We start from the raw sequence: 72,089 nt of genomic DNA on the forward strand, positions 1-72,089 counted from the left end.
ATATGATTCTCATCTTAAAAATGAGAAAGCTCAAGTCTTAGAGTTTAAAAATCTTGGCTAAAGTCACTTTCAAAAGTGTGAGATCTGGGATAATATGTATTTTTAAAATAACAGTTTTTCTCTAATTGTAAGACCTGCCTCTTGAGAAACCTAGCAGGTTAGGAGGCAACAGTTAGAACTGGACATGGAACAACAGACTGGTTCCAAATAGGAAAAGGAGTACGTCAAGGCTGTATATTGTCACCCTGCTTATTTAACTTCTATGCAGAGTACATCATGAGAAATGCTGGGCTGGAAGAAGCACAAGCTGGAATCAAGATTGCCAGGAGAAATATCAATAACCTCAGATATGCAGATGACACCACTCTTATGGCAGAAAGTGAAGAGGAACTAAAAAGCTTCTTGATAAAAGTGAAAGTGGAGAGTGAAAAAATTGGCTTAAAAAGCTCAACATTCAGAAAATGAAGATCATGGCATCTGGTCCCATCACTTCATGGCAAATAGATGGGAAAACAGTGAAAACAGTGTCAGACTTTATTTTTCTGGGCTCCAAAATCACTGCAGATGGTGACTGCAGCCATGAAATTAAAAGACGCTTACTCCTTGGAAGGAAAGTTATGACCAACCCAGATAGCATATTGAAAAGCAGAGACATTACTTTGCCAACAAAGGTCCGTCTAGTCAAGCCTATGGTTTCTCCAGTGGTCATGTATGGATGTGAGATTTGGACTGTGAAGAAAGCTGAGCGCCAAAGAATTGATGCTTTTGAACTGTGGTGTTGGAGAAGACTCTTGAGAATCCCTTGGACTGCAAGGAGATCCAACCAGTCCATTCTAAAGGAGATCAGTCCTGGGTGTTCTTTGGAAGGAATGATGCTAAAGCTGAAACTACAGTACTTTGGCCATCTCATGCGAAGAGCTGACTCATTGGAAAAGACTGATGCTGGGAGGGATTGGTGGCAGGAGGAGAAGGGGACGACAGAGGATGAGATGGCTGGATGGCATCACTGACTCGATGCACATGAGTTTGGGTGAACTCCGGGAGTTGGTGATGGACAGGGAGGCCTGGCACGCTGCAATTCATGGGGTCGCAAAGAGTCGGACACGACTGAGCGACTGAACTGAACTGAACATATTTTTTTCATATTATTGAAGACTGCAAGTGAAATGAATGACAGTGTTATGACAGTTATCAGATCAGATCAGATCAGATCAGTCGCTCAGTCGTGTCCGACTCTTTGCGACCCCATGAATCACAGTTCGCCAGGCTTTGTGCTGAGGCTCCCAGATAGTGCTTCCTCCGATCATTAGTAATTATAGCAAGTTACCTCGTAAAGATGGTTTCTGCTCCAGGTTCTCATGATTAATGCCCATTCCAGTGAAGGCAGTTGTTGATCTTTTCAGTCCTTCAATTCACATCTTTTAAAATGGGCATTTCAGGACTGACTTTTGACCGGTGTGATTAATATTTTGTTCTGATTATCTTGAAAGAGGGAGAAAAAGCCTTGAATTTATCAATACCAGTTGAACAAGATACATATGTGAACAAGTATTGTTATTTAGAAATAGAATGGGATCTGAAACTGTAGCTTTTTGCTAGTAAACCAAATACTTATGGTTTATTTCATTTGGGCAAAATGTTATTATTTGAACAAAGCAGCATCATTTGTTATGTTAAATGAATTAAGGTGGTTAATTTTTTTTTTAAAGACTAAAGATGTTTATTTGTTTTATAATGAACATTCCAAAGGCACGTATATAAAATGTATGTTTACTCAGAATTTAAACAGCTTAGTTCAGTTATTCTGTCTTCTATCTTACATTCCATCAGTCGCTACTGAGAAGTACAAAAACTACTTCTGAAGCCAGTAACAGAGGCTTAGGCTTCCAACTAATACTCAGCAGAAACAAGCCAGCTGCGCTAGAGCGAGAACTACAAGCACTTCCTAGCGAGCGTCCCTCTAGGATTTTGTGGCGTGAGCTCCATGATCCTGCTTTTGGGAAGGGAGAGGAGAGGGCATGCATCACAATAGACTGCCTGTGCTCTGAAACATTAGAGAACAAACGTGAGCTCTTAGGATGCATGACCTGGCCCAGAGGGGAAGGCAGAAGCCCAGACATTCTCAGTGGACAGGAGGGAGTGAAGAGGAGCCCATAGGCTTGTGGGAAACCCTGCGTCACCGAGACTACTGGGCGTCTGCTGCTGCAAGTTAGTGTCCTAGATGGGAAGCTTAAATTTATAAAACAGTTACGGTAAAATATGCCATCAGTGAGCATATATTTACAATAGATTCTTTGGATTAAACTGTCGTTAAGACAGATGGGATATTTGGTCTGACTTATTAAAGAACAAGATTCTTTAATTTGTAGCAAAAGCAATAGAATACAAAGGTTAAAATAAAAGAAGTAGATCCAATATGGAGTCTTGTTCTTCTCTACTATAGTATCTTTAAAATTAGATTTAAAGATTTACACTGGATGAACACTGGATTCAATGTTATAATTCTAACACTACAAAACAGTTTTTTTTTTTTTTTTTTTTTAGCAGAGGGTCACCGCTTGCTGTACCTTAAATCATGTGAAATGGGTTTATTCAGTTTACATGTCAAAATTCCAAGTTGGCCATTGATAGAAGAGGGCCAACTAAGATTTTAGACTTTTAAAGGAAATATTATTGCTCTTTGCTGTTCTTTAATTCTGCAGCTGCTATAGCTGGCTATTTTAATCAGCACTACAATTAGCAACACAATTCAGAAACTTCCCTCATTCATATTTCCATAAAAGGGAATTTGACCTTCATAGGAAATAGAAATGTGAATGTCAGTAAAGATTAAATCTAGATGATGGACGTGTGGGATAGTAGTCTCTCTAGCAAACAGAGGTTCCCACTACAAGACGGAGAAAGAAAGATGCATTCTTTTCACAATGGGATCATGTAGCTGCCTTCTCAATTCAGCATTTGATAGAAATGCGTGGTGGGTGAGGAAAGCATGGTCCTGATATCCAGGCAGACATGTTCCAGGAATGTTGGAGCTTGCCTTTATGATTTTCTTCCTCATTCCTGCCTGATGGTGAGATAAAAGCAGGAGATTCCACATGCGGGAGAGTAACTAAGCCTGTGTGCCTGCGACTACTGTGCCTGCACTTTAGAGCCCACGTGCAAGTCACGACTACCGAGCCCATGTGCTGCACGGGCTACTGAAGCCCTCCTGCCTAGAGCTGTGCGGCCAGAGAAGCCACCACAATGAGAGGCCCATGCACCGCAATAGAGAGTAGTCCCAACTCTAGTAGCTCGCTAAAACTAGAGAAAGCCTGCAGAAAGCATAGAAGACCCATTGCAGCCAAAAATAAATAAATTAAAAAAGAGTGAAGGAGGACAAAAATAAGCAAGCTTGTGCTTTTCTAAACAAACAAACAAACCAAAAAAAAAAAAAAAGAGAGAGAGAAAATCACCCTTGCTTGAGGTTTATCTAAATTACTCATTTATTTATCCTATCTTGATCAGATAACATTTTTGGAACAATTTCAGTGATGGAAGAAACTTCATTTTCTTTTTAATGAAGTTTTAATTACTTTCCCAAATTGGGAAATGGGTTACTTTTCCATTTTTACTTACATTTACAAAGTATAAGGCTTACTTTTTTTTTTTTCCTGAAGTGCCAAGAAGACACAGAGAAAACCTTAATTTTAACTCAAAATTCAGATCAGAAGCAGCTGGGTTTCCAACATAGAACATGCATAGTAATATCATTATTTATAAAGACTGAATGCTACTTCCCTCTCAGTTTTTTATAGGCAAAGCTTTAAGTCAGTCTCTATCCAACAAAAGTTATCAATGGCTTTCAGACTACAGAAGGCTGAATTTTATGAGATATCAAGGTAGTAATATTTTCAAATTTGATAGTACCGTATAAACAGCAGTATATTTATATTTTATAAGCAAAATCCAAAATAAAATAAGCTCAGTTTCTTGTTATATATAGGGAATAGTAAGTTTTATTTCGAACTGGGCAAGAGACTGAAGTATTTAGAAGAGTGGCATGGTCTGATTTACATCAATATCTTACAAAAATTTTAACTGATGAGGGGTCAATATTAAGCATCTGTTAGAGATTCGACACATAATATACCTAACAAATTATTTGCCTAAAAGTGAAAAACTAATAAATCAAAATCCCCTAAGAGCCTCAAAGCTATTTTTTAGTCTTGGTTTATTCATGGTTACCTCCTATTCTAATTTTGTGAGTAGAGATATGCTAAAAGGATGAGTGATATCACAGTTAACTATAAGAATGGCAGTTTTTATCAAGGTGCTCTCATTATTAAACTCTTCATTTTAATAAATAAAATTATTTAAAGCATCACTAAGTCAGATAATGTTTATTAAAAGAAACTGTATATTTAAAGATACATCACAGAAAGAATTGCCTGATCAACAAATTATAAAACAAAAAGAAGTTAAGAGTGCTGCAAGAGAGAAAAGTTTGTAGCCTGTTCAGAAAACAGAATAAATGGTTATTAGGCAAAAGCATACCTAAAATACCTAGGAGACAACAAAGGCATCCTTGGTAGGACTATTTTAAACACCGTGTCATTGGAAACATACACTTTCTTCCTGTCATTCTCTGTATTATCTATTAGAATCATAACCAAATTATTCTGATTTACTGTTTTCAATGAAGTTATTGCTACTAGAAGTTAATCAATTAATTTTCCCTCCAACCACTAGAATACAAATTTCATGAGAACTAGAAAACTGTCTGTATTGTACCACTGTGTCTTAGTAGTCTAGAACATTCCTTGACAAATCATTTTTGTTGTTGTTGCTGTTGCTGCGTCGCAGTCGTGTCCGACTCTGTGCAACCCCATGGACTGCAGCCTAGCAGGCTTCTCAGTCCATGGGATTCTCCAGGCAAGAACACTGGAGTGGGTTGCCATTGCCTTCTCCAATGCATGAAAGTGGAAAGTGAAAGTGAAGTCGCTCAATCGTGTCTGACTCTTAGCGACCCCATGGACTGCAGCCTAGCAGGCTTCTCCGTCCATGGGATTCTCCAGGCAAGAATACTGGAGTGGGTTGCCATTGCTTCTCCCTGACATATAATAGATGCTTACAAATGCCTAGCCAGTGTTCAGGTGGATTGATGTGTGAGAAGAATATATAAAAGCTGATACTCAAGTGGGGCTTCAAGAATAACTGAATGAAGAGCGAAGCAGATTCTGTGCTCTGAGGCAGAGCTGGGAAAAAAGGTTCCAGCAGGCATATGAGTGGGTAAGCAGGAAGCATATAGAGTTAATACATGGCCAAGGGCCGAGTGTGGGCTACTGTTACAGAAGAGGACCCCTGTGTGGCCCAAACAAGAACAGGAATTCACTTGAAGTCCATTGTCAAATGGCTCACCGGGTGCTAATGAGTAAGACTGGGGCTGGGCAGGAGGACTGAGGGGGGCTGAGAGGGACCAACCCACCCCCCACCCCCACTTTTATTTCTTATAGAAAGAATAAATAAAGCCTTAAGTCACTGGGCAGAGTCAGGAAATGCGGTTGCTTATTTGAAGGAGATCAAATAAAAAGGGGAAAAAAAAATGCTTTATGGAAGTATTTTATACCTCGATTTCAGACACAACTTAGCAACTGAACAGCAACAAAAACTATGTTTGTTTATCAAAATTGATATAAAGGTGCCGAGGTCCAGCCCCAGCTGATCCAGGGAGTTCGAAGGGGAGACGGCTTCAGTGATCAGGATACGATAGCTTTAATTAAATATTAATTAGAGATATAAAGAGTAATAGAATGAGGATAGCTCAGTAGGAAAATTCAGTGGAGAAAAGAGGCTGAATAACTTGGTTTACGTGGAAAGCTAATAAAATTCCAAGGCAAGGAATTTATGTCACCTACGTAGGCCACAGGCATCTTCCCATTCTCCCGAAGGAGAGGAGACACTAAGGCCTCCCCGGTTAGATCTTAGAAGCCCAGGCATAATTAGTAGGCTTGATGAGCCTCCACATTCCAGATGGGGGTTCAGCCAGAAGGTGAGGGAAAGAATGACATGGGGAGACCAGTCTTTTGAGGAACTGATCCCATTTTTTTATTTTTCCAAGGTCTGTTTTTATACACTGAGATGTTATACAAAAGTCACACGGGGTCAGCAGTCCTGACTTTTATTAAAGTCAGGTGCTTCATACAGATGTATACAGAGGTCTTAGGGGTGTTACATCATCTTCTGGCCAGGGGGCCTGCTGACAATTTATGACCCTCTCCTTGTGACGGCGGTCAGTCAACCAGAACACTTATTTTTCCAGGGGTGATTATTCTTAAAACAGACGCCACCTTCCGAAGGTACCAGATAAAGTTACATTCCTATAGGGTGAGGGTGCAGTGGGTTTTAATTAAGGAAAGAATTTGCTTAGCCTAAGGTCTAACGTGATTAATATCAAAGGTTAATACTTATTTCTTCTATATATTCATTAATCTGTATAAGGGCAGGGGATGTGGAGACTTAGCAGTAAACATTGGCTCAACAAATGAAAACCCTTCACCAATACAATTTCTAATCAGCCCACTATACTTATGCTAATAGTTTTCTAACTTCTCTAAAGAACCTGTTTTTAGAAAGTTTAAAGCATCTCGTGCCTCTCATGGTTGGGAGGCTGTGAGCAATCACATATGGCCGGACAAACCTGTCAGGCAGGCTAGAGAACCTTCAGAGGAGTTTGTAGGTTGAAACACTCCTATCACGCCCAGGAATTATTATTAACTGGAGCTCTAAGTTAACTCCTTCTCTGAAAGAGGTGATGGGGGACAGCCCCCCATAAAGTCAGAGGTGCAGGTGAGAGCACAAAGTAGTAAAGTAGGCAGACTCTGGTTTTGGGGGTAGATGCTCAAGAATTTCCAGGGGGACTCCTGAGGCTCGATCCTGCCTTTGCGTATGTCGAGCCTCCTTCCTCATGACCTTTGTCACGGGTGGAGGTCCTCATGCCGGCTCCCAGCATCAAGGTATACGTAAAGAGTATGAATTTTACTGTATGTTAAATATTCCTCCAAGCCTGACTTTAGAAAAGTTACTTTTCAGCTCTACAAAGTAACTATTATGCATCTAGACTATTAAATTGCACAATTTTTCTATATTAAACATCCTCGATGAAACAGGGAATGAATGGTTTAGGGGCAGATTGAGAAAGAAGGCTTTCTTCTTGTTTATTTGTGTGTGTGTGTGTGTTTTGTTTCTGAGTTTCTTTCAGGATGAAGGAACTTGTTGCTGTTGTTTAGTTGTTAAGTCATGTCCAACTCTTTGTGACCCCATGGACTGTAACATTCCAGGCTCCTCTGTCCTCCACTGTCTCCCAGAGTGTACTCAGATTCATGTCCATCGAGTTGGTGGTGTTATCTAACCATGTCATCCTCTGCCACCTCTTTCTCCTTTTGCCTTCAATCTTTCCCAGCATAAGAGTCCTTTCCAGTGAGTCAGCTCTTTGCATCAGGTGGCCAAAATATTGGAGCTTCAGCTTCAGCATCAGTCCTTCCAATGAGTATTCAGAGCTGATTTCATTTAGGATTGACTGGTTTGATTTTCTTGCAGTCTAAGGGATTCTAAGGAGTCTTCTCCAGCAATGTAAGTCTTTGGAAAACATCAATTCTTTGACGCTCAGTCTCCTTTGTGGTCCAACTGTCACATCCATACATGTCTATAGGAAAAACCATAGCTTTGACTATACATATCTTTGTTGGCAAAATCATGCCTCTGATTTTTAATACACTGTCTGGATTTGTCATAGCTTTCCTTCCAAGGAGGAAGCGTCTTTTAATTTCATGCTTGCAGTCACTGTCCACAGTGATTTTTGAACCCAAGAAAATAAAATCTGTCACTGCTTCCACTTTTCACCTTCTATTTGCCATGAAGTGATGGGACCTGATGTCATGATCTTAGATTTTTTTTTTTAATGTTGAGTTTCAAGCCAGCTTTTTTCTCTCCTCTTTCACCCTCATCAAGAGGGTCTTTAGTTACTTTGTGCCATTAGAATCGTATCATCTCTCTATCTGAGGTTGTTGATATTTCTCCTGATAATCTTGATTCCAGTTTGTGATTCATTCAGCCCAGTATTTTCCATGATGTACTCTGTGTATAAGTTAAATAAGCAGGGTGACAATATACAGCCTTGAAGTACTCCTTTCTCAGTTTTGAACCAGTCCATTGTTCCATGTCTGGTTTTAACTGTTGTTCCTTGACCTTCATACAGGTTCCTCAGGAGGCAGGTCAGGTGGCCTGGTATTCCTCTCTTTAAGAATTTTCCACAGTTTGTTGTGATCTACACAGTCAAACATGTTTAAACATGTTGAGGAAGAAGGGCAAATAAAGCTGGAGAAATTGATGGTGATGAAATAATAGATGCTACTGTATAAGCAAATACAAATTTAAAATTTAATTCTCCCCATGGAAACTAAGGACAAAACTTTTCTCACTCTGTTTTTGTAGTGCATTTACTTTAGAAAACTTGGTCATTTTAAATTCTGTCTCTGTCTCTTTGAAAAGTATATGAGTCATTCTAAAAACTAAATAAGCCTCTTAGTGGCTTCACAAAGCAGGAATGTCTTTCTCATGAATCTGTAAACTATCTCTTTGAAATGTAATCTTCAAGGGACATAGCACTGCTGTCTCCTAGCCTGTGGGAAGATAGGAGCTTCACTTCAGTGGGCACCTTGCTCCAAGTTGCAGAATTTCTTTCTGTCATAAATATGTGATGTTTATTTTTCCTTTGGACAAAGCCAATTAACTGACATAGAAAGTCATCACAATTACCAGGTGAATTTAGGGTGAACTATGTGTGACAAAGGATGCCATCAAGACCGTTTTGTTGTAATGGGTTATAACTGCGTGTCGTAAAAAGGTGAGATTTCTGTCTCTGCAGTCTCTTTAGTGGGTGGCCTGTGATGTGCCTCACATTCTGGCTTAGTGCGTTTTTAATAACTAAACTGAGTTTCTTCTACATTTGTAGAGAGGTTTTCAGGGTTGAAAGAAGATATGCTTTTATACTTCCTAAACACTAACTTTTAGAGAAATATTCATTCAGAGACAAAAATGAGAGGACTAAGTGGAGCACAGATGAGTGAGTGAGTGATAGTTGCTGAGTCGTGTCTGACTCTTTCGACCCCATGGATCTCAGCCCCCCAGGCTCCTCTGTCCATGGAATTTTCTAGGCAAGAAAACTGGAGTGGGTTGCCATTTCCTTCTCCAGGTGTGCAGATGAGGGAGTAGTTAAATAATTTAGAAAACAAGGAAGAAAAAATATTGGTGGACATAAGATTAACGATAAATGTCTTAGTCTGCTCAGGTGCTATGACAAATGTAACAGGCTGTGTGGCTTCAGGAACAAAAAAATATGCTGTCATTATCTGGAGGTGAGCCAATTCAGTTTCTGGTGAGAGCTCTTTTCCTGGATTGGAGAGATAGAGATAGATAGAGAAAGGGAGGGCAGGGGAAACAGAGAGGGAGAGAGAGAGAGAAAGAAAGAGTACACTTTCATGTCTCTGAGAAGGAAATGGCAACCCCCTCCAGTACTCTTGCCTTTAAAATCCCATGGACGGAGGAGCCTGTTAGGCTACTGTCTATGGGATCGCAAAGAGTCAGACAGGGCTGAGCGACTTCACTTTCACTTTCACTAATCCCGTCAAGAGGGCCCCATCTTCATGACCTCATCTAAACTTCATCACCTTGAAAAGGATCCACTCCTAATACCATCACACTAGGGATTAGGGTTTAGGGATTAGGATTAGGGATTAGGGTCTATTTCTGATTTATTGACTATACTAAAGCCTTTGACTGTGTGGATCACAATAAACTGCGGGAAATTCTGAAAGAGATGGAAATATCAGACCACCTGACCGGCCTCTTGAGAAATCTGTATGCAGATCAGGAAGCAACAGTTAAAAGTGGACATGGAACAACAGACTGGTTCCAAATAGGAAAAGGAGTCCGTCAAGGCTGTATATTGTCACCCTGCTTATTTAACTTCTATGCAGAGTACATCATGAGAAACGCTGGACTGGAAGAAGCACAAGCTGGAATCAAGATTGCCGGGAGAAATATCAATAACCTCAGATAATGCAGATGACACCACCGTTATGGCAGAAAGTGAAGAGGAACTAAAAGGCCTCTTGATGAAGGTGAAAGTGGAGAGTGAAAAAGTTGGCTTAAAGCTCAACATTCAGTAAATGAAGATCATGGCATCTTGTCCCATCACTTCATGGGAAATAGATGAGGAAACAGTGGAAACAATGTTAGACCTTATTTTTTTGGGCTCCAAAATCACTGCAGATGGTGATTGCAGCCATGAAATTAAAAGACGCTTACTCCTTGGAAGGAAAGTTATGACCAACCTAGATAGCATATTCAAAAGCAGAGACATTACTTTGCCGACAAAAGTTCGTCTAGTCAAGGCTATGGTTTTTCCTGTGGTCATGTATGGATGTGAGAGTTGGACTGTGAAGAAGGCTAAGCACCGAAGAATTGATGGTTTTGAACTGTGGTGTTGGAGAAGACTCTTGAGAGTCCCTTGGACTGCAAGGAGATCCAACCAGTCCATTCTGAAGGAGATCAGCCCTGGGATTTCTTTGGAGGGAATGATGCTAAAGCTGAAACTCCAGTACTTTGGCCACCTGATGAGAAGAATTGACTCATTGGAAAAGACTCTTATGGTGGGAGGGATTGGGGGCAGGAGGAGAAGGGGACGACAGAGGATAAGATGGCTGGATGGCATCACTGACTCGATGGACGTGAGTCTGAGTGAACTCTGGGAGTTGGTGATGGACAGGGAGGCCTGGCGTGCTGCGATTCATGGGATCACAAAGAGTCGGACACAACTGAGCTACTGAACTGAACTGAACTATATCATATATTCATCTTTAGAAAGAGTCATGAAAATCCTCATGAAATTCCACAATTATATTTACAATTATTGAACCAGAGGTGTATTATTCTGAATATATTTTTTGTCTCCCTAAAAACCATCAAATTTACAGACAGATAGATAGATCAACAGAAGGTAAAAGTTTAGATGTAGAATGTTTATGACCAAAAGGATGGAACAAAATTTTCATATACAAAATCAGAGAATGCTATAGTAACATACATATTTTTGATTAGACAATTAAAGTATGTAAATTTCAAATTAGTAGTTTTTCATATTGATAAAGAAGTGAATATGTTTTGGTCAGAAATAGCTTCTTTGATATACAATTTTCATTTCTGCTTAATGAATCTTGATTAGAAAAAATCAACAAGATGTGTATATCATGTTTATGATTTTTTTCTTTGAATTTGCATACACATATATTCCTTCTGCTTTACACACACACACATCAATTAGGGATCAGTTTTTGAAATCAGAAAACAACTGAAGACCAGCAGTGAAACTAAGAAATTAAGCTGTGATTTTTATCTTCTAGAGAAACTCTGTATTTACTCCAGGTATGCCTTTCTTTGTTCCTTCCCTCCTTTCTTTCTTCTTTTTCATTCCACTGATGCCTTGGGAGTCAGGGAGGCCTGCATCCCGCTTGACCTTCTCTGACTGGTACCATTTTGGTCGGGGATTGAAGCACTACATCAAAGTCTAGCAAGGGTGGAAATTTAGTCTCTTCCCTCAGGCTCTGCTGGTGGAGGTGACAGTGGGGCTGAGGTTTATCTTCCCTGACTCTGAGTCCAGAAAATGAGTTTTTGTCTAGGTTCACTTATATTTTCTTATTTTCATATAATAATGTTTTATTCTTATCTGGTAATGAGATCTGCAACTCTCATAAAAATTTCATGTATGTGAATTGCCATAGAAAGAAATAAAATTATTGCCATTAAGATCTAAGTGCATTTTATATAATATAAAAATGATGAAAAGAAAATGAAATAAGTGGTTTTCATTATGACAGCTTGGTTCTTTAAGGTTTATGTGGTTGATCTCTCAGAATAGAATTAGTTTTTCTTATGGGAATTTATTAGGACAATGTCCAAATAAAACTTTTATGTGTCAAGCTAACTACATAAAGATTTCAAAGTGAAAACTCTAAAATCACATGTTCTTTTCAGTTCTATGCTGATGCAATAGCACTATATCAAGTTTTTGCTGAGCCTTTTAGTAAACAGGTTCCTGCAGATAGAGCATGACAGCATCACAGACACTGGAAAATGAGAAAATTAAGCAATAACATCATCAATCATGAAGATGAGATTCTGATGCTATGAATTTTTCCACCAGAGGTTCTTTAACATTTATTGCAATAAGAACTGCTACCACGATATGTACATATCTGTATACTTAGGTTCAACCAGTGGAGAAGCTGCAGCAAAGGAAAGAAGGAAGATGGGTAGGAGGTAAGATGGTGAAATGGTTTTTGTGGTTGCCAGATAGAAATTTCCTATTTGAATCCTAGATCATATTGCTGACTCTGAGGTCACTGGTGTTACTTAATTAGTAAGAGCCTTAATTTCTTTATTTTTAAAATGGAGTTATTATAGTACCTACCTCAGAATATCTTAAAATACAAACTTTTAATAAATAATGTATCTGGGTTTTTGGTTGACAAGATATGACTAACCTTCCTACCAAGGGGGTAGAGTAGGTATTCTTAATGATGGACATAAACTAATATTTATTAAATGCTTATTAGGAGGACCAGTATTCTAGACAGGCCAACCTTATTGCTGATCTCCCTTATAAGGGGAAAAACACACAAAATAGATGTTATAAATAAGGTAACTTAGGCTCAGAAAGCTTGAGCTATTCCCCCTAATTCTTAAAGTTCAATCAGTCAGTTCAGTCACTCAGTTGTGTCTGACTCCTTGCTACCATGCAGTTCCATGGACCGCAACACACCAGGCTTCCCTGTTCATCACAAACTCCCGGAGCTTGCTCAAACTCATGTACATCGAGTCGATGATGCCATCCAAACATCTCATCCTCCATTGTCCCCTTCTCCTCCTAATTTCAATCTTTCCCAGGATGGGTCTTTTCCAAAGAATCAGTTCTTCACATCAGGTGGCCAAAGTATTGGAGTTTCAGCTTTAGCATCAGTCCTTCCAATGAATATTAAGGACTGATTTCCTTTAGGATCTCCTTGCAGTCCAAGGGACTCTCAAGAGTTTTTTCCAACACCACAGTTCAAAAGCATCAATTCTTTGGCGCTCAGCTTTCGATATGCAGATGACACCACCTTTATGGTGGTGTCATCTGCATATCTGAGATTATTGGTATTTCTCCCAGCAGTCTTGATTCCAGCTTGTGCTTCATCTAGCCCAGCATTTTGCATGATGTACTCTGCATATAAGTTAAATAAGTGGGATGACAATATACAATTCTTCAAGTTCTTAAAGATCGTTCTTAAAGTTAGTATACAGCAAAAACAAAGAATGGGGGAAGAAAAAAAAAAAGAAACAAGTAAGTTTATTCTATTTAATATGTTTCAAGCATATTTCTAGGCTCTGGGATAAAAGATTAAGCAAACATGATTTCTTTCCTGGAGGATTTCAGATTATCATGGGGAAAGAGACACATGGATCACACAACTGCCTAACAAGGAACTAAGATCAAAGTGAAGTGAAGTTGCTCAGTCGTGTCCGACTCTTTGTGACCCCATAGACTGTAGCCTACCAGGCTCCTCTGTCCATGGAATTTTCCGGGAAATAGTACTGGAGTGGATTGCCATTTCCTTCTCCAGGGGATCTCCCCAACCCAGGGCCCGAACCCGGGTCTTCCGCATTGTAGACAGACGCTTTACTGTCTGAGCCACCAGGGAAGTAGTCAAAATCAGTGCCAACCTGACATTATGTGAGAAGGACACCAATTTAATGGTGAAAGCCAGAGGGGCTTCCCAAGAGATGTCTAGGGTGGGGTCTGAAATGAAGCTGAAATGTGTGTGACTAACCCATTATATCATGATGTCTATCCATGCTATCCTATATGCAGGTCAGGAAGCAACAGTTAGAAGTGGACATGGAACAACAGACTGGTTCCAAATAGGGAAAGGAGTACGTCAAGGCTGTATATTGTCACCCTGCTTATTTAACTTCTATGCAGAGTACATCATGAGAAACGCTGGGCTGGAAGAAGCACAAGCTGGAATCAAGATTGCCGGGAGAAATATCAATAACCTCATATATGCAGATGACACCATCCTTATGGTAGAAAGTGAAGAGGAATTAAAGAGCCTCTTGATGAAAGTGAAAATGGAGAGTGAAAAAGTTGGCTTAAAGCTCAACATTCAGAAAACGAAGATCATGGCATCTTGTCCCATCACTTCATGGGAAATAGATGAGGAAACAGTGGAAACAGTGTCAGACTTTATTTTTTGGGGCTCCAAAATCATTGCAGATGGTGACTGCAGCCATGAAATTAAAAGAAGCTTACTCCTTGGAAGGAAAGTTATGACCAACCTAGATAGCATATTCAAAAGCAGAGACATTACTTTGCCAACAAAGATCCGTCTAGTCAAGGCTATGGTTTTTCCTGTGGTCTTGTATGGATGTGAGAGTTGGACTGTGAAGAAGGCTGAGCACCCAAGAATTGATGCTTCTGAACTGTGGTGTTGGAGAAGACTCTTGAGAATCCCTTGGACTGCAAGGAGATCCAACCAGTCCATTCTGAAGGAGATCAGCCCTGGGATTTCTTTCAAGGAATGATGCTAAAGCTGAAACTCCAGTACTTTGGCCACCTGATGAGAAGAGTTGACTCATTGGAAAAGACTCTGATGCTGGGAGGGATTGGGGGCAGGAGGAGAAGGGGATGACAGAGGATGAGATGGCTGGATGGCATCACTGACTCGATGGACGTGAGTCTGAGTGAACTCCAGGAGTTGGTTATGGACAGGGAGGCCTGGCATGCTGCGATTCATGGGGTCGCAAAGAGTCGGACACGACTGAGTGACTGAACTGACTGATCCATGTTATCACAACTGGTAGGGTTTCCTTCTTTCTTCTCTAGTTGATTAATATTCCATTTTGTATATAAACATTTTTATCTATCCATCATCGGACACTTAGGTTGTTTCCCTGTCTTGATTATTGGGAATAAAAGCTGAAATCATAAAACAAAGAGAAGATTGGTGGTTACCAGGGACTAGAGGGTAGAGAAAATGGAGGAGTTGTTGGTCAAAAGGTACAAACTGTAAGTTATAAGATGAGTAAATTCTGGGGATGTAGTGTACAGGATGGTGACTATGGTCAACAATACTGTACTTTATAGTTGAATAGTGCTACCAGAGTAGATCTTGCATGTTCTTATCACCAAAAAAACACACAAAAACTATGTGAAACAACTTTAAAGTTGGGGTTCTGTATGCATGGTCCAAACCTTCAGCTTTTCAGAAGCCACAAGTTGGAGTTCCCTCCAGATGATAAAGGCTTCCCTTGTAGCTCAGTTGGTAAACAATCTGCCTGCAATGCAGAAGACTCGGGTTTGATGCCTGGGTCAGGAAGATGCCCTGGAGAAGGAAATGGCAACCCACTCCAGTATTCTTGCCTGGAGAATCCCATGGACAGAGATGCCTGGCAGACTACAGTCCATGGGGTCGCAAGAGTCAGACATGACTTAGCGACTAAACCACCACCACCAGATGGTCAGGTGCTGGACTATGGGTGAGGTTTACAGTGAGAATGTGTCACAATATTTCGTACCAGCTATGATGTGGGTATTTTCTCAGTTGCTTGATATGTAGGAGTTACTCAACTAGTCTCTGGATTTCTCTGATAGAATTGGTCATTGTGGTAGCCAAATATTTGGTGCATCTGTAGATGAAGGAAAACTCAGGAGCCTCCCATGTCATCCATCTTGGTGACATTCCCTGAAGTTTTTTTTTTTTTTGTATAATTTTACAAAAATAGAATATAAAATCACAAATTAAAAGGCAAGACTTTCTTGTTCCTTGAGAACTTGCCAAGTTAATTTTGTAAGTGTAGATGGCTTGTTTCTTCTTCACTGGCTTAATGAAAAATGTGATCAATTGTTAAATGATATAAAGGCATTCTGCTTTGTTTTAGTGACTTCCCTGGTGGCTCAGATGGTAAAGCGTCTGCCTACAATGTGGGAGACCTGGGTTCAATCCCTGGGTCAGGAAGATCTCCTGGAGAAAGAAATAGCAATCTACTCCAGTATTCTTGCCTGGAAAATCCCATGGACGGAGGAGCAGCAATTTCATTTCCAACCTTGTTGGTATTTTAAAAAAACTTTATTTAATGAAACACTCATAAAAGATACCTTTGTATTGCAAATATCTTTTGTATCAAAATTTCCATCTTAGGTTTTCTCTTAAATTGAACAGTCAAGAAGGTAATTAAAGTGTTGTTATCAACAGATAAAATAAAAATAAAACTGTCCCCAAAATAAGATTACTAAGGTTATCTGATTAACTTCTACACCTTGGTACAATCCATATAATATGGTTAAATTGAAGTGAATTATTGAATAGTTAAGTGAATAATGCATTTACCTCTGAAATCAAACCTTCAAAGACTTCTGTTCAAATTTTGCAATTCTAATTTCTTCCAGAAATACCATTTCCTTACGACATATTTATGACAAAACATGAAAATTTTAAGCTGAGAATAACAAATTTGTTTTCCTAAGATAATTAATATTAAAAAAGAAAAAAATAACAAATTTCAATTTACCTTGTGCCTGCTAAAGAAATTAGAAGATATGAAGTGGTCATCATTCAAACACAAAGGTGAAGAATTAAATACAATACAAGAAATAAAGTTACTTAAATTTTCTTCCTTAAATCAGATTATTTTCTTCTAAAAAGTTTCTGAGATCATAGCAATCAATTTGTCATGTTTTCTCTAAAGACTAATCATTCAGACTTTATCTTTTACTCACACACTTAGAAATGCCATTCACCTCAAAATGATACATTAACATATTTGTCAAAGACATATTCACAGATATGCATAATGTGACTTATTAGCATAATCCACCTGCTTATAACATTTGGAAGTATAGTAGCAAGTGGTAAATAGCTATTTAGGGTTAAAATAAAATTCACAATCCATGAGCTATACCTCAAAAGCATTTGAATTTGTGAAGGGAATGGTAACCCACTCCGGTATTCTTGCCTGGAGAATTCCATGGACAGAGGAACCTGGGGGGCTACAGCCCATGGGGTAGCAGAGAGTTGGACATGACTGAGCAGCTAACACTTTCAGCACATCAAGCTCATTACCTGCTTAGTCTTAATGGTTGACTTATTCTAAGATTTTTTGGAGAGAACATGGTTGTCTAAAAATGTGTAAATACATTTATTATTAGGGATCACTTTCCACTATTTGTCATGTGAACCTTCTGTCTCCTATATCATCCTTCACATGCTTCCTGTTGTCAGTGCTGCCACAAATATAAATGCCACCTGCAAACGCAGAAATTGTTCTCACCCCAGAGACATCTGTTCCCACCATATTAGAAGTGACTTGGTTTTTAACAAGTCTATCATTTCTAGTCACAATCTGTGAGCAATTTATTAAAAACAATGGGATGAACAGTGTCTTCTGATGAGAAAGTTCATAAATATTAACTTTTTCTCAAAAATTCTCTAATCAGAAAATTATAAATCTTCTTTTATACTTACCAGCAATAAAATACCAGACACATTAATTAGCCTAAAAATGTGGCTGGCTTCCCAACTTGTCTCACTGAGCCCTGCTTTTCTGTAGGCTCTTTCCACCTAACGTTTACTTCTATTAGACTAATATCCATGGCATCTTGTCTTCAATTACTGGGGTCTGGAGACAAGCTACAGTATTATGTTTTGTCTCTCTTTACCTTGGTAGTTGCTTTTGAAGTTATTTACTATGGATTTAATTTGGTGTCTGTGGTAAAACAAAGTGTTGTGGGAAATCTGGTTCCTTCTGCCACTTACAGTTTATTGTGATGCCTTGTCATATAACATTTTATGTAGTCTTTTAAAAGAAATAGAAACAACCACTTAAATAGCTTACCTGATAGCTCAGTGGGTAAAGAATCTGCTTGCAATGCAGGAGACACAGGAGATGCAGATTCTGGCACAGGACGATCCCCTGGAGTAGGAAATGGTAACCCACTCCAGTATTCTTGTCTGGAAAATTCCACGGACAGAGGAGTCTGGCAGGCTACAGTCCATGGGCCACAAAGAGTTGAAAATGACTAAGCAACTAAGCATGCAACTTAAATTAAAAAAAGAAAAATCCAGCCTTCAAAGAGGAGCAGAAAGTGAAATGTCTTGAGGATACCATATGCGATCAGGTGGGGAAGAAACATTAAAAGTAAAGGAAATCATGGAAAGAAAGATGAGGATATAAAAGCTATAAGCTACTAAGGTTTTAGAAATTACTAGCAAGACTATATAACTTCATTGTACTTAATTTTTGGAAATGCTGATATGAACACATATTCAGCATAATACAAATACAGGTGAATATTTATCTAGAAATATTTAGAGCTACTAATATGTATTTATATAGGGGATAGTATGGAAATATATGTTGTCTTTTAATGTCAGCTGATTGGCTGAGAAATAAAAATACACAGTACAATGAGTGCATCTAGCGTTCAGATCTTGGTTTCTAACAGCATTTTCCAATCAAATGAACCAACATTTATTTTAGAAATAGATGATGGTATGGTCACTCACCTAGAACCAGACATCCTGGAGTGTGAAGACAAGAGGGCCTTAGGAAACATACTTTGGACAAAGTTAGTGGAGGTGATGGAATTCCAGCCAAGCTATTTTAAATCTTAAAAGATGATGCTGTGAAAGTGCTGCACTCAGTATGCCAGCAAATTTGGAAAACTCAGCAGTGGTCACAGGACTGGAAAAGGTCAGTTTTCATTTCAATCCCAAAGAAGGGCAATGCCAAAGAATGTTCAAACAATTGTGCTCATTTCATGTGCTAGCAAGGTAATGCTCAAAATCCTTCAAGCTAGGCTTTAGCAGTTGTGAATTGAGAACTTCCAGATGTACAAGATTGATTTAGAAAAGGCAGAGGAACCAGAGATCAAATTGTCAATAACTGCTGGATCATAGAAAAAGCAAGAGAATTTAAAAAAACACATCTACTTCTATTTCATTGATTACGCTAAAGCCTTTGACTGTGTGGATCACAAAAAAAACTGTGGAAAATTCTTGAAGAAATGGGATTACCAAACAATCTTACCTGTTGTCTGAGAAACCTATACGCAGGTGAAGAAGCAACAGTTAGAACCTGACATGAAACAACAGACTGGTTCCATATCAGGAAAGGAGTACGTCAAGGCTATATATTGTCACACTGCTTATTTAACTTCTATGCGGAGAAGGCAATGGTACCCCACTCCAGTACTCTTGCCTGGAAAATCCCATGGACAGAGGAGCCTGGTAGGCTGCAGTCCATGGGGTCGCTAGGAGTCAGACACGACTGAGCGACTTCACTTTCACTTTTCACTTTCATGCATTGGAGAAGGAAATGGCAACCCACTCCGGTATTCTTGCCTGGAGAATCCCAGGGACGGGGGAGCCTGGTGGACTGCCGTCTATGGGGTCGCACAGAGTCGGACACGACTGAAGCGACTTAGCAGCATGCAGAGTACATCATGTGAAATGCTGGGCTGGATGAATAACAAACTGGAATCAAGATTGCCAGGAGAAATATCAACAACCTCATATATGCAGATAACACCACTTTGATGGCAGGAAGTGAAGAGAAACTAAAGAGCCTCTTGATGCAGGTAAAAGAGGAGAGTGTAAAAGCTGGCTTAAAACTCAACATTCAAAAAACTATGATCATGGCATCTGGTCCCATCACTTCATGGCAAATAGATGGGGAAAGAGTGGAAACAGTGGCAGGTTTTGTTTTCTTGGGCTCTAAAATCACTATGGACAGTGATTGCAGCCATGAAAATAAAAGATGCTGGCTCCTTGAAAGAAAAGCTATTACAAACCTAAACAGTGTAATAAAAAACAGAGATGTCACTTTGCTGACAAAGGTCCATATAGTCAAAACTATAGTTTTTCCAGTAGTCATGTATGGATGGGAGAGTTGGACCATAAAGAAGGCTGGGTGCTGAAGAATTGATGCTTTCGAATTGTAGTGGTGGAGAAGAATCTTAAGAGTCTCTTGGACAGCAAGGAGATCAAACCAGTCAATCCTAAAGGAACTTAGCCCTGAATATTCATTGGAAGGACTGATGCTGAAGCTCCAATACTTTGGCCACCTGATATGAAGAGCTGACACGCTGGAAAAGACCCTGATGCTGGAAAAGATTGAGGGCAGGAAAAGAAGGAGGTGGCAGAGGATGAGATGGTTAAATAGCATCAAATGGATATGAGTTTGAGCAAATTCTGGGAGATAGTGAAGGACAGGGAAGCCTGGCATGCTGCAGTCCATGGGGTCGTAAAGTCAGACGTTACTTTGCGACTGAACAACAAGAACAAAAAGGCAAGATAAGGAATATGCAAGACAATCCAAGAATATCTTCTATCCTGAAAAGAAATGAGGTGCTTTAAAATAGAAAAAGCACAATACAGATGGTATGTCAAATGGACTCAGGAGCTACCTGAAAGACATCCAATGGCCAAAGTTAGAACAGTTCAAGCAACAAAATATATAAAATAGTATTGAATTATAATCCAGCATATAAAGTAAATATCCATGAGTTCCCTTTGACATACATGATTGCTGCTGCTGCTGCTAAGCCACTTCAGTCGTGTCCGACTCTGTGCGACCCCATAGACTGCAGCCCACCAGGCTCCTCCATCCCTGGGATTCTCCATGCAAGAACACTGGAGTGGGTTACCATTTCCTTCTCCAATGCATGAAAGTGAAAAGTGAAAGTGAAGTCACTTAGTGGTGTCCAACTCTTTGCGACCCCATGGACTGCAGCCTACTAGGCTCTTCCATCCATGGGATTTTCCAGGCAAGAGTACTGGAGTGGGTTGCCATTGCCTTCTCCACATAAATGATTGAATAAATAACAAATTGAGAAAATTAGACAAATCTCCTATACAAAAGTATTTTAGATAATCCATGTAGATACTTCAGCCTCAAGGAGATGAGCACAATTCCCTACTGCCTAAGGGTTGGTTACATGTAGTGATGTCCTTCCAAAATTTCTAGCATGGAAAGGAAGAAATAAAGAAAGAGTAACATTATAGTAGAGAATGCTGGTGAGCACTGCCTCAGCAGAGGCTCAAGGTTATCATGAAAAGTGGTAAGCCATGTTAATTATGTGTACCCTTGGGTTGATGATATCTCTGTGGTCTTCCTTCAGAAAACCTACAAATCCAATTTAACGATATGAATTCCCAGTTGAGGGACAATCTATATAACACCTAGCCAGTATTCGTTAGAACTGTTGAGGTCTTCAACCAAAAGGAAAGTCTGAGGAACTGTAATAGCCAAGAGGAAGCCAAGGAGATATGAAGACTAAATGTAATATAGTATCCTGAATGGGATCTTGGAATAGAAAATGGATGGATATAAATTAAGAAAATCTGAATAAGGTCTGGGCTTTAGTTATTACACATTAATTGGAGAAGGAAATAGCAACTCACTTCTATATTCTTGCCTGGAAAAGCCTATGGATAGAGGAGCCGGGAAGCTACAGTCCATAGGGTTGCAAAGAGTTGGACACAACTGAACACACACACAATGTATTGATATTACCTAATGGGTGATGGGAGTCAAACACTTACTTCAGTAATTGTGGCAAATGTACAATACTAATGTAAGCTGTTAATAATAAGAGAAACTTGGTATGCTGTGCAGTGGATAGAATTGTCTGTATTATATCACAACCTTTCTGGAAATCTAAAACTATTCTAAAATTAAAATGTATTTTAAAAATAAGGCTCAAAATGATCAATGTTAGAATGATTACTCACCACATGAGTCTTTCAGTAAAAGAAATTACTTTTCCCTTGAATTCCGCTGTGTATGTTATTTTTCATAGTCAAAGCCAGTGTCCTAACAATTGCTTTCTAGAATTATTCTAAGAATGAGAATTATATAAAGGGAAGTCTTCAAGGGGAGAAAAAGGAAAATAAATCTAAGCAATATTAGTGGGTGAACCAATTTAGAACCAACAAAGACTGATTTATTCTGTACTCAGAATTCAAATTAGCCCTAAGCTTCAGTTAAGAAAAGTAGTGATGAAGAATATTGTGATTTTTTTTATGGCTAAAAAATGAAGAAATAATGTTGATTGATACCAATTTAGCTAAGAATTAGATTTTAGAAACAGAATACCAAAGAATTAAAATAGGAATCAGGGAGAAATACACTAAGTGGAGCTAACAGCTAAAAATGGATAATTTTACTGAGAGCTATGGAAACTAACATACACTCTCTCACATCTAAAAATGCTATTCAAGTTGGATGCAAAATAAATACATCAGAATGATATTTGTTTACCTTATCTTTTGGTCAACACCAGAATCAAGTATTATCATGCTAGAGAATGAGTAAAGGAAGGAAAACAGAGAGTACAAAAGGAAATACATATGGGAAAGGAGAGAAAGTTAGGATGTGAAAAGGAGACTGAAAATGTTAAAACCAGAAGACAGTTTACACTATTCTTTAGCATCTTCAAAAGAGTACACAATTTTTCAGATATGGAAAAAGTTAAAGAGTACAATAATACTAAGGTGAGGGGATAACATGGCATGGATGAAAACTGGATGAAATTAAGAGGTGATGGGATAGAGCAAGGGAAGCAAAAGCAAATGAAATGGGATATGGATGAAATAAGGAAAGATTTTAAGTTCCAGGTTGGCCAAAAGTTCATTTGGATTTTTCCATAAGATCCTGTGGAAAAACCCAAATGAACTTTTTGGCCAATCCATGATTCAGTGTCATTGTATTTACCTTGTTTACAAAAGAGAAAAAATGTGCAGATGGTGTAGTATAGAATTTTAAATAGTGTATAAATGAATACCAGAATCTGACAAAGAAATTACAAAATGAAAGATTATAAAGCAAGCATGTAGATTATAAACCAAGTGTGTGTGTGTGTGTGTGTATACTTAATATATTATTCTTTCTACGTAGAGTATATATGCAACATATGTGCTATTGTCAAGTATACACATATACTTGAGAGTCCCTTGGACAGCAAGGAGATTAAATCAGTCAATTCTAAAGGAAATAAACCCTGAATATTCATTGGAAGGACTGATGCTGAAGCTGAAGCTCCAAAATTTTGGCCACCTGATGTGAAGAGCCAACTCACTGGAAATGATCTTGATGCTGGGAAAGACTGAGGGCATGAGGAGAAGGGGACAACAGAGGATGAGATGATTAAGCATCACCAACTCAATGGACACCAATTTGAGCAAACTCTGGGAGTTAGTAAAGAACAGGGAAGCATGGCATGCTGCAATCCATGGGTTTGCAAAAAGTGGACACAACTCAGTGACTGAACAATGAACAAGACACATACACACACTTGGCATATGTATTCTGTATATGCTGCTGCTGCTAAGTCGCGTCAGTCGTGTCCGACTCTGTGCGACCCCATAGACGGCAGCCCACCAGACTCTGCCATCCCTGGGATTCTCCAGGCAAGAACACTGAAGTGGGTTGCCATTGCCTTCTCCAATGCATGAAAGCGAAAAGGGAAAGTGAAGTCGACTGAGCGACCCCATGGACTGTAACCCTCCAGGCTCCTCCGTCAATGGGATTTTCCAGGCAAGAGTACTGGAGTGGGGTGCCATAGAGAGCATATATATGTATATTTGCAACCCCATGGACTGTAGCCTATCAGGCTCCTCCGTCCATGGGATTTTCCAGGCAAGAATGCTGGAGTGGATTGCCATTTCCTTCTCCAGGGGATCTTTCCCACCAAGGGATCGAACCTGGGTCTCCCACATTGCAGGCAGGCGCTTTACTATCTGAGCCACCAGGGAAGCCCCTATAACATATATATTTATGTATAAATACATATATACATTCTGACATAAATATTAGCAGATTTAATACCATAACAATGTAGCATAACGTTTCAGAAATAGTTAGCCTGTTTAAGATCAATTTTTCCAATCAAGAACAATTACAAAATCTAGGACAAAACCTCAAAGGAAATGTTTAAAGTCAAGGGAAACCATGTGGGGCCAAAAATCCTACAGTGAAAGGAAACCCAGAGAGTAAGTGCAGTACTCAGCACTTCTTTTCTTCTTGAGGAATTTCTTGCTGTGAAATTAGCAATTGAGAGACGGAGGAGGTAAAGAGAACTTTAGCAGGCTTATGGGACTGGTGGAAAAACTAGGAGGTCCAAAATTGCTAAGTAGGAGGTGCCATGGTAAATGCCAGGCTTTAAGTAGGGACAACCAACAGGTTGTGTGCTAAGAATAACTGAAAAACAGAAATAGACCAGCTGAAGACCTGACTGAAGTTCATGCTCAACTCCCTTCAATCATCATTTGGGTTAAGTTGATTTGTCCCTACCTTTATCCTACTTGGTCTTCAGAAACAAAAGGAAATTATATTTGAAGGAAGATAATACCCATAGCCTCAGTTTATCTCTACAATTTTTCATAAACATTTTGTGGCATTCAATAAAAAGTTATCGGGGATGCAAAAATAATCATAAACCTGGTCCCCCGTCCACGGTGATCACAGAGTTGGGCCACCTAGTTCTCCTATCTAGGATATTCAACAGGGTACAGAGCTGACTAACAACATCCATTAGCCATGCCTTTAGAGCCATTAAAACGGTCACATCAAGGCCACACTTTCCCCCAGGCTGTTGTCAGCAACAACTGAGCATGGCCAGGGTATCGGAACAGGGGCATTTCTCCCCGATGCACAGGCCAACTCTTACACCCAAACTTTTTCAAGTCCAGAAGTGATGGATAAGCAAAACATTTCTGAGCACAAAAGGAAAACATAACCCAGGTCATCTTCCAGTGTTTTGTGGCAAAGAACTGGATCATCCCAATTTGCTAAAGAAATGTGTGACAATACTCTTTATTCTTTTGTTTATTTGTTTTTGTGCACCAAACTTTACTGGAAACTGTTTGTAGGTAGACAAATACTACAGGCAGGTATGATACAAATGTGTTTGGAAGGAAATTAAAGGTATAGACTTAAAAAAAATATATATATTAACATTTCCAGTTCCATAAAGCAATTAATCTTCAATTTAAAAAATAAATTTTACAAGATAACAACAAAAATATTAACCATTCTAACTAGGATTTCTAAATCCGAAAATGAAAATATTTTGTATTAATAATTATGAAGCAAAACTATCATCTCTTCAACAAAATTATGAGGTGTCAACAATTTCATGAGTGTTAAATTTGGATGATGCATATTTAGGGACAATAATTTAAAGTGAATGTAACCTAAAAGCTATCAGAAATACATTTGAAATCTGAAGTAAATTTTATAAGATGGATGTATTCTAATTGATAAGCATTAATTGGATTGAAGTCATGCTGTTAAAATCAAGATGATATAGAATAAAACTTTGGATGTTATGATTAATTATTACAATTTCCAGGGAAGTTGGTTTCACTATCCCTTTATTCTTACATCTATAAATTATTCATGAAATAACTTAATATATGAAAACAAAAGATCCTTTTTATCTAAGTGATAAATGTTGATGGCTATTTTTACTGTTATAGTTGAAGGTTAATATATCCATGTGCATTTAGCTAATTGCCCTATTCTCTGTTACAAGATTTCTTCCAGACAACAGCTCCATCAAAGTATATGTTCAGTTTCCAAGCAAGCTAAAATGGTTCTCATTATGTCTGGATAAATCGTAGTGTGGACTATTCACATTCTGGTAGTTTTCAGTGAGTTTATTCTATTTCTGAATTTCCTGGAAAATTATGTAATTAGATTTCAACCTCAACTACTGAATACCAAATATCCTACAAGTGTTAACTGGCACTTTCAGCCAAATTTAGAAATCTTGCAGGTTCCCAGGAACAGGTGACAGAAGATGTAAACAAGGCTGACGACAGACTTCCTTGGTGTTCATGCAGCTTTCAGCACAACACTTACAAACCCTGACATTTCACCACATATGGGACAGAAGTATAATAGAATCATCTTAATCTTTTGTGTGCATATCTAGAACTTTAATATTGAATGTCTTTTTATTTCTATTTATGTTTTTTAAAACACCACGTACCCTGTGGAATCTTAGTTCCCCAACCAGGAATAGAACCCTTGATCTAGGCAGTGAAATGACAGAATCCTAACCACTGGACCTCTAGGGATTCCCCTGAATGAATCTTTTAATTTATCTCTGAATGAATCTTTTAACACACACACACACACATGTCACAATGGTGCTTGGAATATCAGTTCAGTTCAGTTGCTCAGTCGTGTCCAACTCTTTGCAACCCCATGAACCGCAGCACACCAGGCCTCCCTGTCCATCAACTCCCAGAGTCCATCCAAACCCATATCCATTGAGTCACTGAGGCCATCCAACCTCTCATCTTCTGTCATCCCCTTCTCCTCCTGCCCTCAATCTTTCCCAGCATCAGGGTCTTTTCAAATGAGTCAGCTCTTTGCATCAGGTGGCCAAAGTATTGGAGTTTAACATATTAAAATTTTCTGCTTTTGAAATTCCAGCAACAGTTAGCTATCTTGTTAAGACCAATTTTCCCACTGAGAACAATTAAAAATTTAGGGGAAAATCCACTCCCCAAAACCCCCACTTGTTTGGAATTTAGCCAATACTTGAAAGCAAAGATCCTGGGGCACCAAGGAAGCCCAGAATGTGAGATACAATTACCAAAACCGACACAATAATTCTGGTATCTAGAAAGAAATTGAATTATAATTAGAAATCTTCCCACAAAGAAAACTTTAGGCCTAGATTGCTTTGCTGGTGAAATCTATAAAACTTTTGAAGTATAAGTACCCAAATTACAACTCATTCAAAATATAGAAGAAGAGAAATCCCCTTTGTACATTTTATAAGAGCAGCACAAATCTGTGACCAAATCAATAAAGACCATTTCTAGGGAAGCAAAACATAAACCGACATCCCTCAGGAATATTGACACCAAAAATGCTCAACAAAATATAAGCGAATCAATCAGAGTAATATATAAAAACTAGTAGTGTAACACTAGTGATTTTCCTGGAATTAGTTTTATTTTGCACTCAGACATTAATTATTGAATCCCAGTGTCCACATGGGAAAACAGAGAACAAAAAAGAACGTCATTTCCATCCTTATAAAACAAACAAACAAATATTCTTAACAACCTCAGAGGTTGTGATTTTTTCTTCCACCTATCTGAGATCTGAAGTTGCAGGTCAACCAACCAGACCAAAATCAAAGGACAGATGGAGCCTCCAGGCAGATTGGGGCTGGTGGGCAATCCCAGGTGCAGCTAGATGCGGGCGAGAAGAATTCAGAGTAGTTAACCTGGAGGCCTATGTGTGATGATGGGAGAGGATGGAGCCCATGGTGACCGAAACTATAAAGGGAATGTGCAAGTAGTCCCCAGGTAGCAGGAACCCTGAAACAAACATCCCCTCTCAGGGTGTAGACTTGAGAGAGGGGAACAAAAGCTGCAGTGAAAGTGTCATAAAATTTGGCCAAGAATCTCCTCTCCTATTTTCTTCTCTTGCAGCACAGATGAACAATATCTTTGCCTCTGGGGTCTCTGAAATTATGGAATCTTTTAGTCTCTAAATGAGGTAATTTAAAATGTTATATTAATGTCCATGGGAAGAGAAGTTGTAAATTTTCTGAATTTATATTATACATGTAACGGATAAGAACAAAATACCTTTCTTCTAGCTTCTCTGAAATATATGGCTGTGTTCTAGGCTGATAATTTCATGAATTTATGGAATTCACTTATTAACTCGATTGCTCTTCTAACTGAAGTCTTGCTGGAAATTTCCTGAGGAAAGTCTTACCTTTGCCAGGAAACATTTTGTACCAGGAGGGAATACTGGTTAACTCAGAGTAGTATAAATCTAGAGAAAACCTGTCTTGTTATGATATTTGCCAATTATTAATTTCTATGTTCTTTCAGCCAATATTTATGTAGGGGCATTTATGTGTCAGTCACTCTCATATAATGGGGATTCATAGCATTTACATACTTATTGAGGGGCAGAGAATTTATCAAATAACAACAAGCATACATTTATCATACCTGAAATGAGTGTTAGAAAGGAGAGACTGGTCATTCTCTGACAGCTTAACACTAAAGACTGATCTGGACTGGGATGTCACAGTGGGCTCCCTGAGAAACAATGTTATTGAGATCAAACAAATAAACAGAGGAACAAGATTGATTGGGGAATGTTCTATATAGGGGTGCCCAAGGACTGGACAGATGTATGGACAACAATCCTGCAGCAGGAGGGCCACAAGGTCAATATGCTGAAAGAGGGCAAGTGACTAGAACCTACAAAGCAGAGAATTGAGAAGGCTGCAGTAAGCTATGAAGACAGTGGGAGCCTGACCTGCAGATAACTAGCGGCTCTTTGAAAGAACCCGATCTTCATTCTAAAGAAAATGAGAAGCTAGCCACTGAAGAGTTTTAAGCAAAGCTTGGAGAAGGAAACAGCAGCCCACTCCAGTATTCTTGCCTGGGAAATCCCATGGACAGAGGAGCCTTGTGGGCTATATATAGTCCATGGGTTACAAAGAGCCAGACAGAACAGAGTGACTTTCACTTCACTTCAGCCACTCAGTCTTGTCTGACTTCTTGTGACCCCACAGGCTGTACAGTCCATGGAATTCTCCAGGCCAGAATACTGGAGTGGGTAGCCTTTCCCTTCTCCGGGGGATCTTCCTAACCTAGGGATCGAACCCAGGTCTCCTGCATTGCAGGTGGATTCTTTACCAGCTGAGCTACCAGGGAATTCTTCACTTCAGAGTTTTAAGTAAAGCTGAGAACAGCTAGCTCCTCCTAGTGGCCATACTGGGAACAGCTCTGAGGGAGCCAAAGAGGATGTGTGCTAAGTCCCTTCAGTTGCGTCTGACTCTGTGCGACCCTATGGATTGTAGCCGCCAGGCTTCTCTGTCCCTGGGATTCTCCAGAACACTGGAGTGGGTTGTCATTTCCTTTTCCAGGGGATCTTCCCGACCCCGGGATCAAACCCCACCTTCTTCTGTCTCCTGCATTGGCACTCTACCACTAGCGCCGCCTGGGGATCCCAAAGAGGATGAAAGAAGTGTTGTTCAGTCAGTCACTCAGTCCAGTCAGACTCTTTGTGACCCCGTGGATTGTATCACAATGGGCTTCCCTGTCCTTCACCATCTCCCAGGGTTTGCTCAAATGCATTTTCATTGAGTCGGTGATGCCATCCAACCATCTCATCCTCTGTCGCCCCCTTCTCTGAAAGTGAAAATAAAAAATGTTAGTCGCTCAGTTGTGTCCAACTCTTTTTGACCCCATGGACTGTAGCCAGCCAGGCTCCTCTGTCCATGGGGTTGTCCAGGAAAGAATACTGGAGTGGGTTTCCGTTCCTTTCTTCAGGGCATCTTCCTGACCCAGGAATCGAATCTGGTTCTCCTGCATGGCATGCAGATTCTTTACCGTCTGAGCTACCCAGGGAAGCCTGCCCACTTCTCTTTCCCCAGCATCGGGGATTTTTCCAGTGAGTCAGTTCTTCTCATCAGGTGGAAGTGTTAGGACACCTCTGTAATCCCCTAGCCTTGCAGCATGCGCCCTTGTGGGTGTGGCTGCTGTTGTCCCTTGGCTTGTTTGATTGAATTTCTCAGCTGACACATAAACAATGTTGGTTTCCTTCTATTTCAGGAGAAATAAATATGCAAGGTGATGTATAAGAGGAGTATGAACTTGGCTGTGAGTAGCTACGCAGTGCTTCCTGTTGTGAACATCCCCAACAACAGTAATTTTAATAAGCAAATCCATTGCTTTTCCTTAAGAGAACTTGTAAACATTTATTTTATTATCACTGCAGAGATATTTGACTTTCTACAACTTAAATAAGGGCTTCCCAAGTGTTTCAGTGGTAAATAATCCTCTTGCCAGTGCAGGAGATGTGAGTTTGATCTCTGGTTTGGGAAGATCCTCTGGAGGAGGCAACGGCAACCCACTCCAATATTCTTTCCTAGGAAATCCCATGGACAGAGAAGCCTGGCAGACTACAGTCCATGGGATGTCAAAAAAGAGTTGGACTTGACTTAGCAACTAAACAACAACAAACTGAAATACAGTCAAGAGATACATTTAGAAAATTCTTTAGAACTGCTTTTTTCATCACACCATGATACCCCTGCTGAGGCAATGGCATTGTAATTAAATTGTTGAACTTTACTCCACTCAAGGGAAAAAGCTACAATTCTTAATCCATGATCTCTTTCGTGAGCATAAAACAGTATCACTGGCAACTCCAGACCCATTTTTAGAATGGATAATCAGATACATGAATCAAGGAAATAGCTGCTTTACTGTTAAATGTTTGTGATTTGTTTATTTTTTATTTGAGATTTGTTATTATTTGGATTGCTTAAAAAAATCATCAAGTCATGCTTATTGCATAGTGGCCAGAGTATTTGGAAAACAATTGTTGGCTTGGAAAATTTCTTAATTTCATAGTGATACAGAGCAGGACCCCTATATTCCTGGCCCCCTACCCCACCCCGACCCACGATGTCCTCTGCCTGCCTTTTGTCTGTAGAAAACCTTAGCCAAAGAGTAAGTTTAATCAGAGAAGACAGAAATGCTGAAACAAAGGAAAACAAAGGAGATTAAATAATAATAATGTAGTTGTTAGACACAGTCAAGGACCTTTAGCTCTTTCTCAAGGGCTGTAGATAATATTCTGAGCCATATCCTGTGAACTGTCTTATAGATACTAAATCTCCAGTTGGAGAAGTTAACTACATGATGACCAGACTGTACCCAGGACATGAGCTGCCACAGTTCCAAGAAATAGCCACAAAGAAATGGGAACAAATGGACCCTGGAACTAAAGATTAACTCTACCTAAAGCTACCCAGGTGGCACCTGTGGTAAAGAACCTGCCTGCCAATGCAGAAGACGTAAGAGACTTCAGTTCAATCCCTGGGTGGGGAAAATCCCCTGGAGAAGGAAATGGCAACCCACTCCAGTATTCTTGCTGGAAAATCCCATGGACAGAGGAGCCTGGGAGGTTACAATCCATGGGGTTACAAAGAGTCCGACATGACCAAAGTGACTTAGCACACGTGCAAAACAACTAAGATGATGCTGGTCAGGCCACTGATGACCAGTTTGAAGATGACTGTTAGAGATGACTGTGCTGTTTCTGCATGTAGCCCCCTCCCCACTACACACACACACACACACACACACACGCACACACTCAGTAAAAGCTCTCACCCTCTATTGTGTGGGGGGTGTCAGCCTTCGGACAGATATCTGTCACCCTGCCCCCCACACCCAACCCCCCCATCCCCCCACCCTCCCACTCCCCACCCCTTCCCCCTCCAGTGCACCAGTTGCCAGCATCTGAAATAAAGCAAACTTCGTTTCTGCCAACCTGGCCTGTTTATTGGCTTTTGAGTGGCAAGCAGCCCCCCGCACCCCCCACACACACCCTTTCAGTAACAATACTAACACTTTCATAGACAAACCATGAACTACACTGCTCCTTGAAGGTGCTCCTTGCCTACGTTCCCATCCGAGTGAATGTTGGCCTCTTTTTCCTTTCTAAATGCTACAGAAGATATGATGACAATTGCTGCAGCTTGGGGGATGGTGCAGTCATTTGGGCTGCAGATCCTTAATGTTATTGTCAACTCATATTTTCTTGAAATAAGCAAAATATTTTCAAAAATATTACTGCATCATATTCTTCTTACAACCAAGAAGGCTTCTTTTTCACTGATCAAGAAAACAGATGTCATAATTGCCAAAATAAAAATAAATGATTTCCTAAATGAGTAGTTGACTGGTATGCCAGTAGAGAAGAGCTACAGGCTGAAAAGACAAAATAAACTCATTTCCTGAAAGTCACAGAACCTTAGGCAAGAGCTGCTATTATGGACCTGTGAGGTCAGTGAGGACAGGATGGACAGGAAGCTTTAAAAAAAAAAGCCTTGAGACAATATGATGTCCAGATTAGAGCTCTTGAAATCCATTTGGGGAACAACTCTGGAAATAAACAGTGACCAGTGCTTTTCTCCCTGCAACACTTTATTTTCTCCTTGTTATACTTTATTTGGAAGCAAAGTAGAATCAATAAAATATCTTTTCAGGCAATCCATACATTTCAGAAAAAGTGTCATAGTCATCCCAGTTTAAAGTTTCTCTTAGGCATGGTAGGAAGACGGGTTTTACAATCACACTGATGGCTCAGGAGATTACAGAGGCCTTCGATAACCTCAAACCAGCTCTGCTCGTAAGTGTCAGACACATGTGCTCTGGCAATGATGTTGTCATGCCCTTTGCCTCACCTTCTTCCTACCCATCAGTGATGAGGTGGGAATTAATTGATAAGAAAAGAAAACAACTATTCTCTGCTGAATGCTTTTATATCGATATATTGAAATACTTAGGAATTTCTAAGAGGGCTTCTGAACAGGAAATATGTTCAAGGGAAGTAGGTTTAATTTTTCTCTTTGTTCCCAATATCCTGATGTGGGCATACCTGTGTATAGGATATCCTGATTTAAGGGCATGTGGAGTATATACGGAATGTTATAGCCCTTCAAAATTGTTTGGGAACTTGGTTTTTTATTAATTAGATTTTTATCAGAGAAAATTGGTGTGTTTTTTTATTATTTTACCATGACTGTGTCTTTAATTGTCATTCTTAAAGAGTGTGAGAGAACAGGAGTGCTGGAGCCCCCGGGAAGTGTGTACTTGGGGAGTGTGTGTGTGTGTGTTGCGTACGTGTATGAGCGGGAGAGTTATTTTGGTGGGTAACATGATGGCAAGTTCCTTCACATGGTGGCCTATTTCCTCCTTCCTCTGTTTTATCTTATTCCTTTCTGTTTATTGAACACGAGTGGAACAAATGATAAAAATGCTTTTTTGAAGTAGCATTTTGATGCTAAGCTTTTGCTAAATTATTTTTAGAATGTCATTGTATCTGTGAAGACATGTCAGGAATGACTCTCCTACCTACATGTGGCAATAAACAAATTCTGTCACGTGTAGAATTCTGAATCAGTGAATCATCAGTGACCTTTAAAGGCAGAAAATGGCCTCATGAAAACAAAGCAGATGCAAAAAATCAAAATAGTCTAAGAGCAGTTCTTTCTTCCATTGTGGGGTGACAGCAAATTCAGTTAACAAGTGTTTAATGTAACCCATTTTGTTTTCACTGATATTAGTAGTTAATGCCAAATAAAATACCCAATGTGGACATAGGCTTACAAAAGTGAAAGTATGAAAAGGGAGCTGAATGACATTTAATTTGCACAAAAATGTATCATTTATTTATTCACACCGAAGCATTCCCCCTAAGAATTAAGCAGTTTATTTGCTGGATTAAAAGGCCACTATCGTAGCAACTTCCCTGGTGGTCCAGTGGTTGAGAATCTGCCTTGCAGGGAATACAGGTTTGATCCCTGGTCTGCGAACTAAGATCCTACGTGCCGGAGCAACTAAACCCACGTGCTGCAACTAGGAGTCCGCGGGCCACAAGGAAAGACCCCTTGGGCCACAACTAAAACCCGATGCAGACAAATAAATAAATATATATATTTTTTAAAAAGAACACTATCTTAGAGCTTTCAGATGGTCTGTGAAAGCACCCGAGATAAGAAGAGTTTATGTTAGAAAATGTCCTCAGCATTAGTATATGGAGGAGCATATGTGTTTCCCTGTGATTAGGATGGTGAGGTCTAGAAACCTCAAGCCTCTGGCCGAGTAAGAGGCTCATCATGGCCCAAGGTGTTGAATAGAATTCGAGAACCCCTATATAAGAGAAAAGGATCGGGTCTATTAGCCACCTTTATTTTTAAAGACTCATTTGCTGAATTTGAATTTTTAGAAAAAAATCCTCAAGTCTCTGCTTTTGTGTTGTTTTTAAGGAAGAGAACCATAAAATTGAGAGGAAAAATAGCAAACAAAAAACCTCTGGCTAAGCTAGTAGGTGGGCTTTTCTGATGGCTCAGAGGGTAAAGAATCTGGCTGCAATGTGGGAGACCTGGGTTCGAAGCCAGGGTTGAGAAGATCCCCTGGAGGAGAGCATAACAATCCACTGAAGTATTCTTGCCTGGAGAATCCCCATGGACAGAAGAGCCTGACGGGCTGCAGTTCATGGGGTCTCAAAGAGTCAGACACGACTGAGCCACTAAGCATGCACACAAGCTAATAGGTATTTTCTAAAGACTGATTGCCAGGCTCCTATTGGCCTCTACCAGAGAGTTGAAACTGACTTTTCTTACTTTCTTCCACCGAGAAACCTTCCTTAGGATTTTACCTCTCCAGGAGCTCAGGTTTTGTTTATACTTTAGGGAATGCAAGTAATCAGCACAATCTAAACTAAACAATCTAAACTATGACACTGGTTCCTTATTCAGTCTTTATAGAGCTTGTGGAGAAGCTGAGATCTGAACAAGAGATACTCTTGTTTTTTATTGGAAGTAATTAAGATTTCTATAGACTGACTAGGCAATACTGAGCCCAGTGTTTATCATAATGAAGTTCAATAAATTGCTATTGAACAGGTGAATGGATAGAGGCATGAATGAAAGATGAAAGAGAGAAAAATTTAAAATTAAAGGAGACTACAGTGAAGGAAATGGCAACCCACTCCAGTATTCTTGCCTGGAGAATCCCATGGACGGAGGAGCCTGATGGGCTACAGTCCACAGGGTTGCAAAGAGTCGGACATGACTGAGCAACTTCACTTTCACTTTCACTTACAGTGAACTAGTAGGAAAGGGAGCTGATCTGAAAGGTCAGGGGATATTCGTGAATTCTGATCAACCTTGTAGAGACATCTTGCAATAACTTGGAAACAGAACTGAAAAGCAGTTGAAAAAATAGGACTAGATTGTTTTTCATAGTCATGGTTCCTCTGGTTTTGAAATTTATATATATTCATTGTGAAATATTCAGAAAATGAGGCTTCCCTGGTGGTTTAGTGGTAAAGAATCCACCTGCTAATGCAGGAGACACAGGGTCAATCCCTGGAGAAGGAAATGGCAACCCACTCTAGTGTTCTTGCCTGGGAAATCCCATGGACAGAAGAGCCTGGCGGGCTACAGTCCATGAGGTCAAAAAGAGTTGGACAGTGACTAAACAGCCGCAACAACAACATTCAGAAAATACATGAAAATGTAATGAAACATAAAAATCCCTACTCCCTTACCTAGAAATAAAAATTTTTAACATTTTCTATACCTATAATTAAAATCAAATCTTTGTAAGTCAGAGAAAAATTAGGTTTTGAAACCAAACTTGATTGTGACTCATCTTATATTCTAAAGGACATCCCATGATTTGTACTAATGGAAAAGTCTATTTTTTACAGGCATTGATGGGAGAATACGAAAATTTCAAAGCACCATCCAGTTTGGTTTTTTGCTGTTGTTGTACTATGTCAGTTGTGCTGTGGCAAAGCATAGTAGAATCTTTTCATATGCAATGTTGGGTTTGTAACTGAGAGGTTTCAGAGTTACTAATTGCCAGTAAAATAAAGTGGAAAGATGGTATTTGGATGAAGTCAAAGGGAGGAGGCTTTCTAAAGAGATAAGCGACCTAAATGGGAAGCAAATCCAAAAGAGTGGGGATATATGAATACATGTAGCTGATTCACTTTGCTGTACTGTAGAAACTAACACATCGTAAAGCAACTATACGCCAATAAAATTTTTAAAAGCAGAGATGTGTGAAATTCTTTAGAGAGCAGTGAAACATGATTATAAGATGGGCCAAAAGATATTAATGATACATTTTATCTAACATTCTTTTAATAAGTTGTTTATTGGGCATTACTGACCACATGGGAGGAGAAGAGACAACAGAGGATGAGATGGTTAGATGGCATCACCGACTCAATGGACATGAGTTTGGGTAAACTCCAGTAGTTGGTGATGGACAGGGAGGCCTGGCGTGCCGCAGTTCATGGGGTCACAAAGAGTCGGATACGACTGAGCAACTGAACTGAACTGACTGACCACACCCATCTCCCTTAATTTTCAGCAGAGCATATATTCTGGAATCTGTGTGGAAATCAAGTTAAGAGATGATTTTTCCTATCTCTGGTAACATGGCATACAAGAGGGGCCCTGTTCATGTGATGGCAATCTGATTCATTTACTGAACTAAAATAACGAATGTTGTGACTTGTACGTGGGAAGTGCCTTTAAAAACAGGAACCATTGTTCCCCACTCCAATTCTTTCTCCCTGTGCTGGTTACACTAGGTGATTACACTATAAATTATAGAATGACTTTTTCCCTTAACAATACAATTTTATTTTAAATCCCAAGAGGCAGACCTTTATTGGTGTTTCTCAGCTCTGCCTGCACATTGCAATCACTTGGGTAGCTTTTAAAAATACATGATGTGCAGTCCTTACCCAAAGTTTCTAATTTATTTGCTTTTTAACTGATTTAGTTACACCTTGTGGAGATGTAGATTTGGGGGTGACCAAGTCAGAAGAACATGCATAGAACATGCAAAGAAAGTGAAACATAGAGAGAAATACCCAGAACAAAGGAGAGAGCATTTGAAAAATACCCACAATGAGAAAACAAAAATAATGTCCAGATGTAGGATCCAAAGGAACAAGGACGGCACGGCGTTAGATTCTGTTGGGAGTTAACTCAAGGACAAGTCTCCCATTCTTGGTTCGCAGAAGATCACAGGTGGTCTCAGACGGAAGCTGCTTAGGTGTGGACGAATGGGGAGGGCAGGGGGTGTAGGTGGGATCCTCTAGCGGGGAGGGTGGACATAGCAGTTGAAGAGGACATCTTCAGTGAGTTGTACACATGAAGGAAAGAGCACAGTATAGGGCAGCCTACATGTAGGTGGTGGATTCAAATGAACATTTTTATAAGAGAACTTGAGCGTATTTGAGAGCAGGTTGGAAGCAGCACTTGGAAACAGAACTTGAAAAATAATTTAGAGCAAAGGGCTATCTTGAGAAGTGACAATGCTGTGAAAGCATAGACTTTAGGATCTCAGGGAAAAGGATGCAAGATTCAGAGTCAGATTGCTCAGTTTGACTCCATACTGTGAATGCCACAGAGGATGTGATTGTCTGTGATCAACACGTGTGATTCTGATTAAATTCCTTCCCTTCCTATGTATCAGTGTTGCTTCTGTAAGATGGGCATAAAATAATACGGTAAAGGGTTACTGTGAAGAATACAAAAATAAATACAAATAAATACTTTAAAGCAGTATGCAGTTACATTAGTTTGGCATTATTATTACTTATATCTTTGACCCATATTATTACTAGCTTTTATGTCCATAGAAAATCACACCTGAAAAACATCCACACTATCTCTAAGAAGATTTTTCTGAAAAGAAAACTGAATTATCTGGAGCTCCCCTAAACTGAATATGATTATTTAGTAAATGAGAGTCAAAACCAGACTGGTGAAAAATCCAAGTGCCCGTGAAAAGGTAAGAATGTCCTTCCCTTCACTGCAAAATTGAATAGGTTTTGGGACTGAGGACTGCAGGAAACCATTTCCTTCCTTTGAGAACTACTTTGCCTCCTTTAACGCAGATTCAGTAATTATCCTATGGCTATCCTGCTGCTGCTATTTAGTTGCTGAGTTGGACTCTTTGCGACCTGTATCCCACCAGGCTCCTCTGTCCATGGAATTCCCCAGGCAAGAATAGTGGAATGGGTTGCCATGCCCTCCTCTAGGGGATCTCCCCAACCCAGGGATTGAAACCACATCTCTTAAATTTTCATTGCCAGGTGGGTTCCTTAACCCTACCACCATAGGGGGTTTCTGGGAAACCCCCTATGGCTATAATGATCTTTAAAATACAGAGCATCTCACACAAAAGGCAATGCAAAGTGACCTGATGCCATTAATATTTTCAGATCAGGCAGAAAGCTGGAATTACAGAAGCGATTTCCTCTTGCTTTGATAGCAGGCCATTAACGTTACACATCTCCCTTAATCTCACAGACGAGCCTTTCATTTCCTCTTTTCCTAAGTAGTAACATAAGGCATTAGATATGATGCTATTATTTTCCCACTGTGGTTGTTCTGATACCGTACAGTCTGCTCAATATCTCTCACTTCTATTTTGTGCTGGACCTCACTGATATTTCCCAGGTGACTCCTCCACTTGCCATCTCAGGGTAGCCACAAAGCAGGCCCCAATTGTAACACATTTCCTACTCTTAGAGACTCATTCCTATTCCTGTTATGCAGTAAATAATGGAGATTTATATTTATATAACACTTTTAGTGCTTCAGAGCCCCTTATACTGTACTCTGCTCGTACAGTTTGATTTTCAAGATTTTTATTATAATTTTAAAATCCAAAAGGTCTGTGAAGATGGATCCGTTTAAAGCTCCAATTTATCAAATGCTGTTGCTTTTCCTAAATTATGGCTAAACATAAGTGCTGCTTCAGAATGGACTAAAAGTATTTCTTTCTGTTGCCATTAAAAGCCTTCTAACCCTATCCTGGAGGCAGGTGGATAGCCTACCAAGCCCCAGTAGTTAAATAGATTTGTGGAGCAAAATTGACATCTAATGATGTATATATTGCACCAGTATGTGCATCGTGGACAAGACAGCCATCAGGTTGTAAGCCAACGGGACAGAAGTTGCCATCTGGTCAACAGAGGTGAAAAAGTAGAAAGAGGAAGAACCAAGAGGCTGAACAACAGCAATGGGATTGAATGGCTTGTTTAGGGCAAAACTCTGGAGAAGATTCTTAAATTCTCCAGCCCAGAGAGTTCTTTTTTTTTTAATTGGAAGATAATTACTTTATAATATTTTGATGGTTTCTGCTATACATCAACATGAGTCAACTACAGGTATATATATGTCCCCTCCCTCCCACCTTCCTCCCCATCCCACCCCTCTAGATAGTCACAGATTACCAGCTTTGGTTTCCCTGCATCATACAGCAAATTCCCACTGGCTATCTATTTTACATTGGTTTGTATATGTTTCAATATGACTCTCTCAAGTCATCCCACCCTCTCCCTCCCCAGCTATGACCCTTGGTCTGGTCTTTAGGTCTAAGTCTCCTTTGCTGCCTTGAAAATAAGGTCATCAGAACCATCTTTCTAGATTCCATATATGCATTAATAAACAATATTTCCACCAGGTCACAAAGAGCTGGACACTGCTGAGCGACTGAACTGGACTGAAATGATATTTGTCTTTCTGACTTATGTTACTCAGGTTCATCCTAGAGCCTATTATACCAAGTGACGTGTATATGCACCGCAATTTCTTTATTCATTCATCTATCGATGGACATCTGGTTGCTTTCATGTCCTAGCTACTGTAAATAGTGCTGCAATGAATACTGGGTACATGTATCTTTTTCATCAATGGTTTCCTGAGGGTATATGCCTGCTAGGGAGCTTGCTGGGTCATATGATAGTTTTATTCTTACTTTTTAAAGGAATTTCTATACTGTTCTCCATAGTAGTTGTATCAGTTTGCGTTCCCACCAGCCGTGTGAGAGGGTTCCCATTTCTCTACACTCTCTCCAGGATTTATTGTTTGTAAATTGTTGTTTTAGATGATGGCCATTCTGACTGGGCTGGAAGAAGCACAAGCTGGAATCAAGATTGCCGGGAGAAATATCAGTAACTTCAGATATGCAGATGACACCACCCTTATGGCAGAAAGTGAAGAGGAACTCAAAAGCCTCTTGATGAAAGTGAAAGAGGAGAGTGGAAAAGTTGGCTTAAAGCTCAACATTCAGAAAACTAAGATCATGGCATCTGGTCCCATCACTTCATGGGAAATAGATGGGGAAACAGTGGAAACAGTGTCAGGCTTTATTTTTGGGGGCTCCAAAATCACTGCAGATGGTGCCTGCAGCCATGAAATTAAAAGATGCTTACTCCTTGGAAGAAAAGTTATGACCTACCTAGATAGCATATTGAAAAGCAGGGACATTACTTTGCCAACAAAGGTCCATTTAGTCAAGGCTATGGTTTCTCCAGTGGTCATGTATGGATGTGAGAGTTGGACTGTGAAGAAGGCTGAGCGCTGAAGAATTGATGCTTTTGAACTGTGGTGTTGGAGAAGACTCTTGAGTCCCTTGGACTGCAAGGAGATCCAACCAGTCCATTCTAAAGGAGCTGGGTGTTCTTTGGAAGGACGGGTGCTAAAGCTGAAACTCCAGTACTTTGGCCACCTCATGTGAAGAGTTGACTCACTGGAAAAGACTCTGATGCTGGGAGGGATTGGGGGCAGGAGGAGAAGGGGACGACAGAGGATGAGATGGCTGGATGGCATCACCAACTCGATGGACGTGAGTTTGAGTAAGCTCCAGGAGTTGGTGATGGACAGGGAGGCCTGGCGTGCTGCAACTCATGGGGTCGCAAAGAGTCGGACACGACTGAGCAACTGAACTGAACTGAACTGATTCTGACTGGTGTGAGATGATATCACTGTAGTTTTGATTTGTGACCCCATGGACTGTAGCCTTCCAGGATCCACTGTCCATGGAATTCTCCAGGCAAGCATACTGGAATGGGTTGCCATTTCCTACTCCAGGGTATCTTCCCAACCCAATGATCAAACCTGGGTCTCCCACATTATGGGCTGATTCTTTACCATCTGAGCTACAAGGGAAGCTAATAATAAGTGATGGTGAGAATCTTTTCATGTGCTTATTAGCCATCTGTATGTCTTCTTTGGAGAAATGTCTGTTTAGTTCATCTGCCCCCTTTTTGATTGGGTTGCTTGTTTTTCTGGTATTGAGCTACATGAACTGTTGTGTATTTTGGAGATTAATCCTTTGTCAGTTGTTCCATTTGTTATTATTTTCTCCCATCCTGAGGGTTGTCTTTCACCTTGCTTATAGTTTCCTTCATTGTGCAAAAGATTTTAAGTTTAATTAGGTCTCATTCGTATATTTTTGTTTTTATTTCCATTACCCTAGAGGTGGGTCATAGAAGATCTTGCTAGTGATTTATGTGAGATAAGAGTTTTATAATTTCTGGTTTTACATTTAGGTCTTTAATCCATTTTATTTTTGTGTATCGTGTTAGGAAGTGTTCTAATTTGATTCTTTTATGCATAGCTTCACAATTTTCCCAGTACCACTTATTAGAAGAGACTGTTTTTTCTCCATTGTATATTTTTGCCTCCTTTGTCAAAGATAAGGTGCCCATATGTGCTTGGATTTATTTCCGGGCTTTCTATCTTGTTCCATTGGTCTATATTTCTTTTTTGTGCCAGTACCATGCTGTCTCGATGACTATAGATAGCTTTGTAATATAGTCTGAAGGTAGGAAGGTTTATTCCTTCAGTTCCATTATTCTTCCTCAAGATTTCTTTGGCTATTCAGTGTTTGTGTTTCTATATAAATTGTGAAATTATTCATTCTAGTTATGTGAAAAATACCATTGATAGTTTGATAGGGATTGCACTGAATCTGTAGGTGGCTTTGGGTAGTATGGTCATTTTCACAATATTGATTCTTCTAATCCAAGAACATGATATATCTTTCCATATGTTTATGTCATCTTTAATTTCTTTCATTAATGTTTTGTAGTTTTCTACATACAAATCTTTTGCCTTTTTAGGTAAATTTATTCCTAAATATTTTATCCTTTTTGTTGCAATGGTGAATGGGATTGTTTCTTTAATTTCTCTTTCTGATTTTCATTTTTAGCATACAGGAGTGCAAGGGATTTCTGTATATTAATTTTTTATCCTGCAAGTGTGCTTTATTCATTGATTACAAATATGGAACACTTCATGAATTTGTGTGTCATCCTTGTGCAGGGGCCTTGCTAATCTTCTCTGTATTATTCCAATTTTAGTATATGTGCTGTGAAGGAAGCACCCCAAGAGTTCTTTGTGTGAAGATTTTACTGGAGGAAATTCCTGTGGGAAAGTGAAGCAGTTTAAGCTTCCACAGGCAGTCCAAGGCCCTTTAAGGAGGAGGTGAACATTCTCTCATACTTTCTTTAAGCCTTGTACAACAATGTATCTTACCCAAGAACTGGCCTTTCTTTAGGTCCAGAACTAATGATCACACAGCACAGTGTCTTACTCCTGGAAATGCTTTTCTTAGGCTATGTGTTAATGATTATAATTGTAACAAATCTTGCTGGGAACCTGTTTCTCAAGACTTGTACCCCTGATTACACAGCAACAGTATATCTACCCAGAGATGTTGGCCAGAACGCGTTCTCCCAGGATAAGCTTGTGCCAAAGTTATCTCAGGATGTGTGCCTTGGGAAAGGGTCTGGTGGAACTCTTAAATCTTGAAGTATTCTTTTTATCTATTTTCAGCAGCTTGTTGAAAAGTATATAAGGCCCCACTTAAACTAGTGAGATGGGTACTCTCCTGCCCCCTTCTGATGTCTATGTCAGGAGCTTTCTCTGTCCTGTCACTTTAAATAAAAATTTTCACACAAAGCTCTGAGTGACTGAGACATGTCTTTGGCCCCGGAGTTAAATCTTCTCCTTCAGAGACCATGAATCCGGTGGCACTGTTCACCATAAGCTATCATCTTGGGAGCTCATCCAGGATCTTCAAGACAAGGTAAGAATACTCAGAGCTGGGACTCTTCTGCCCTTTTACTGTAAAGTCTCTGCTTTTCTAACTCAGAAGCATATGGACTGAACTTCTTTTCCTGGTCTCTCTGACTTTTTTATAACTGCTTGGGGAATTAAAGCTACTAACCTAATGTACTGGATTCTAGACTTTCAGAGGACTTGAAATCCATGCTGTTACTATGTTTTTCTAGCCATACCCCCATTCCAAGTTTTACAGGACACTGCAGACAGGAACACATTAGAGAGCTAGCTGGAGCTGGAGCTCCAGGGACATCTCTCAGACTGGAAATCATCATCCTGACCCAAGAGACCCAGAAGCAAATTCTTGTCACGGCTATGCCTCTGGACTGTATGGATGGAAACATTGCTGGTGAGCATAACATTCCTGAGGACACAGATCAGGGAACTCCAGATTTAGGCGGATTAGAAATGTACCAGACTTCTTCCCTTGGTAGTCCTAGCTCTTAGTGGACCAGAGAAAGCCCACCAGTGGCTCTTGTCTCAACTCCTTAGATATTCATTTTGTACAATCTGCTGGACAGGATTAGAAAGGTTGACCTTGACACTCCATGAACATGAAAGACTATTTTTTCCTCATAGGCCAGCCCTGCATCATCTCCTTTGTTATCACATAGACTCATGTGGCAACTCTCAGAAGGGATACAATGGGTTTTCCATTCATCCTTTTATGACTTGCCACTTCTACTTGCAGGCAAAAATATGCTCAAGAATGTGCACAGGCACAAAAAAGATGGATGTTTTCCCTAGTGGTCTTAGCTTGGGAGACATTCCAGAAGGCTACTCTGCTCCACCGTGGTGGCACCAGAGAAAAAGGGGAAATCAAGCCAAGGTTTTAATGGTGAGGAACTGGACATCAATCTGGGATGCCATCAGGTCTACCCCTGGTGCATCTCCACCCCACCTCGGTGGTAGAATGGGAAGGGACAATAGTGAGACACCTGCATTGGTAAGAGACAGGTTAACTCCAGCCAGGGAAGGAAGCTTAGGTGGAAGACCTGTCTCCACCCCCATCTAGAGCAGGGAGGGATGCCTCCGGTAGGAAAAAAGGTATGGCACTGGGTGCTGCTTTTTTCTCTCTTACAGATGGGAGCTAGCAGTTCCAGAACCACTCCTTTGAATTGTATCTTGAAAACCTGAGATAAGTTTAATCCCCAAAGCCTAAAAAGTCCCTTATACACAGCCTTTCTTTGCTTTAAAAGAAGACCTCGCCTGCTCAGAGAGGACAATCTCTGCTGGGACTTCTTATCAGTCTGTCTACCCCTGTCATCAGAGCCAATTCGAACACTCTTGGGTTTAAAATTTTTATCTACGAAACTATGACTACAAAAAGGAGAGATGACATTTTTTGACACTGAATGGCCATGACATTCTTTAGACTCCTGAGAAAACTGGTTAAAATGAAATCTTTTTGAAACTGCAAAATTGGTTCTTTTTGCACAATTTCCTTGTAAAATTAGGAAAAAGCTGGCTTGTTGAAATACTTTTTTCTGAGCTCTACTTCTGTTTGAGAAACAAAAACATGCCTGGGAAAAAAATCTGAAGTTAACCCTTATCATGTCCTTGAGATACACAGCCCATTCTGTCTGGGACTTCACCATGAGCAAACTGGTAGAACTTCAAGCCAAGGGAAAGAAAAAAAGGGCAAAGAGACAGTTTAAATTTCAAGTGGAAAACTGTGAGGTCTCTGTCTGTCCAGATTTATGTGTGTCTCAGTGTGTCACTGTCCTTGGATAAAATTGCTAAAGGCTAATTGGTCACTGAGCTCTATTTAATTCGTCTAAAGAAAAGTAAGTGCTTAAAAATCAAATAGTTCTAAATTCAAGAAAATTAAAATGAATTGCAGGCATATGTGAACTGGGAGATAGTCACTATTGAATTGCTATCTGGTATTGATGTTTGTTTATTGATTTAATTAACACATTGTGAAGATACTTTTACAAATGATGTAAGTTTGGGTGATTTATGTTTACCAATCTACAAAATGATGATATAAAGTACAGTTCATGGTTGCAATAAAGAATGGGATTACATTTTATTAAGGAAAAAGAAAGTAAGTCTAAACTAACAGATGACTGTTTCTAAATGGGCAAATGGAGTGTTAAATACAGAAAGTATTAAAAAAAAAAAAAAGGGCTTGTGACAAGTGGAAGAGAGTTTTGTGCATGGTATAAGTTTCTTAAGGCTTTAAACTGCCTTTGAACTCTTTTTTTGTTACTTTGACTTAGTGAATAACCATTCTTTCACAGTGAATGTAAGCTGGTACCAAACTGGAATTTGGTTTTTTCTCCCTATTAAAAGAACAAAGTTTTCTTGAAATATGGTTTTTGATAACAGATTATGGCATGCATAGACAAAGCTTGTTCTGCTTCTACAAAAATTAACCCTTCATCAGGGAATTTAAAATGGATAAACAATGGCTATAAACCAAACAGTTGGGGCTATGGGAAATCCAAGATGGCCACGTGGCTTTTCCTGGCTCCCTGACAAACTTAATTTTATTTGATAAGAGAAAGCTTTTTCTGGCTTCAGGGTTAATGTCTCACAGTGGATTTAAAAAATGGTTAAAATGTGTCCTCTACAACCTCCAGTTACTGGAACATGCACTTTGCTGGACAGGTCATACAGACATTGGCAAAAAAACTTCATGAGTTTCTTGGAGACTATTGCTTTCACTGGCATCCTCTGTTGTTAGGCAAGGGTGGCAGACAAAGGGATTGGTTGCATGAGATTAAATAGAATTCTAAATATGATTACAATTTTCATGATTTTTTTTCCTGACATATCACTGGCTTCTAATCTTTGTTTTCAGATATAAAGAAGCTGTTCTCAAGTCACTGATGGTTTAAAACAATTTAGTGATTTACACCTGTGGGTAAAATTAAAACTTTTTTTCTCTCTGCCTCGTCCCTTCAGAAATTGGAGACATTTGGGTTCTGAACAGCCTCATCAAAGTAAAAAAGACTGTCTCCAGACATATACAGAAATCTCAGAGTATACTGGGGAGCTCTAAAAGAGAAATCTACCCAACTGATGTCAGGCCTATGCCACCTAATATGTTTCACTGAATATCAAGTTCCAGTTTTGTTAATTAAGGTCTGTGTTTACTAGGGCTCACTTCTTAGATAGTTTCTTGTGGTTATGTTTCATTGCTAAGATGTTTAATTAAGTTATTAAAAAGGACACTCTGAGTTTGTTCATAAGCTTATCTCAATAACCAGTCTTAATAATAAATATCAGATGCTCCAGGTTCTACAACCCGGAGATTAACAGCAGGATGCAGTCATTTAACAAACTGAGTCAGATGACCTGGAGATGTCACTGGGCTATACCTAATGGAAGTTCTTGACTTCTTATGATTTTACTATTACTGCTAACTATAGTGTTTTCTCTATTGCCTGTTTCAAGAAGTGTTGTCAATTACATTATCAACTGGGTGACTGAGCCACTGATATGAGGATGGTGTACAGTTCCTTATGAAATCCATAGTTATAATGATATGACTGTATATGTGAGAAGAAGCAACAAGAGGGAATATTTACCTGGACCAAGAGACTAGTGATACGGGTATGGTCCCGAGACTTTTGCTACTCACAGGGCCTAGACCAATAACAGCACATAGAGTGAAATCTTCAACAGATCTGGGAATGAGCCTTCCCAGCACTGTGGGACATAATGGTCATGAAATGCCCCCCAAACCATGGTCAAACTGATGGCTATAGAGGGGCCCTGCTCTAGTAACTTGCACTTGCTGCCTGTATTTACAAAGATTAACTCATGGACACTACAGCTGCTGACCTTCAACATCCCCTGAAAGGAGTTTAGGGTGAAAATCAGAAATTAGACACTCACTCTGTGCTCTGGTGGCTCTGGTGACTTCCCTGGTGGCTCAGATGGTAAAGCGTCTGCCTACAATGCAGGAGACCCGGGTTTAATCCCTGGGTCAGGAAGATCCTCTGGAGAAGGAACTGGCAACCCACTCCAGTACTCTTGCCTGGAAAATCCCATGGACAGAGGAGCATAGTAGGCTCCTGCAGTCCATGGGGTCGCAAAGAGTAGGACACGACTGAGCGACTTCACTCTCTCTCACTCTCTGTGCTCTGAAAAAAAAAAAAAAAAAAAGACAAAACAGGCCTTTGGACAGTTAGATAGTTTCAGGTAAAAATTTTCTTTGAGTCCTAATTCTTGCATCTTCTTATATCTAGAAAAACACTAAAATTGTTAATGGTGACAACTACATTGGCTTATATATTAATACCACAATAAGAGACTAAAGCCTACTTAGACAAACAGACCATTGGCTACCTGACTATAAGTCTCTCTAAAACAGCTGTCTATATTGGGGTTCAGACTCATTCTTCTAAGAGGAAATGGTAAGGTTTATTTTGTCTGTTAAGGTTCAGGTTGGCATTCTTTCAACTACTTCTAACTGAGTTTGTTATACCTACATTCATAATGTATATAAACATGCCAAATGGCCCCATTCTTATAAACAGGGCAGCCCAAGCATTGATTCTGTCTAGACCAGGATCAAAGTTACTATCAAATGTGACCTGATTCTTATTTTTCGTTGGACCCCTGACTATAATAATTCCTTTACTGATTTTTGGTCTCTGCATTTTTAATCTGTTTGTTTAGTTTGTTCTTTCTAAAGGATACAACGGTTTCCCAGACAAAGTAATGGTGATGCAGAGATTCTGGTCGCTCTTCAAAATGGACTCCCCGACACGACTGAGCAACTTCACTTTGACTTTTCACTTTCATGCATTGGAGGAGGAAATGGCAACCCACTCCAGTGTTCTTGCCTGGAGAATCTCATGGACAGAGGAGCCTGGTGGGCTGCTGTCTATGGGGTCGCACAGAGTCGGATACGACTGAAGCAACTTAGCAGCAGCAGATGTTCCACTCTGGTCACAGACACAATTTTGGTTTATAAGCTCTCTTTGGTGGAAAACTATCTTGACTTTTGTAACTGTAATCATATTATTCTTGCTGTTTGCTCTTCATATCTATAACTGTATAATGAATTTTGTATCTAAGAGGCTTGAGGCATTTAAGTTACAAATGATCAAGCTCCTATGATTACCACAGGCTTTTCCAACTATTACTTGGGGCCCCTGGATCAGAGATCCTCAGTATGAGGGTAAGGAGAATATGGTGCTTCAACAATTTAGGGTCTGCGCGCCTTACCAGCAGGAAGAAGTTACAGAAAGATTTCTCCACCCTCTTCCCTGGCAACCATATTCTCCTAAAAGAAAAAGGGTGGAATGAAAGAGCTAAAGCTTAGGCAGGCAGTCCAAGGCCCTTTAAGGAGGAGGTGAACATTCTCTCATACTTTCTTTAAGCCTTGTACAACAGTGTATCTTACCCAAGAACTGGCCTTTCTTTAGGTCCAGAACTAATGATCACAAAGCACAGTGTCTTACTCCTGGAAATGCTTTTCTTAGGCTATGTATTAATGATTATAATTGTAACAAATCTTGCTGGGAACCTGTTTCTCAAGACTTGTACCCCTGATTACACAGCAACAGTATATCTACCCAGAGATGTTGCCCAGAACGTGTTCTCCCAGGATAATCTTGTGCCAAAGTTATCTCAGGATGTGTTTCTTGGGAAAGGGTCTGGTGGAACTCTTACAATCTTGAAGTATTCTTTTTATCTATTTTCAGCAGCTAGTTGAAAACTATATAAGACCCGTTTGAATTAGTGAAGTGGATACTCTCCTACCCCCTTCTGATGTCTATGTCAGGAGCTTTCTCTGTCCTGTCACTTTAAATAAAAATTTTCACACAAAGCTCTGAGTGACTGAGACCTGTCTTTTGTCCTGGGATTAAATCTTCTCCTTCAGAGACCACGAATCTGGTGGCACTGTCCACTGTTCACTGTAAGCTATCAAAAGAAGATAGAGAAGGGAGTGAAAAAAGATTGGAGAGCTATCAGATTGTGGAACAAAGTCTGAACCTGAGTGAAGGAGATGAAGAGGGAAGGATGGGAGCATGTAGCTCCTACACCACAGTGAAATCTAAGGAAGTTTTGTTAAGACCATCAGGGAGTCCATGAGCCAAATTCAGTCATCAGATGAGTCCCATGCCTCCATCAATAGGCCTGCCTGACTATCCCTGCTGCTGTCAGTCATCAGAAGGTAGTGATTAATTTCAGGGTAGCAGCTGGGGCCTTTGGCCAATGACTCTTTCAGCAGTTGGGGGTCTGCAAGACATATTGTCATGACAGTCATAGGATTCCTATGAAATTCACACATTTGATATTTAAGATATGTGTTTTTTGAGAATTATACCTCATATACTTTATGGAAATCATATATTGCCAACATTTCTGATGTTTTTCAGGAGGGAAGATGAGTCCCTGCCAATATTCCACTGAAGAAACTAATAAAATACTGTGCAAGATATATGACTAAACATGAAATACAATATCTGTAACGTGGCTTCTCTTGCTTTTCTTTTCTTTCATCAGTTCAGTTCAGTTCAGTTCAGTCACTCAGTCATGTCCAACTCTTTGCAACCCCATGAATTGCAGCACGCCAGGTCTCCCTGTCCAGCACCATCTCCCAGAGTTCACTCAAACTCACATCCATCAAGTCAGTGATGCCATCCAGCCATCTCATCCTCTGTGGTCCCCTTCTCCTCCTGCCCCCAATCCCTCCCAGCATCAGAGTCTTTTCCAATGAGTCAACTCTTTGCATGAGGTGGCCAAAGTACTGGAGTTTCAGCTTCAGCATCATTCCTTCCAAAGAACACCCAGCGCTGATCTCCTTTAGAATGGACTGGTTGGATCTCCTTGCAGTCCAAGGGACTCTCAAGAGTCTTCTCCAACACCACAGTTCAAAAGCATCAATTCTTCAGTGCTCAGCTTTCTTCACAGTCCAACTCTTTCATAGTGATTTCCAAAAGGGAAGGGTTCATGCCTGAGTCTGCATGTTTGCCACAAACCACAACCAAAAAAGAGAATGAAAAAATGGTGATCCACAGTCGTGGTTCTGTCACACACATGTGGTGAAACACTGGAAATGTTATGTCACCTGGGCTTTAGGTTTCTCCTTATTGAAATGCTATGGCTGGATTAGATTATCTCTGAGCTCTCTTTCAGCTCAGAAATGTTGAGTGTTGAATGCTCTCCACTGAAATATCAAATAATAGCTCAAGAAACTAACATATGGATTCAATGTACTTATAATTTGGAGAAGTACCAAACATTTTGTTAAAATATGTAGAGGAAATTAAGCATATTGCCTTAATGATCCATGAAACCCACATGATTGTGTAGGGTCTAGGCAGGAAATCAGTCATAGAAATGGTTGCCTTAGCTGACATACGTTCCAGAGTTAAGGCTGTTCCAGACCTGAGCCACACAGCAAGGAACCACAAGTTCCTACCAACTGAGGGTCTTGTTGAATGTGTGCAGGCTACACTGTCCTTCAGTCTCTGATCTGCTAGATTAAACCTAAAAATAATCATTCTCAGGCTATGAAGCAAACATGACCCCTGATTGCATCACTAATAGAAAGGGTGTTTTGTTGTTTTTGATGGAACAGATTTTAAAAATATGCCCCACATTTGAAGATTTTTGCCTGATGCATTTTGGATCTAAAATGGGTAGTTGGTTCTGAGTCTGTTCTGACTTTTTCCATGAATTAACTGCCTGAAGAGAGAAGGATTTCAGGTTCCAAGAAGTTTTCTTAGATAAAGAAGTTTTTATAAAATCATCCTGAATCCACATTTGGAGGTCTATAGCTATTTTAATTCATCCAACTTCATCAAAATACAGTAGGCTTTAATTAAATCAAAACACAATTACAATTATGTTTTAAATGTTAGAAATCAACAAAATGTAATTTCTCAGAGAAATAAATTCTTCAGAGGAGAACTAAATAATGCACAAATAGTGGCAATCAGAAGCAACAGACCTAATGATGGCCAAGATTTATTCTTGGAAAATTGACATGCTTTAAGAGCATACTACCTAAAAGTTTTAGGCACAGTCTCATAATATAACTTACTGATATGTGGAGTGGGAAATCTGATCAATACTCATAGCAAGAGTAAACACACCTTCATTATGAATTAGAGGAAGAATTGGCTCAATTAACTGGAGACAATAATTCATAAGGTTATTTTTGATGTATCTTGTAATTCTACAACTAATGATGAAAATAAAGGACAACATTTAGTTAAGTCAGTTTCTGTGGTAAAACATTATTTATTAAGGCAACAAAGATAATGGGGAACAAGCCTGAGATAATACCACCAAAAATCTTACCAAGAATTAGACTGAATATAATTTGATTAAAAGACCACTGAGAATCCCCAGGGAATTTGACTCTGGAGGCCAGTGGGATTTGATTACAGAACTACACAGTACTGGGGAAACAGACTCTTGGAGGGCACAAACGAAACCTTGTGCTCACCAGGACCCAGAAGAAAGGAGCAGTGACCCCATAAGAGACTGACCCTAACTTGCTTGTGAGTGCTCAGCAGTCTCTGGCAGAGGCGTGGGTGAGAGTGGCCTGCTACAGGGTGGGGGGCACTACGTGCAAGGAATGCCTGCACAGGACCTTTTGAAGGAGGTCGCCACTATCTTCATTACCTCCACCATAGTTTGGTCTCAGGTCAAACAACAGGGAGGGAACACAATCCCACCCATCAACAGAAAATTGGATTACAGATTTACTGAGCTTGGCCCTGCCCATCAGAACAAGACCCAGTTTCCCCCACAGTCAGTCTCTGTCATCAGGAAGCTTCCATAAGCCTCTTATTCTTATCTGTCAGAGGGAAGACAGAATGAAAATCACAATCACAGAAAACTAATCAAACTGATCACATGGACCACAGCCTTTCCTAACTCAATGAAACTATAAGCCATGCCATGTAGGGCCACTCAAGACTGACAGGTCATGGTGGAAAGTTCTGACAAAAAAGTGGTCCACTGGAGAAGGGAATGGCAAACCACATCACTATTCTTGCTTTGAGAACCTCATGAACAGTATGAAAAGGCAAAAAGATATGACACTGAAAGATAAACTTGTCAGGTCAGTAGGTGTCAAATATGCTACTGGAGAAGAGTAGAGAAATAACTCCAGAAAGAATGAAGAGATGGAGCCAAAGTGAAAACAAAGCCCAGTTGTGGATGTGACTGGTGATGGAAGTAGCATCTGATGCTATAAAGAACAATATTGCATAGGAACCTGGAATGTTAGGTCCATGAATCAAGGTAAATTGGAAGTAGTCAAACAGGAGATGGAAAGAGGGAACATTGACATTTTAGGAATAAGTGAACTATAATGGACTGGAATGGGGGAATTAATGCGGATGACCTTTATATCTACTACTGTGGGCAAGAATCTCTTAGAAGAAATGTAGGAGCTCTTATAATCAACAAAAGAATCTGAAATGCAGTACTTGGGTGAAATCTCAAAAACAACAGAATGATCTCTGTTCATTTCAAAGGCAAGCCATTCAATATCACAGCAATCCAAGTCTATGCCCCAACCAGTAATGCTGAAGAAGCTGAAGCTGAACGGTTCTATGGAAACCTACAAGACCTTCTAGAACTAACACCCAAAAAAGATGTCCTTTTCATCACAGGGGACTGGAGTACAAAGGTAGGAAGTCAAGAAACAGCTGGAGTAACAGGCAAGTTTGGCTTGTAGTACAAAATGAAGCAAGGCAAAGACTAACAGAGTTTTGCTAAGAGAAGGCACTGGTCATAGCAAACATCCTCTTCCAACAACACAAGAGAAGACTCGATACATGGACATCACCAGATGGAAAATAACGAAATCAGGTCAATTATATTTCTTGCAGCCAAGGATGGGGAAGCTCTATACAGTCAGTAAAAACAAGACCGGGAGCTGACTGTGGCTCAGATCATGAACTCCTTATTGATAAATTCAGACCGAAATTGAAGAAAGTAAGGAAAACCACTAGACCATTTAGATATCACCTAAATCAAATCCCTTATGATTATAGAGTAGAAGTAACAAATAGATTCAAAGGAGTAGATCTGATAGACAGAGTGCCTAAAGAACTATGGATGGAGGTTTGTGACATTGTACAGGAGGCAGAGATCAAACCACCCCCAGGAAAAAGAAATGCAAAGAGGCAAAACGGCTACGTGAGGAAGCCTTACAAATAACAGAAAAGAAGAGAAGCTAAAGGCAAAAGAGAAAAGGAAAGATACACCCATTTGAATGCAGAGTTCCAATGAATAGTAAACAGAGATAAGAAAGCCTTCCTCAGTGATCAGTGCAAAGAAATAGAGGAAAACAATAGAATGGGAAAGCCTAGAGATCTCTTCAAGAAAATTAGAGATACCAAAGGAATATTTCATGCAAAGATGAGCACAATAAAGGACAAAATTGGTATGGACCTAACAAAAGAAGAAGATATTAAGATGAGGTGGCAACAATACACAGAAAAAATGTAGAAAAAAGATTTCCATGATCCAGATAATCACAATGGTGTGATCACTCACCTAGAGCCAGACATCTTGGAACACAAGTTCAGGTGGGTCTTAGGAAGCATCACTACGAACAAAGCTAGTGGAAGTGATGGAATTCCAGTTGAGTTATTTCAAATCCTAAAAAATGATGCTGTAAAAGTGTTGTACTCAATATGCCAGCAAATTTGGAAAACTCAGCAGTGGCCACAGGACTGGAAAAGGTGAGTTTTCATTCCAATCCCAATTAAAGGCAATGCCAAAGATTGTTCAAACTACCGCACAATTGCACTCATCTCACATGCTAGCAAGTAATGCTCAAAATTCTCCAGGGCAAGCTTCAACAGTACATGAATGGTGAACTTCCAGGTGTTCAAGCCAGATTTAGGAAAGGCAGAGGAACAGAGATAAAATTGCCAACATCCATTGGATCATTGAAAAAGGAAGTAAGATTCAGAAAAACATCTACTTCTGTTTTATTGACTATGCCAAAGTCTTTGACTGTGTGGATCACAACAAACTGTGGAAAATTCTTCAAGACATGGGAATATCAGACCACTTTACCTGCTTCCTGAGAAATCTTTATGCAGGTCAAGAAGCAACAGTTAAAACTGGACATGGAACAACAGACTGGTTCCACATTGAGAAAGCAGTATGTCAAGGCTGTATATTGTCACCCTGCTTATTTAACTTACATGCAGAGTACATCATTCAAAATGCCGGCTGGATGAAGCACAAACAGGAATCAAGATTGCCAGGAGAAATATCAATAACCTCAGATATACAGATGACACCACCTTTATGGCAGAAAGTGAAGAACTAAAGAGCCTCTTGATGACAGTGAAAGAGGAGAGTGAAAAAGTTGGCTTACAACTCAACATTCAAGAAACTAAGAATATAGCATCTGCGTCCCCTCACTTCATGGCAAATAGATGGGGAAACAATGGTAACAGTGACAGACTTTATTTTGGAGGGCTCCAAAATCACTGCAGATGGTGACTGCAGCCATGACATTAAAAGATGCTTGCTCCTTGGAAGAAAAGCTATGACCAACCTAGAAAGCATGTTAAAAAGCAGAGACATTACCTTGCTGAAAAAGGTCCATCAAATCAAAGGTGTGGTTTTTCAGTAGTCATGTATGGATGTGAGAGTTGGACTATAAAGAAAACTGAGCACCAAAGAATCGATGCTTTTGAACTGTGGTATTGGAGAAGACTCTTGAGAGTCCCTTGGACTGCAAGGAGATCCAACCAGTCCATCCTAAATGAAATCAGTCCTGAATATTCATTGGAAGGACTGATGCCGAAGCTGAAACTACAATACTTTGGCCACCTGATGCAAAGAACTGACTGATTGTAAAAGATCCTGATGCTGGGAAAGATTGAAGGCAGGAGGAGAAGGAGATGACAGAGGATGAGATGGTTGGATGGCATCACCAACTCAATGGACATGAATTTGTTCAAGTTCCTGGAGTTTGTGATGGACAGGGGAACCTGGAATGCTGCAGTTCATGGGGTCACAAAGAGTCGGACACGACTGAGCAACTGAACTGAACTGAACTGAACTGAAAAGACAACAGACAAAAGACATTGCCAGCCATCTCCTGTACCTGGTTGAAATACCTGTAATATTTCTCTAATACATCCAAAGCAATTAAGAAAACAAAAGGGCAGCTACTTGTTTTTCAGTGTTCACCAAAAGAGCCACCTTGCTCTTATCTGTCTTGGTCTTGTTATCAACAGACTTAAAAAAGTTCTAATTTGAAGTAACTGGCCAGGAATAATGAAGGTGACCAAAAAGGAGAAGACTCAAGCCAGTGAATGATTATCATAGGCCCTCACTCACCTAAAGTGAGAGTCTTTATAGAAACTAAAAGAAAGCAAATTTATATTCCAGTCTGTACTAGCAAATACTAAGCTACTCTGAGATACATGGAAACTGGGTTCTAGACCTGACCCTGCTGTGAACTCACTGGCACATGTCACTTAGGCTTTTTGGGTTCCAGCAGCATCTGTAAATGTGAGAACCTCACACGTGGGAGCTCTTCCTTCTACAAATCACCCTATCTCTTTGACTCTAACACTTCAAGACCATCACCACACAGTCCAGAGCACATAAGCAGGAATAGTGGAACAGCTAATAGGAAAAATCAACGCTAACTCATCTAGCCTCTTAAGTCTCAGCCATTTTTAAAAAGACTTTTTCTTGATGTGAACCATTTTAAAGGTATTTATTGAATTTGTTACACTATTGCTTCTGTTTTATGCTTTTTTTTTCTGTGGCCACGAAACATGTGGGATCTTAGCATCCTGACCAGGGGTTGAACTTGCACCCCTGCACTGGAAGGCCGAGTCGTAAGCACTGGACTACCTCAGGAGGAGGAGGACCTGAGGAGTCCCTCTCAGTCGTTTTTGTTGAGAAGTTTTTGCTAATCATCCACCTTTATGAGCTTTAGCCAGTTTTTCCTGCTAGGCAGTTCCTCATTTTATTTCTAAGAACTACACATCAGAAACCTTTTTGTTGCAAACCAATGACCCTCGGGTTAACCAGCCTTCTGAGGTGTTTTGTTTGGTCCTAAAGAACTGTACTCAGCTTGAAAGGCAAGGTCAATGGGCAAGAGCTTTGTAGTGCAGGCAGCTGCCCCCTTCTTGTGCTGATGATTCACACTTGACCTCTGTAGACCTGAATTTTCATCCCTTACACGGAGATAAGCTTTGTTTTTACATAAACCAGGAAAAGTACACTGATGCACAGAATATTTTTTAAACACTTATTTTCAAATAATTAGTACTTTTCCTTTCTCCCTCAAAACTTCAGGGAACCATAGGTGCTTAGCGACACAACACTAAGAAGGGACATACACACACACAGAGACTCAAACACACAAAAATAATTCTACTTCGATGATGTTATATAGAGTTTTACAGTTAGAAAAATATCAAAAATAATCTCAATTTTTAGCCCATACATATGTTTTGGTTGTTTTGGTAAACAAAATCTTCTTTGAACTTAAAAAAGATGGAGAAAATGGGATAGAGACTGTTAACTGGAGGAGAACAAAATCTTTCTGAAGCTTCTGAATTGCCAAGGTCACCTTCTGGCCCCAAGTGAAAATTGTTCAGTTGTGTTTGACTCTTTGCTACCCTGTGGACTATACAGCCCATGGAATTCTCCAGGCCAGAATACTGGAGAGGGTAGCTGTTCCCTTCTCCAGGGGATCTTCCCAACCCAGGGATTGAACCCATGTCTCCTGCATTGCAGGTGGATTCTTTACCAGCTGAGCCACAAGGGAAGACCAAGAATACTGCAGTGGGTAGCCTATCACTTAACCAGTGGATCTTCCTGACCCAGAAATTGAACCGGGGTCTTTGCAGGAGGATTCTTTACAAACTGAGCTATCAGGGAAGCCCAGAATCCCTGATATCTGGCCCTGGAATCATGATATTAATATTATTCTCAAAAAAAAAAATATTATTCTCTTTGCTGAGCAGAAGTTTAGTCATGACTCTCTTAATTGTTTCCCTAAATTTCTACCCTTCACATCCACTTCTTAATTCTGAGTATTCTGCACACAGAGAACCTTATTCTATGAAATGAGTTATTCCAAATTCTGTACACAATAGAGCTGCCTTAGTTCCTTTGAAAGTGAAAGTGAAGTAGCTCAGTCATGTCCAACTCTTTGTGACCCCCATGGACTGTAGCCCACCAGGCTTCTCAGTCCATGGGACTTCCCAGGCAAGAATACTGGAGTGGGTTGCCATTTCCTTCTCCAGGGGATCTTTAGTTCCTTTACTTGGTTACAATTGTTCACTATAAGCTTGTGTCTGTGCAGATTTCAGGACTTAGATATCTTTAGGGATTAATTTCCCTCCTTTCTGTGGAACCAGCACAGAGAAGTCCAAATGTTCTCCTGGGCTAATTAACTACTTTGGGAGCCCGGCATCTCAGAGTAGAAAGAGTTCTCAAAGGTCATTTAGTCTAACCATTCATCAGACACTTAAACCTCATTTGTCATTTAATGTTGGTAGTTAAAATATGGCATGTTTATTTATCTTTACTGAAAAAGGACTGATGCTGAAGCTGAAACTCCAATACTTTGACCACCTGATGCAAAGAACTGACTAATTAGAAAAGACCCTGATGTGGGGAAGGGTTGAAGGCAGGAAGAGAAGGGGATGACAGAAGATGAGACAGTTGGATAGCATTACCGACTCAATGGACATGAGTCTGAGCAAGCTCTGAAAGCTGGTGATGGACAGGGAAGTCTGGCGTGCAATAGTCATGGGGTTGCAAAGAGTCAGACGTGACTGAGTGACTGAACTGACTGACTGACTGAAAAAGAACTCTCTCTGGTAAAGCATGCCACACCAGATGAAGGCAGCCTTGTTAAGTCTTACTGTGAGCTCACATCACTTCCTATTTCTACTCATATCGTCAGTTCTGTACTTATTGTGCCTAAAGTGACATTTCTTAATACATTTTGATGTCCCTGCATTACTGCCTGTTTCTGCACCCTAGAAATTTCTAATCCCTTCAAGTCATTGCTTCACCAGTTTAATGGTTCTTTGGTAAATTTGGTCCAATCAATTTTTGCCAAAAAATAATGCCCAACTCAGGCTACCCAGGCAGCCCTAGCGGTAAAGAACCCTCCTGCCAATGCAGGAGACGTAAGAGACTCGGGTTTGATCCCTAGATCAGGAAGCTCCTCTGGAGGAGGGCATGGTAACCCACTCCAATATTATTGCCTGGAGAATCTCATGGACAGAGGAGCCTGTCAGGCTACAGTCCACATGGTCGCAGAGTCAGACACAACTGAAGTGACTTAGCATGCATGCACAATACCCAGTTCAGAATAGGACACTTTCTACGACTTGAGTTCCTGAACAGAAATTCCAGCTTCGTCCTGGATGTACTAATATCTAAATCACATTTCTGGGCAAGGGCTCATCCTTAACAGTTCTGTGAAACACTGGGGGGATTAATGAAGCCAGACACAGCTGTTAAAGTTTCCTTCCTGGAGAAATTTACCTGAGATTCATAACTCTTTCCCTACTCTTCAAAACTGAACAAAACTATTAACAAAATGAAAATGAAAATCTGGTTCATTTATGTTTCAGGCTAAAAATTTTATTCAGTTTTTTTATACCTGCAATTTCTTCGTTAATATTTAATTTAGATTTGAGTAATGTACTCGGTTTTATTTGTGTGTGTTGCAGATATTTTTATCTGCTGAAATGCTTTGATTATTATTATATATTCTATTCTAGCATTTTGTAGGAATGTCACTTCCATTTTCTACTCATTTTATCTCCATCCTCCCAGACTAGCCCAGAGCAGTTGTATGTGGAGATAGCTGACTAGATTTTCAGGCTAATTTGGTTTCTTATTCTTAGTATACTCTTATGGCTCACAGCTACGGCCAGGTTGCAGTCAAACTGAACATGTGGAAGCTGGTGGAGTGCAGGATGGGCTGTACCAAGGAGACATGGGAGAATTCATGCTCTGCAGGTTCACAAAATTCACAAGAAAAAAAGAATTCTAACTATGTTGTGTACATCCTCAGTCATGTCTGACTCTTTGCAATCCCATGGACAGTGGCCCAGAAGGCTCTTCTGTCCATGGGGTTTCCCAAGCAAGAATACTGGAGTGGGTTGCCATTTCCTTCTCTAGGGGATCTTCCTGACCCAGGGATCGAACCCACGTCTTCCACATCCCCTGCATTAGTAAGTGGATTCTTTACCATTACACTACCCAGGAAGCCTAACAATGCATGGTAACAGATGTTAATTAAACAGTGTGGTGATCACATGCCAATAGTATATACAAAATATATTTCTTAATTTAAAAAAATAATTCAGGAAACCCAGTATCTTCAGAAAGCAGAGAGAAAGCAAAGAATCTACCCTCATATGATCTCAAACTCATCATCATATTAATCAGGTTGGGCCCTGAATAAATGACTTCTTCCCCCTCCCCCAGCCTGCCTCCATCTCCTGCCCACCCCCACTCCCACCTCAGCAAAAACATTTCCAGAAATGCTAGTACTCCCCTTCTGCCACCAGCTTATCAGGGGTTGAAAGTTGTGTGGCAGGAAAGTATCTTCATCTCTGTTCTAGCCTGTTCACAGATGATCTCATTTCATCTGCACAAAAGACCTGCAAAGCAGTTACTGTTAGTCTCATTTTACAGATTAGGTAGTTGAGGTTCATAAAGGTGAAAAAAATTATCCAGAATATTACAGCTACTAAGGTTATTAATAATGGTGCTCTCATGGGGTCATGTTCCACCTCCCTGGAAATCTGTGCTTTTTTTTTTCTTCTAATTGCACTAAATTACCATGAATCCTATTTTTTCTAAGAATATGTCCTTTATACAACAACGACAACAAAACGGAAGCAGTATCACATGCTTCAGGGGAAAACAAAAACAAACAAACAAGACACAGTGAAATCTCTCACCCCAGATCAGGAGGCTGCAAACTTTTTCTCTAAAGGGCTAGATGAATATTTTAGGCTTTGCTGAGTACGTGATCTCTGTGACACCTCTGAGACGCTGCCAAGGTGGGATGAAAGCAGCAGTAGACAAGAGGGAAACAAATGAAAGCAGCTGAAAAACAAACACTTTTTACAAAGCTTTATTTACAAAAGCACATGTGATTTGAACCTCTCCTGGGGATCCATACACCCGGAAGAACTGGGTTGCCCAAGAAGACCTCTTTCCTTCCTGTCACCATGCTATGCGGCCATGCAAAAGCATGGGAGATCACCTTTTTAGGAGGGACAGGATATCTAATGTGATACATCTGATGAGAAGGGCCAACTCATCAGAAAAGTTCCTGATGCTGGGAAAGACTGAAAACCAAAGGAGAAGAGGGCATCAGAGGATGAGATGGTTGAATGGCATCACTGACTCAAGGGACATGAACTTGGGCAAACTCTGGGAGGTAGTGAGGGACAGGGTGGCCTGTTGTGCTGCAGTGCATGGGGTCACAGAGTCAGACGTGACTTAGCGACTCAACAACAACAGGATATCTGAAAGGTCTGACCTGTTTTGCACAAGTCAAGAGAAGCAAACAAGAATTTGCTTCTTCAGTTGTTCAATATGTGCTCTTCATAGATGGCAAACATATTTTCCAAACTTAACGTGAATTTTTTGACAGTTTTTTGAGGAAAACAACTAAATCAAGAATGAGCATAATGTTTTCTAGTTGATTTCAGTAGTACCTTACCCTAATCAGAAATTATGTGCATAACTGCAGGTAGTCTGAAGGTAAACTGCAGGTAATACCTTCATAGTATTTTGTCCCTGTCTTTTAGATAACTTTATTTTCCCTTATTCTTATTCTATTTTCAATTAAGCTTAACAAGGAAGAATAATTTGGGAGAAAAATAAAAGTCATGAACTCTACTTTTTTATTTTCAATTTAGAAATTACATCTGTACAAAGTTTTCACCCAGAACAAATACATTTTAAAAATAATTAATACTGAGAGGAAAGACAGCGGAACAATAAGTAACTGTCATCGTGTGGCAGGTTGACATTTAAAAGATTTAAATTTAAAATTATATTTTTGAAAGGATATTATTTCTTTACTGTGTTAATTGAACTACTTCCAAGGAACAGCTCAAGGAAGAGTCAAATTAAGTTTATCAATGTTTTCTAAAATATCCATGAATGTTATTAACTCTCTTTTCTTGTAATAGGCACAACCACACTTATAACAGACATAAGCCAGCAGTTATTCAATCTTGCTATCTCTTAACAGATCAACAATGAATTAGGGCTCTTCTGGTAGCTCAGTGATAAAGAATCTGCCTGCCAATGCAGGAGACCTGGGTTCGATTCCTGGGTTGGAAGATCCCTTGGAGAAGGAAATGGCAACCCACTCCAGCATTTTTGCCTGGGAAATCCCATGGACAGAGGAGCCTGGTGGGCTACATGGGGTCTCAAAGAGTCAGACACAACTGAGCGACTAAAGAACAGAAGAACAGAAATTCAGAAAATAAACAAGAATTACAAGTATACATTGATTTTATAACCCACAGCAGGAGACAATTACATAAAATCTATCTGGAGATGAACATCATTCTTTTCACAAAAACCACAGTTAAAATTCTTCCAAAATTATATAAGTTATACAAGAAGAATGGATGGCCATATTTTCCATTTTCCTAGAAAATTTTTAGTGTTTGATAGGCCAGCCAACGGAGATATTTCATGGAGGATTTTGGCAAGGGCCTAATTGAGTTTTTCTGGGGCTATCAGTTGACGGTTCTGGATTTTCCCAATCATTATCATAAACTTTTTAAACTGATTATTTTGTGATATTTTGTACACTTGCAAAGAAAATAATAAGCTCTCCATAGATATGTCTTCCAGTTTTACAAAGCATTTAAATTCACAAGCATATTTAGCTGTTAATCTACTAAAGAATTTCCTGTAGCTTTTATTACTTCGGTTCAGTTGCTCAGTCATGTCCAACTCTTTGTGACCTCATGAACCGCAGCATGCCAGGCCTCTCTGTCCATCACCAACTCCCGGAGTCCACCCAAACTCATGTCCATTGAGTCAGAGATGCCATCCAACCATCTCATACTCTGTCATCCCCTTCTCCTCCTGCCCTCAATCTTTCCCAGCATCAGTCTTTTCAAATGAGTCAGCTCTTCACATCAGGTGGCCAAAGTATTGGAGTTTCAGCTTCAACATCAGTCCTCCAGTGAAACCCAGGACTGATCTCCTTTAGGATGGACTGGTTGGATCACTTTTATAGTAATGTTTAAAATTAATGAAATTGTTTACTTTTTAAAGAGTCAAAAGGGGAGCTAGAAATAAAAACCTCTTTGATTCCTTAGCATCCCGAAGTCATGAATTATTCCCAAATCATCAGTGTATCTGTTTAGCCTTACTAGTTAACACATTAATATGCTTTACAGGGTGACACAAGTTTGGCTAAATTAAACAAAATATGCTTTTCATGAAGAACTGGATACTATAAGAAAGTATAGAATAGTTATTGTATATTTACTGTTACTGCCCTTTTCATTTTTATAGTGGTGGTGGTTTAGACACTAAGTGTGTCCGACTCTTATGACCCCAAGGACTGTATAGCCAGCTAGTTTCCTCCGTCCATGTGATTTCCCAGGCAAGAATACTGGACTGGGTTGCCATTTCCCTCTTCACATTTTTATAGTAAGCCCTGTCAGTAAATAATATTAATTTAGGATTGGGTAAAGGAAGCTTCAAAAGCTCTGTTTTGTGAATGGACACAAATTGAACAAACACAGTCATAACATTCTCTTTCATTGGATAAGATTAGTAAGGAAGGAGGATTGATCGTTACACTAGTTATGTGAAAACAGTTGAACAGTTATATGAAAAAGTAAAAGTATTTCATAATGCTGAAACAAATGCAAAAAAATAACTACTAGAAAGAAGCAGGTTAAATGATTCTGCTGCTGCTGCTAAGTCACTTCAGTCATGTCCGACTCTGTGCGACCCCATAGACGGCAGCTCACCAGGCTCAGAACGCTGGAGTGAGTTGCCCTTTCCTTCTCCAATGCATGAAAGTGAAAAGTGAAAGTGAAGTCGCTCAGTCGTGTCCGACTCTTAGTGACCCCATGGACTGCAGCCTTCCAGGTTCCTCCGTCCATGGGATTTTCCAGACAAGAGTACTGGAGTGGGGTGCCATAAATGATTCTAGGAACTCCTATATGCTGATATTAGTTCATGATCCCACCATCCAGTGTGGGAAAAACCTTTTGTAGCTTTCACATGATTTATCACATCTAAAATTATAATTTAATTAGTCTACTTTTAGCATCCATCTACATTGGCTAGAATAAAATTCAAAAGGGTAGGCTCTCCACCTATTTTGTGCAATAAGTATTCTAAACACCTAGGGAAATTATTGGGAGAAGGCAATGGCACCCCCTCCAGTACTGTTGCCTGGAAAATCCCATGGATGGAGGAGCCTGGTAGGCCGCAGTCCATGGGGTTGCTAAGAGTCAGACACGACTGAGCGACTTCACTTTCACTTTCCACTTTCATGCATTGGAGAAGAAAATGGCAACCCACTCCAGTGTTCTTGCCTGGAGAATCCCAGGGACGGGGGAGCCTGATAGGCTGCAGTCCATGGGGGTCGCACAGAGTCGGACACGACTGAAGAGACGCAGCAGCAGCAGCAGCAGCAGCAGGGCAGTTATTTGGCAAAGAATAGTAAGAACATTCAATAAGAATAAACTTTTCTTTCTGAATCATAGTAGTAAAAGGATAAAGTTTAATTCCTCTTTTAAGGAGGGTTTTGTAATCATGGTGATTTAATTCAAATTTGGATAGAAGAGGTGTATTTTGCTCTGATGAAAACAGTTTAATAAGAAGACAGAAGAATTTTAGAAATTAGATATTAACTAGGGTGGGACTATGGGAAGTATTATTCAATTATTTTAGCTGCTGCTTTATGTTCTTGTCCTCTAGGATAAGGTAATTTGATTGGCTCAACACTAAGATGATAGGGGTCTGAAACAGATTTCTCTATGGAGTAATAATTCACTTTTTGTAATCTGCACATAAAAGAATAGTTAATATATCTGTAAAACTAAATAACTTGAAAGAACAACAGAAAGTACAACATACTATTTCCTCATATCTTAATTTTCAGTTTTTTAAAAAAGGATCATAAAACCTGTTTGGCTACTTTTGTATTTGCTGACACTTGTTTCTCTCTTTTTAGTGATGAATAGAATTTTATGTGTTAAAGCTAAGTATCTTCTAAAGCCTCTGGTATTTCCAAACTGAACATCTTCATTTTGTAGAAAAAGTAAACCAGAGAGGTTTCTTGAGTTATTTACTGTCATAGAGCTAATTAAGATACTAAATTTCTTTTAATCATAAATTATATCATCATATCGGAGAAGGCAATGGCAACCCACTCCAGTACTCTTGCCTGGAAAATCCCATGGACAGAGGAGCCTGGTAGGCTGCAGTCCATGGGGTCTCAAAGAGTCAGACATGACTGAGTGATTTCACTTTCACTTTTCACTTTCATACATTGGAGAAGGCAATGGCAACCCACTCCAGTGTTCTTGCCTGGAGAATCCCAGGGATGGGGGAGCCTGATGGGCTGCTGTCTATGGGGTCGCACAGAGTCAGACATGACTGAAGCGACTTAGCAGCAGCAGCAGCATATCATTGTATATAACTCAAATGTTCAAAAATATATTATCATATATTCTATTGTAGTGTTTTAGTATGCAGCTTTGTTTAATTTTAGAATTCAATATTATTCTTTTCTGTTGTAGCAGGCAATTTAAAAAAAATTTTCCTGTTAAAAATGAAAAAAATCTCTGCTACTTTTTGAGAATGAGGCCAATTATATTTTTTCATTTTCCTTAGAAGAAAATGTATACTTCCTGTTGTTGAGGTTGAATTACATAACTATTTATTTAATAATGACATACAAGAAGCTTTTAGGGCAAAAAGGAATAACCAACTGAGAAAATTTTTCTCTAGGCTATGATTAGATTTTTCTTATTCACATTTTGTGTATAGGATATGTATGACAACAGCACAAAGAAATGAAGAGTGAAATATGAATCAAGATCTCTTTTTGATGTTTACTGGCTTATGTTTTTATTTTGTTTAGGACTTAATATTTTAAGAAGACTTAAAAAAAAAAAGTCTGCTATAATTCCCAGTTTTACCATTAATGACTGTTTAGTAAATAAAGACAATGACTAAAATTTTTCAAGTAAAAAAATTCACCAGTCTTGCTGCCTGAGTAATTTTTAATATCTTTTTCTTGGTTTAATTAAATTATTTGACATCAGACATTTAAAATATATTATGCTTTAAGAAGGGCTTCCCTGGTGGCTCAGACGGTAAAGAAACTATCTGTAATGTGGGAGACCTGGGTTTGATTCCTGGTTTGGGAAAATCCCCTGGAGGAGGGCATGGCAACCCACTCCAGTGTTCTTGCCTGGAGAATCCCCATGAACAGAGCACCTGGCAGGCTATAGTCCATGGGGTCACAAAAAGTCAGACACAACTGAATAACTAAGCACAGCACAGAGAAAAGTTTAGCAATTTTAAAACAGAAAGAATAATCTTATATTTTAAATGTAAGTTTATTTTCTCCTCTGCTATTCTGAGGTAGAATTATTTTCCATTAAATACATATTTTATCACAGAATGTATTTAGAATTTGAATAACTTAAAATGCATATGATGCAATTTACTTCTTCCTGTTTTTCTTATTACCATGAAATTGAAAATTTTACTTCATGAAAGGAGAGATACTTTATACGTTTTGTACAGTCTGCATTTCACAACTGCTCTCATAAATTGATCAAACATGAATTGCCTTTAAGTTATCTCCTGTTCTTAGCATGAATACTATAAATACATTAAAACAATGAATTCTCATATTAAATATGCAGACGGCTTGTAAAACCTTGATAGAAGACAATTTGGGGTTCCCTGATAGCTCAGTTGGTAAAGAATCCACCTGCAATGCAGGAGACCCTGGTTCAATCCCTGGGTTGGAAAGATCCCATGGAGAAGGGAAAGGCTACCGACTCCAGTATTCTGGCCTGGAGAATTCTATGGACTTATTGTCAACATGGTTGTGAAAAGTCAGACACAACTGAGTGATTTCACTAGACTATTGATGGAAAGAGTTGCCTTTGTCTCAACTGATTAATATTCAGGCTAATCCTGCTTTGTATGTTTATACCAAGCTCCCTTGAGAACCTTGGTACCTTTCTGTGACCAGTGTTAGGGAAGTGCAGCTGCTTCTTATTGAAACAAAGTCAATTACAAAGTTTCATGGTATACAGCCTATGATTTTTAGAGTAAAAATATAATTTGTTAGTTTTAAATATTTTATGCTCAGGAGGCCTTAAAAATACTACAGGAAAGATTACAATTACTAGGAACTTCAGTATTTGATACATATCTTTGGGAAAATAAACATTGATCCAAAGTTTCAAATAATAAAATAATCGGTTGGGAGAAAGTTTGTCACATCCTTTTGGGAAAGCCTGCTTATAAGCCTTTAGAGGATAGACCCTCATGATTTAAGCTTTTCATATTTTCTTGCCAACATACTTAGTATTACATGCTTTATTTGACAGTGCTTCAATTCCCCATTTTATATCCTGAATTGTTTCCTAAAAGACTATTGTTGCTCTTGCTGCTTTTCCTCAAGAGCTTAGAGGAAAAGCTTAAACGCCCTAGTAACACATTTGGAATACGCAGGATAAGAACAGATTATATCATTGCTAACCTCTGTGCCCAATGTCTCTATACTGCTTGTTTTTTTTTCTGTTCATACAGTAGTAGAATCTTTCCCCATGATTTCCTAACTAGTATAAGTTGATGCCCTCCAGTTTCAGTCTCCTGAAAAGTTATACCTACGAGGAAATCGACTCAGCTTTAAAGTTTGCAGGTTAGAAGGTTGAGGGTAATGGCAAAATTTAAAAAGCAACATGAATAACCAACTAATCCTCCAGGATCTAAAAAGCAAACCAATAAATCGCTAAGATTCAAATGAAACAATTTCATCTTCAGACAACCATTTAGAAACCTTCAAAACAGAGCCCCAAACTGCAATCAGCTTCTAGACCAGGTTGTGAACTTGTCAAAGCCCAGTTTCAGTGCATTCTCATTGCCAGTGCTTCACAGCCCCCTTTCCCCAGCCCACTGTTCACACACTAATCCCCAGTTGTCCAGAACTTTCCATGTGATATCCACCTCATTCTTTTTCTTTTTGGCCCAGTGCCATGAGCTAATGTTTCCAGAATTTATCACATCAGGATTTATCAGGTCCGTGTTTTGTTCTCTCAGGATCTTTTCATGATAAATTAGCAAGTCGTACTGGGAAATTCATCTACATTGAGCTGTAAAGGGAAAGCAATTTCATTATGTCCTATGGCTAGGAGATCAAATATTTGTAGTTTAAAGGGTATTATGAGATTCACAATACCTTAAACCAGTAGTCTTCAAATATTTATCTTTTAAAAATTAGCATCATCTAGTGATCAAACTGTGTTTTCAAATAAAATTTTCTATAAAATAGGTACAAGTGAAAACACTCCCATTCAAGTAGGGAATAGGACAGGGATACTGCATTTTCCCCTCCTCCCTTCTCTCTGAGTAGCCTCAGAGCATCTCTGAGGAATTTCTGCAGTTCCACAAACACAGCCTGCAAATGATCCCATTAATGCAGGGGGATAACTGCTTGTAAGAATGTCAGACACATGTCTAACACTTTGAAATCAGTGGTTTTTAACAGGGCTGATTCTGCTCGCCATGGGGACTTTGGGAAATATCTGAACACAGTTGTCATATCTGGGAGAGGAAGGAAGCAGGTGCTACTGGCATCTAGTGGGCAGCAAACAGGATGTTGTTAAACATCCTACAATGTTCCAGCCTAAAATGTCACCACAGTACTGAGATTGAGAACGCCTGCTCATAGAGAGTAGGGCACCAGAAGCTGCTGGGAGTTGGGGGAGGAAACGGGGACTGTGGGGGAAGAGGGAAGACTCCAGTCCCTGGAATCAGAGACTTAACTAGACAGCAACTTGGGCTTGCTCAGGGTTGGGGAAGGTAGAGAAGGCAGAAGCTTTGCAAAATTGTGGGATTTAAAACTTGGTTATATTTTCAGGGTAACTTGCATTTGACAGCAGCTAGATCCAAACAAAAAGGCTTAGCCCTTAGCTAGCAAAGATATTAAATAGAAATTTACTATGTGACTAATAACCACCATCAGTTGCCTCATGAGCTCCAAAGTTGAGGGCTTCCTGCCTGTGGTGCGGGAGGAACTGGCTGCGTTTGGAGGTGACCCTGGTCCACTCAGTCTCCAGGGAGCAGAGCTGAGCCAGGTTCATGAACAGGGCTTCCTGGGGTCCAGCGCCCACCACCTGTCTTCCTCCAGTGTAATGTCTACTGCATCCGCTCCTGAGCCGTGAGGATGGGAGAAGCTTCTCTCAGGGGAAAATCCCATCCTCCTTCAACCGTCCTGCGGAGAAACCAGGTGCCTCTGTGTCCCACATCCTCACACCAAGGAAAAGCTCTCTCATCTAGACGCCTCCCGCTGGGCCCCATCCTGACCTCTGACCCGGTCACTACCCCGTGTCGTTCCTCAAAAAGAGATCACTTAGAATACTTAAAAGATAAATAAAATATTTCATTACAAGTGTTAACCCGGTTAAGCGCTTTTGCTCGCTTCCCATCTCCTGAATAGGCTTCATTTAAAGGCCCCAGAGGCACCAAGTGACAGTTTTACGCGGGTCATCAGTTCGAAAGCTCTGGAGAGTCTAAGAGAAAACATACAGTAAGTCCCCCACCCCACCCCCGCCGTCATTATATAGAAAAGAGACAGAAAGGAAATCCTCCTCACTCGGGGGCCCCTTTTGTGTTGTTCTGCCAACGCAGCAGCCCTCCCGCTATATAGAGCGCGCGCCGGCCCCACCGCACTGAACTCCATCCCCGCGTCCAGCAGCCATGGGGAAGGTGAGCCCCGCGCCGGCGGGAGGGGCCCGCAGCCCGGCTGGAGGCCAGGCCTCTGAGCCTCTCCTTCCCTTCCTTGCAGATCACCTTCTACGAGGACCGGGGCTTCCAGGGCCGCCACTATGAGTGCAGCAGTGACCACTCCAACCTGCAGCCTTACTTCAGCCGCTGCAACTCCATCCGCGTGGACAGCGGCTGCTGGATGCTCTACGAGCAGCCCAACTTCCAGGGCCCCCAGTACTTCCTGCGGCGCGGTGACTACCCCGACTACCAGCAGTGGATGGGCCTCAACGACTCCATCCGCTCCTGCCGCCTCATCCCCCACGTGAGTCCGGTGCCCCTGGGCCTGCCGTGGCCTCTCGTCAGCCGTGGTCAGGCTGTAGGACGGTGGCTTCCTTTGCTGGTCCTAACCGGATGCTCTTTTCCTTTTTAATATCTCTTAATTGAGAATGCAATGCTCTTAACTGAGATTGCATTTTCCTTTGCTAATATAAACTCACCTCTACTGGGGAAAAGTGGCATGGTATCTGTTCAGAGTGTCAGAACACTCTGCCACAGGTGATGAACTCCTCACACTCAGGTGGTACTTAGGCTAGTCCCTGGGCTATTTCTCTCTTTCCTCACCTGTAAAATGGGGCTACTAGGGCGGCTAATTCATAGAGCTGTGATGAGGTGGGAAGGAGATTGCCTGTCACCTGGCAAGCCACCCTTCCCCCTACAGATATTGACTACTTTGAACATCCAGGGTCTCTCAAGTCCTGCTTTTTGATTCAGCAAAACCACTAACCAGCAATGTGATTCCAGTAGCCCCTGCAAAGCCATTGCTATCCAAATAAAGCCCAAACAGCCTGGAATTCCACAGTTAGGGATGCTGTAATGTGACTGTGACCAAGTCCTGTGGAAAATGTACCGCTTTGAGTAAGTTTGAAAGCCCCTCAGAGGGTTTAATGCCTTGATAGGAGCCAGACTAGCATTAGGAGCCTGGAAATCTCAGCTTCCACCTTCCAGTGCTGACTCTTCTGATTACAGCCTGAAAGCTCTAATCATTAGTTTCTCATAAAAGAAGATAACATAGTGTGTTAGGCGGTTGTGAAGATCAGATTAGACAACGGACATGTGAACCCTTTGCAAACCATGGAAGATGCCTTATTAGCAGTTTTTATGCCTCAGAATGAATTGCTTATGAGAACCTTTGCTAAGGAGGGTTTGATGGTGGAAGAAGGAAAACTGAATATGTACATGCCAGGACGAAACAAGCAGATAAAAGCACAAGTGCTTAGAAGAGACAGACAGGATTCACCCAGGACTAACAGCCTCCCTTCCATTTTCCTAAAGGTCTAAAATCTATCCATCTAGGCAGGCCTCCTTCATGATTTTTAGCTTCTATTTTTATTAATAACCTAAAATATATTTTGACAGATCACATGTTAGAGCTGAGAAATGAAACTTAGCCGTTAACAATGGCTCTTGCTTTTCAGGACTTCAGAATAGCAGGACTCAAAGCAGAAAGGCAGGAATTAGATGTCTGGGCTTAATGGTCATCTTCTGTGCCTTACTTACGCTGGGGAAAGCAATTCTGCTTCGTCTCTCTCCAGCCTCTTCTAATGCTACTGAGATCCAAAATAATGCCTTTTGCAAGAGATATATTTGCTTTTTTATTTTAACATCTAATTATTTTATATCCTCTGAGGGGACTCCAGACCACCAGAAATCTATCAAGGAAAGAACAAAAAATTATATATAAAAATTGTTTCTTAAGAATGGTACTAAGTAGGTACTAAATGTGGTTCATGTAGGTTGTGGCCCTGGAAAACTCTAGGGAGAACCATGCATATCTTGATCTATGTGAATAGCACACCCTTCAGTTCTGCAGTTTGCAGTCTACCCAGTTGCACACGGTGGCTCTGGTGTTGCCTGTCTTTTAAACTTGTCATCTCTGATGTAAAAAAGACTTTGTAAATGCCCATTCCCCCAGGGGTGTGAGTGATTAGTGGCTAAGGACTAGGTTCTCTGACTTCTCCCATGTGCCGATTGCTGAACCCACAGACTGGTTCCCACCGGCTGAGGATCTATGAGCGAGAGGACTATCGAGGCCAGATGGTGGAGATCACAGAGGACTGCTCCTCACTCCACGACCGCTTCCACTTCAGTGAGATCCATTCCTTCAATGTGCTGGAGGGCTGGTGGGTCCTCTACGAGATGACCAACTACCGGGGGCGGCAGTACCTGCTGCGGCCGGGGGATTACAGGCGCTACCACGACTGGGGGGCTACAAATGCCAGAGTGGGCTCCTTGAGGAGGGCTGTGGATTTCTATTGAAATATTTTTACTCTACCCTTTTCTCCACATGAAAGTTAATAAAATATTTCCTGTGTGCTTGATGCAATAATGTGTCTCTCTCTTCCTTTCAAGCTCCTTGAAAGGGCTCCACAAAAATAAAGCTGGGAATAATGCAGATTTTCTTCTAAGTATCAGCGGGAAAGGTGATGTGGAGTTGCAGTAAAGAGGACAGGCTCAGGACAGAATGCCTGGTGCCACAACCACTAAAGAGCTTTAGTTGATCAACAAGTTGCTTAACATTTCTGTGCCTCAGTTTCCTAATTTGCAAAACTTGGTGTAATGATACTCTTCATTTCTTAAGTTTGTGGGGGTGGATTAAATAAGTTCTTCTTTTAAAATCCTTGACACATTTCAGCTTTGCATATAGTAGTTTTTAGGAAACTGTTCTGCAAGCTTGCTGGTGAAACATCTGGTCATCTTCTTAGTACTCTTTCCTTAGTAGAACTCCCTTTTGGAGACCGCATTAAGTAAGACGGCTAAGTGCAATTGTATCAGAGGGAGACAGAGTTAGATAGAGATAGATGTGTCTAACACATCTTTGGTATAAATATATGTGATTACCAGAATAGTTTTATTAATATATGTGTATCCAGAGCACAAGGATAAGAACTAAGCGCTACCTAAGGAACAGCCCAACAGTCTCTTCCAAACCTTTTTCTACTTAGATGGGAGACAAAGCATTCAGATAGTGTGCACTGACAAAAATAAGCACAGAGGGACAGAAGTAAAGGCACAAGGTACATGATCAGGAAAATAACTTGCAACCATGCAAAGTTCTTGAATCTACTATTGGCTAGGCTGATATTGTCCCCATACTTGGATTACCTCTTGCTCATGAATCAACATTTGATAATAATCATAGCAATAAGGAAGAAATAGGGGGACTAATCATTTAATTGAATTCAAAATTTCTTTGCAGGAAGATAAAGTTTATCAAATGTAATCTAAGTAGGTATTCTATTATCTACTGAATTTTCTTCAGTTGAAAATACTAGACTTCTTCATTTCAGATGCTGACACATAATTGAGGAAAAAAAAAAAAAAGACAAATTACTTCCCAGCTTAGGGGTTTGACTTAATTTTGAAAATGGCAACCTCTTATTGAAATAAGTTCTTGGTGAGTTGAGTGGGCATGATTACCAAA

The 72,089-nt window shown here is 40.1% G+C and overlaps 1 protein-coding gene and 1 non-coding gene across 2 annotated transcripts; one reads left to right on the top strand and one right to left on the bottom strand.

The window, feature by feature from the left end:
• Positions 1 to 41,800: 41,800 nt before the first annotated feature.
• Positions 41,801 to 41,906, bottom strand: LOC139179321 (U6 spliceosomal RNA). The gene has a single exon (XR_011563679.1). It is a non-coding gene; the product is annotated as a U6 spliceosomal RNA (small nuclear RNA).
• Positions 41,907 to 68,599: 26,693 nt separating this feature from the next.
• Positions 68,600 to 70,924, top strand: LOC139186448 (gamma-crystallin F). The gene is made up of 3 exons (XM_070800802.1): positions 68,600 to 68,608; positions 68,688 to 68,930; positions 70,652 to 70,924. The coding sequence occupies exons 1-3, from the start codon at positions 68,600 to 68,602 to the stop codon at positions 70,922 to 70,924; spliced, it is 525 nt and encodes a 174-aa protein (XP_070656903.1).
• The last annotated feature ends 1,165 nt before the right edge of the window (positions 70,925 to 72,089 follow it).

The sequence above is a fragment of the Bos indicus genome, chromosome 2 (genome assembly GCF_029378745.1).
Source record: "Bos indicus isolate NIAB-ARS_2022 breed Sahiwal x Tharparkar chromosome 2, NIAB-ARS_B.indTharparkar_mat_pri_1.0, whole genome shotgun sequence".
Taxonomy (NCBI): Eukaryota; Metazoa; Chordata; class Mammalia; order Artiodactyla; family Bovidae; genus Bos; species Bos indicus.

What these genes read in the sequence shown, in the direction of transcription:
- LOC139186448 (XM_070800802.1), top strand. An exon ending in CCTGCCGCCTCATCCCCCAC is followed by an intron (nt 68,931 to 70,651) that starts GTGAGTCCGGTG and finishes CTGAACCCACAG; the next exon opens with ACTGGTTCCCACCGGCTGAG.